At 40.0% G+C, this 72,089-nt stretch overlaps 2 protein-coding genes across 4 annotated transcripts; one reads left to right on the top strand and one right to left on the bottom strand.

The window, feature by feature from the left end:
- The first annotated feature begins 49,540 nt into the window (after positions 1-49,540).
- Positions 49,541-58,180, top strand: LOC129418993 (uncharacterized). 3 transcript variants are annotated; one of them, XM_055173969.2, is made up of 15 exons: positions 49,541-49,828; positions 50,443-50,765; positions 51,140-51,350; positions 51,557-51,632; positions 51,727-51,986; positions 52,370-52,447; positions 52,825-52,898; positions 53,175-53,344; positions 53,451-53,648; positions 53,848-53,934; positions 54,275-54,528; positions 54,605-54,742; positions 55,576-55,716; positions 55,818-55,929; positions 57,619-58,180. In XM_055173969.2, exons 1-15 carry the CDS (start codon positions 49,805-49,807, stop codon positions 57,834-57,836), a joined length of 2,364 nt encoding a protein of 787 aa, XP_055029944.2. In that variant the 5' UTR covers positions 49,541-49,804; the 3' UTR covers positions 57,837-58,180. The 3 variants fall into 3 exon arrangements, with proteins under 3 accessions (XP_055029944.2, XP_073709377.1, XP_073709376.1); XM_073853276.1 differs by having other exon boundaries at positions 49,541-50,765; positions 55,848-55,929; XM_073853275.1 differs by having other exon boundaries at positions 49,541-50,765.
- On the bottom strand, positions 57,993-61,534 carry LOC129419586 (uncharacterized). Its single transcript, XM_055174747.2, has 7 exons — positions 61,407-61,534; positions 60,066-60,733; positions 59,940-59,985; positions 59,663-59,754; positions 59,166-59,276; positions 58,526-58,793; positions 57,993-58,451 (listed from the first exon to the last, which is right to left on the bottom strand). The coding sequence occupies exons 1-7, from the start codon at positions 61,521-61,523 to the stop codon at positions 58,236-58,238; spliced, it is 1,518 nt and encodes a 505-aa protein (XP_055030722.2). The 5' UTR covers positions 61,524-61,534; the 3' UTR covers positions 57,993-58,235.
- Between the last annotated feature and the right edge of the window lie 10,555 nt (positions 61,535-72,089).

Raw genomic sequence — 72,089 nt, 5'->3', positions numbered from 1 at the left:
GGCTGGAGGCCCCACTGTCGTCGTTAATGCAGGTTCAGTGGCAAACGGGTCTGTATGGCATACTATTCACAAGACACACGAAAGCGCCAAAATCGCAACCCGACCATACGTGCCAACCCATTTGACTAAGGCCGGGAGCCCCACTGTCGTTGTTAATGCAGGTTCAGTGGCAAATGGGTCTGTATGGCATCCAATTCACAAGACACACGAAAGTTCCAAAATCGCAATCCGACCATACGTTAAGATAAGGTTTTTATTTATTTATTTGGTTGGTCTGTGTTATGACCGCGAGTGCTTTGTTCCGTACAAATAACTATTTCGAGTTAAGTACTTTACTAGACAAATTATGCGAATGCTTTGTTGAAGAGAAAAGTTTTAAGTCTAGATTTAAAATGATCGACTGTGTCTGATTCTCGGACATCGGTTGGTAAATCATTCCAGAGCTTAGGGGCTAAGTAGGAAAAGGATCTTCCACTTTTAGACACTTTTGATAGTCTAGGGATAATCAAGAGACCAGAATTTTGCGACCGTAGTGTGTGTGATGGATTGTATTCTGATAGTAATTCTCTAAGATATAAGGGTGCTAGGCCATTTAAAGCTTTCTAGGTGATTAGTGATATTTTAAATTGTATGCGATATTTAACTGGTATCCAGTGTAAAGTTGCCAGAATTGGGCTTATGTGGTTGTACTTTTTAGATCGAGTAAGTACCCTTGCAGAAGCGTTTTGAACCAGCTGAAGGTTGTTTACTTGATTTGCATGGCATCCCCCGAGTAGCGAGTTACAATAGTCTATTCTATAGGTCATAAAAGCATGGATAAGCTTCTCTGCATCAGATGTAGACAGTATATGGCGTATTTTCAAGATATTTCTAAGATGGAAGAATGCTGTGCGGCAGACGTTGGCGATATGACTATGGAAGGATAAATTGCTGTCGAACATCACACCTAAGTTCCTAACCGTGGAAGATGGCACCACAGTGCAGCCATCTATGTGCAACTTGTAATCTGACATATTATGTTTGTAGCGATTCGGTTCAATAATAAGTATCTCTGTCTTATTGGAGTTGAGCTTAAGAAAGTTATGTGCCATCCAGTCACTAACATCGCAAAGGCAGTCTGTTAGCTTAGAAGACATGTGTGTTTCGCTGGGATGTGAGGAGATGTAAAGCTGGGTATCATCCACATAGCAGTGAAAACTTATGTTATGTTTCCTGATAATGTCTCCTAGGGGTAACATGTATAACGAGAACAGGATAGGACCTAAAACCGATCCCTGCGGTACACCGTATTTAACCAGGGAGTGATATGACTCTTCCTCGTTTACATAAACAAAGTGATAGCGATTGGTTAGATACGACCTAAACCAGGCTAGCGCCTGACCACTGATACCAACATAGTTTTCTAGTCTATTGAGTAAGATTGTATGATCTATTGTGCTGCACTAAGGTCTAATAATATAAGAATTGAGATTTCCCCACGATCGGATGTTAATAGGAGGTAATTTGTAACTCTAAGCAACGCTGTCTCTGTGCTATGGTGGGGCCTGAATCCTGATTGGAACTTTTCATATGTACTATTATTTGTCAAGAATGTGCGTAATTGGCTTGCCACTACCTTTTCTAATATTTTCGAATCACAAAAAAGATTTGCTGTACAAACACAAATAGGCACATACAACCTCTCAAATCTGTCATTGCACTTTCAAATCTTAGCTTTTTGACTTTTGCTACACTTTTTGCGATATACCTGTTTCAAAACCAACGTGTTCACTTGTAAACTCAGATGTGAGAGAGAGACAGGGGTTCGATGACGTCACTCAGCAGAAGAGTGGCTGGTAAAATCACAATAAAAGGAATTAACAAATCAATGAACCGATATTAAAATAAGATTAAATATAAAGAGAAGACCTCCTTTATTAATACATTTTGCTTTACTAATATATTACTGTATATCTGAACACTGTAAAGGGTTGCCATGTATTGTATAGGTAGAAATACCCTTACAAAAATAATGGTTTTACTACAGTTAAAACCGTTGTTTTAACTTGCGTCTCTCTTGAAGAGAGAGACGCAAGAGAGTGGCAACACTGCTATCGGAGCTCCGTCGAGTTCATCATCTAAATCCTATTTTCCTACTATCTTGTTCCTATCTATATAATATAACTTACTAGTTTATCTTAGTGTGGCAAGTGACGTTCTACAGTTAACAATGCAAGTTCACCTACTTGCAGGGGAATTTGACTACGCCACCTGGGAACTACCCAGGAACAAAAATGACCACTAGGTCACACAGGTTCACTTCTCATAATTAAAGGCAGAGTATCAAAACATACAAAATTTATTAATCAATAATAAAAAAATAGAACAGTTAATTTTTCTTTAAAAGGAGTATGTTACACCTCCCAATCACTTCAATGTCGAGACAAGACAGATGGCATCACTTAAGATCTCAAAAATGTTCTTACTGCAAATTGTGCAGTAAGTGGCAGCTGGATAAAGAATTAACCAAAACAAATACAACATACAGGGCTGAGGTTACCCACAGGAGTGATCACCGGCGCACGTTGTCAAAGAGCACACTTCACATACACACCACACCGTGAACTTAGATTACATACACTCCAAAAAGGTGTAACACAGCAAACGTCGGGATAGTACAACCACCACCACCAGATCCTTCACCCGTGGGGACCTCAGCTCCTGAAAGAAAATTAAACACAAAATAAATATCAAAAATAATATTGCTCAGACAGACACAAAATAAATCACAAAAGTCACAACACACTCCATTACACAAATATTTAAACAAGAACAAAATAAAGAAATACAATTTAAACTAACTAATAACGAATACAAAAAAATCCACATACAATTATTCAGACAAAAGAAAAGAAAACAAAAGTTAGGCAGCAGCAGTATAGCTACAATTGAGACCGACAAACACAGACGCTCAGCTCGAGTATGCTACGCGATTCTCCGCTCAGCAGGACGTTTCTATATAACTGAACACTTCACAGAAACCAGACAGCAGCAACAGTTCCCAGCGTAATACTGTGCAATTTAGCAAAATTTATGCAGCACACAGCGGCGGTACAAAATGAAACTAAGGCTGAAATGCATAATCAGCCAAAGTGAAAGGGAGAATCCTACAAAATATAAACAAACACAGCCTGTATCATTGCAGATCCCAGATTACAATTAAAATTCCCTACTAATACCCTTACATCAACTTACCACAAGCGGATAGATAGAAAGTTTTAGATAGGCTTCAGTATCGAGCCACAACGAGGATGCACAGCATTCAGATCACCCACGGTTACGCTGGAATACAGGGACTACACATTACCAAAAACCCACCCTTTAATCATCCAGCCCTTTTAAATAAGCCTGACATTGTGATACCGAAAACAGCGCTCACTTACCGGAAAGGGCAGTCAACAGCTCCTCGCTAAAGCAACCATGAAACTACACCAATAAGAGGAAGAACAGGAGGGCTAGATTGTAGCAACACAAAACAACTGCACGGATGGAAAGCCAAGCTGCAATATAGCATGCAAATCATTATTGTTGTATGTACAGTGAAGGATTAGCAGCATGCTACATAACAACAACACATACCGTAAGCCACCATCAACACAGCGAAAAGGGGAGGGTCCGGACATGACGCATACCAAGCTAAAGCCAACCAGCTCTAATATAGCCAAGACTCCCTGCTGATTGGTCATCACGGGTGTCACTCACCACCACTTACCTCATTCATACTGTTACAATCCACCCCCAGCTTCTGCATCGTCGCCCCGACGATGAGTTACACAAAAACCTGCCCTTAACCCTTCAATCCCATGGGCGAAACAGAGCAACAACTGCATTACTCACGATACTAGACACAGTGCCTTCCCCCACTGACCGTGGGAGGTGGTGTACATTAGAGTGCTGCCCGGCAGTATGCCTTCCAGTCCTCCTCACCCCACTTTCCCCTGCTACCACAGAACTTAAAGGAGGATCCCCAGAACTTAACAGGGGATTCAGTACTGGCTGCATGGTTACCCCTGTCCCAGAAATTCCTTCTACTTCCGGAGCTACACCAGACCCTTGAGGGGCAGGCGGGACCGTGCCCTGCAGTGCAGGCTGGACCATACCCTGAGGTGCTGAGCCACTAGTACCCAGAGCAGTTTCAGACACCAAAACGAATAAATCACCCTCATCCAAGTCGTCCTCCCGTAGCCGCACAGGTTCCACTAATGGCACATCCTGCAGGACAGGAAAATGACTCCTACCAATCTGTGGCTTTAATAAAGATCGGTGCACATGCTTCAATTTATCTAAATCTGTAGTAGGGGCAATGGTGTACACCACACCTCCCTCAGTGGGTGCCTTGATGACCTGATGCAACACAGAGCTCCACTGGTTATGGATTTTGTTTCGACCTCTCACGCTGTAATCGCGGAGATATACCAACTGACCCTCCTTCAGTACGGATTCTCGTACCTGTAGATCATGGCGTGCTTTTCGGCGATTAATGTTGTGGTTTTCCTTTTCCTCAAATGAAACAATCTTCAGTCTTAGGTTCTGATTTCAAGAGATAGACTTTTATTTTCCGGACAAAATAAAAGCAGAGGCCGCCCGGTGAATCCTCCCAAAACCAGTCTGCCGGCCTGGGAGGAATCTCCAAATCAGTCTGACCCTCCAAGCCAGGGCCTGGCAAAATATACAGGTCCTGGTTCCCTCCCCTCATGGCCAAAACAACACAGGATTTGTAATCCAAAGAATCACATGACCTTCCTCAGACCTTCCCATGACCTATTTGCCCTTTGGCTGAAAACCCTTTGTGCCTGTCCAGATGGCTCTTTAAACTACCATGAAACCTGATTACACACAGCTGTTCTTAAATCCACACAGAGATGGCTTTTAAACTTCTAACACACAAGGCACCACACAGATGGCTTTTAAACTCCTGACTCACATACAGCATAACACATGACATAATGCATAACTTCATGGAAAACAAATTGCATGTGATTATAATGGTGTGATTATAATGGTAAACTCATATTCATGTAGTTCCCTTTCAGTCGGTCACTACGACGTCACGTCGTGACTGACGAATTGGGAGCTCGCTTAGAGAGACCAATCTGCTTCGAATACTGCTAAAACGCCAATGAACTTGGCATTGAGATATTTGCATAATGCTGGCGCCGCCCCGCCAGGTGCGTATATAAGGCGCACGTGCAAATAGGGAAATCAGCTTTTTATCGCTTCGAAAGCCGGCAGTATCTGCTACTGAGAAGCTACTTAACTCTGTCGGGATCGATTGCGGAAGTTGGTTGGACTGGCAGTACCACAGCGGACGCTTCGCAGTATTCCACAGGCTCTGCATCTTTTTTGTTTTGAGTTTAGTGTGTGCGTTGCCTTTCCCTGTGCGCATCATCAACTGAGCATCTGAGTGAATTTCCCTAAAAGAGTGATACGAGAGAGCTTTGTGCCTTGTTAAAGGCAGCCACTCTCTCGTATATCCGGAGATTAGCGTCCTTTTCAGGATGGCTTTTCGTCCGTGCGATCTTGGATGCGGGAAGTATATGGGTCCGAAGGACGGTCACGAGCGTTGTCTCTCGTGCTTGGGCATCGAGCACGCTGAGGCAGCGTTCGCTGGGGGTAAGTGTTCTCACTGCGAGAACATGTCCCTTGTGGATTTGCGGAGACGGTTGTCTTTCCTCCGGGAAAAACGCAACCCACGTCCGACGAGCTCTGATCGCCGCCACGGTGCGGCTGTGAAGCTCTCGAAGGATGATCTCCGCATCACTGTGCTGAACCGGGCGGGGGATTCGTCCTCCGCCTCTCAGCCTCCTCATCCACAGCCGGTTGATGCGCCGATGGAAACTTCAGAGTCGTGTTCTACGATGTCTGTTGGATCTGTCGTGCCTCCCTCCGGGTCCACGGAGACCGCAGCATCCGAGGGTGGGCCCTCTACCTCTGAGGATCTGGATGTCCTCCCCCCTTCCGGACGGGTCGTAACGCCGGATTTCGATCCAGAGATGGTGGCCGTGCTCTCTCGAGCGGCGGAGACCGTCGGGTTGGAGTGGGTTCACCCCCCACAGCCCGAACCGTCCCGCCTGGATGATTGGTTCTTTGGAGCTGCCCGGGTTTCACAACCCTACCGCCGGTACCTTTCTTCCCCGAGGTGCACGAGGAGCTGACCAGGACCTGGAGGTCGCCGTATTCTACCCGTTTACGGCCGTTTCAGCCCTCCCCCCTCACCTCCCTCACCGATGGAGCCGCTAAGGGTTATACGGGCATCCCCCCCGTGGAGCGTGCGGTTGTGATGTCCGGCCACCGCTTCCACTTGGAAGGATCGTCCAACCCTCCCCTCCCGTGCTTGCAGACAGTCTTCCGGTTTAACGGGGGCTGCCTATCATGCATGTGGAGAGGCGGCTTCAGCCCTGCACGCTATGGCGTTGCTGCAGGTCCACCAGGCCAAGGCTTTGAGAGATCTGCACGAGGGAGGACACGACTCGCCTGTGCTTTCGGAGCTCCGGGCCGCTACGGATCTGGCCCTCCGTGCTACGAAGGTCACGGCACAGGCGATTGGTCGTGCGATGTCCACGATGGTGGTCCAGGAACGCCATCTGTGGCTCTGTCTGGCCGACATGTCGGATGCTGAAAAGAACAAGTTCTTGGATGCGCCCGTATCCCAGGCAGGCCTGTTCGGCGAGTCGGTGGAGTCGCTTGCCCAGCAGTTCTCCCCCGCCCAGAAGCAGACGGAAGCGATCGCTCAGATCAGGCCCCGGCGCAAGCGACCTGCATCTCGCCCCCCAGCGCCGGCGGCCCCGTCTGCTCCTCGCCGAGGGCGCCCTCCGGCGGCTGCCTCCGCCCCCCCCGCTAGAACGTCTTCTAGACCACGGAGAGGGAACAGCCGTCGGCAGCCCGCCCCGCCCGCACCACCCGCTTCCCGTGGCAAACGGAAATCGAAGCGGCCCTGAGACGGGCGACCTGGAGTTGGATGGGATCACTCTATGGGAGACGGTGATGGCACCGCTCCTTCCACCGGTAGAGGGCCGGGTTGGAAAATCTTTTGTTTCGTTTTGTTTCTGTTCCGCCGGCTTCTCAGCCGGCACCCACAAAACCACAAAAAGAGTGCATTCCTATTCCTTCTCCAGGTCTCCAGAGGATTGAGAGAGATGTGAGCGGGCAGTCAGATGCTCTTCCTCCCTCTCCTCTGTCGCCAGTGGGTGTTCTGAGGAGTTCGAGCTCTCCCCTTCGGAGACCGGACCACCAGCAACCCCTTCGGAGTCTGCGTCCTCAGCTGAGGAGACCGGACGACCGTTTCCCTCAGCGGGCTCAGGTCAGTGTCACACACACACATACTGTAGATGCTTATGCTGTCACGGCAGACGCACCGGCAGTCCCGCCTGTCCCGCCTCGCTGCCCCGCCGCGGGTACACCGGTAGTGCCGTTAATTCCTCTCGTACGGTCCCTGGGGGCTTGGCTTCAGCTTCCCAGTCCGTCTCGTTGGGTTTTACGCACGATCCGCCTCGGTTACGAAATTCAATTCGATCGGCACACTCCCAAATTTGCAGGCATACGTTTCACCACGGTGAAAGCGTCCGTTGCACATGTACTGCGTGCAGAGGTCGAAGTCCTGCTGGCGAAGGACGCGATCGAGCCGATCCCTCTTACCGAGATGAGATCGGGTTTTTACAGCCCGTATTTCATAGTACCCAAGAAAGGCGGCGGGTTACGACCGATTTTGGATTTGCGTGTCCTGAACAAATCTCTTCAGAAGAGGTCTTTCAGGATGATTACACCGAAACAAATTTTCAGTGCAATACGCCCCCAAGATTGGTTTGCAGCGATAGACCTGAAAGACGCGTACTTTCATGTGTCCATTCTCCCTCGTCTCCGACCGTTTCTCCGGTTTGCGTTCGAGGGGCGGGCATACCAATACAAAGTACTACCGTTCGGGCTGTCTCTCTCTCCCCGTGTGTTCACGAAAGTAGTAGAGGCGGCGTTAAAGCCCCTCAGAGAGAGCGGTGTTCGCATTCTGGCTTACCTCGACGATTGGCTTATAATAGCGCATTCTCGGCGGACGCTGTGCGAACACAGAGATCTAACACTTCAACATCTCGCCCGTTTGGGTCTTCGGGTCAACTGGGAAAAGAGCAAACTCTGCCCTACGCAGAGGATCTCTTTTCTCGGTATGGAACTGGACTCGATCGATTTATCGGCGCGTTTAACAGAAGAGCGCGTCCAATCAATTCTGACTTGCCTCGGTTCATTCCGAGGGAAGAATGCGGTCCCTCTGAAACAATTTCAGAGACTCCTGGGGCGTATGGCAGCAGCAGCGGCCGTGACACCGCTCGGGCTGCTCCATATGAGACCGCTTCAGCGTTGGCTTCACGATCGAGTCCCGAGGAGAGCGTGGCGCGCTGGCATCCATCGTGTAACCATTACACCTGCGTGTCGCCTAACATTCCCCCCGTGGTCAGACCCCGCGTTTCTCAGGGCCGGCGTGTCCATGAGACAGGTCTCCCGGCATGCTGTTGTCCACACAGATGCCTCCGACACGGGCTGGGGAGCCACGTACGACGAGCTCACGGCTTCGGGGGTGTGGACAGCACCCCAGTTGCATTGGCATATCAATTGCCGCGAGTTATGGGCAGTATATCTGGGACTCGTACGCTTCGCTCAGGAGCTGCGAGGGAAGGATGTACTAGTACGCTCAGACAACACTGCGACCGTAGCGTATATCAACCGTCAAGGCGGTTTGCGCTCTCGTCACCTGTCGCATCTCGCTCGTCATCTCCTCCTTTGGAGTCAGAAGCATCTGAGGTCCCTTCGTGCCATTTACATACCGGGCTCGCTCAATACAGCGGCAGACGCGCTTTCCCGAGCAGCGCGCCCCGGCGAATGGCGACTCCACCCCCAGACGGTCCAGCTGATTTGGAGGAAATTCGGTCGAGCGCAGATAGACCTATTTGCGTCACCGGACAATACCCATTGTCGCCTGTTTTATTCACCAACCGAGGGCAGCCTCGGTGTGGATGCGTTGGCACACAGCTGGCCGCGGGGCATGCGCAAATATGCGTTCCCCCCAGTGAGTTTAATAGCACAGATACTGTGCAAAGTCAGGCAGGACGAGGAGAGCCTTTTAATGATCGCCCCATATTGGACGACCAGGAATTGGTTTCCGGAATTAATGCTCCTCGCGACAGCCCCTCCCTGGCGGATTCCCCTGAGGAAGGACCTTCTTTCTCAAGGAGGGGGCACATTATGGCACCCGCGCCCCGACCTGTGGAATCTCCACGTTTGGTCGTTGAGCGCGCGCAAGGTTTAAGTGATTTGCCCCAGGCGGTATCTAACACTATTGACGCGGCACGAGCTCCGTCTACGAGACGGGCTTACGCGTTAAAATGGAACCTTTTCGTCACCTGGTGCTCTTCGCAACGCAAGGACCCCAGAGAATGCCCTATTAACATTGTGCTTTTATATCTTCAACATAGATTAGATGGTAGGCTGTCACCGTCCACTATTAAAGTTGATATCGCCGCTATATCTGCGCATCACTCACTTATTAACGGCAGATCAGTGGGCCAGCATGATTTGGTTATTAGATTCCTGAGAGGCGCTCGCAGGCTAAACCCCTCGCGCCCTCCTTCTATTCCTCCCTGGGACCTGTCCATGGTGCTGAAAGCGCTACAGAGTCCTCCGTTCGAGCCTTTGCAGTCTGCGAGTCTGAAGCTTCTATCCATGAAGGCTCTGACCCTACTAGCATTGGCCTCGGTGAAGAGAATAGGGGATTTACATGCATTCTCTGTTGACGATTCGTGCCTTCAGTTTGGTCCTTCTGTCTCGAGCGTGACCTTGAGACCCAGACCAGGCTACGTGCCCAAAGTTCCCACTACTCCCTTTAGAGATCAAGTGGTGAGCTTGCAAGCATTGCCTTTGGAGCAGGCAAACCCAACCGAGGCTTTGTTGTGCCCCGTACGCGCACTGCGATTCTACGTGGCCCGCACGCAAAGCTTCAGGACCTCAGACCAGCTCTTTGTTTGTTATGGTGGCCAGCAGAAAGGGAAAGCTGTCACTAAGCAGAGGATGTCTCATTGGATAGTTGATACTATCGCCCTAGCTTACAATTTGCAGGGCATTCCTTGCCCCTTTAATTTGAGAGCGCACTCCACTCGGAGTGTTGCCTCATCTTGGGCATTAGCTCGTGGTTCCTCGCTAACAGACATCTGTAGAGCTGCTGGTTGGGCGACACCTAATACGTTCATTAGATTCTACAATGTTCGTATCGAGCCTGTATCCTCTCGTGTTCTGTCCTCACCAGGGAGGACACGGAGAGCAGACTCGCAAGTCGGCTTGCAGCCTCCGACTGAGGCTCCAAATTGAGTTTCAGTATGGAAGGCTAACAGAGCAAAAATGCGTAATGGTTTGATTTGCTCTCTCCACTGCCTTGACAGCCTTTGTTGCGGAGCATTGGCTGTCAGCCTTTCACTAGTTGTATTCTTACGAACCTACGTGTTTGGCCAGGGCCCCACATTGTGTCCCAACGGGTTCCTTTGTGAGTATTATTCCGTGGGGTTAATCCTACCAGCCCACGTTTCCCTTAGCAGAGCACTGCTTTGCTTACACAGCCACGGCTGTCATTTTTACCTCAACTACGGTTGACTTTCGCCCACCATTAGCCCTTAACGGGGCGGTGGCTTCCGCAGCGTCCCTATACCGCTCAGATAGGGCGCTTCCCAGTCGCTGGCACTACTGTGGGGTTAAAGGAACATCTAGTGCCCGGCCTTCTGCCTTAAACCTAATTCTCCTATCCTTAAGTGGAACCGGAGGGCTTTATGCAGACACTGGAAGTGGTCAGCCCCTAGTGGCGTTTTAGTAGGGTTTCCCAATTCGTCGGTCACGACGTGACGTCGTAGTGACCGACTGAAAGGGAACGTCTCGGTTACGGATGTAACCCTCGTTCCCTGAAGGAGGGAACGGAGACGTCACGTCCCGTCGCCACAGGTGCTGCCACCTGCTGTTTAGGCCGGTCACCTTCCGGCTTTCTCAGCGAACAGAAGCTGATTTCCCTATTTGCACGTGCGCCTTATATACGCACCTGGCGGGGCGGCGCCAGCATTATGCAAATATCTCAATGCCAAGTTCATTGGCGTTTTAGTAGTATTCGAAGCAGATTGGTCTCTCTAAGCGAGCTCCCAATTCGTCGGTCACGACGTGACGTCTCCGTTCCCTCCTTCAGGGAACGAGGGTTACATCCGTAACCGAGACGATTTGGATTAAAATAAACTTCTTCATAATCCCCGCTCTGAGGCTTAATTTAGCCTCACTTTTCCTGTTTATTTTAATCCGTAGTGCAGTCTCATAATTCAGCCCTCAATTATTACTATCTTGTGGCTAAAGAAAGCCACTATACCTTACCAATTACTAAATTATGCCACTGCACTTTGAACCATGGACAATAAGACAAACATCTTTCCATTCTCATTTTGACTTGAATGTAAAAGTAAAAGAACTTAAGTCCTAAACAGTTTGTGCGCAGTTGGTTCTGCGCTTACAGTTATCGTTTTAGCTATGTAGAGTATATGCTAAAACATCGTAAATGTAAAGTCAACGTTAATGAATCCAAGTAAAAAATAATAAAAACAAAAGTAAAGTATGCATAATAAACACAAAAGAAATGTTAAAGATTCAAGATTCAAATTCAAAACGAGTAAATATAACTAATTGATACTAAATTGAAGCATAAAAACTCAAAAATTAAGTATAATAAACAAGTATAACTGTAAGTAAATTCAAATAAACAAAGTAAAGAGCAATAACCAATAATAAAACTAGGTAAAGATGGCATCAAAAACACAAATAAATGTAGATTAACTCAAATAACATAATAAAATGTGAACCACTAATATACTAAGTAAAGATTGCAACACAAATTAAAGTAAAATACTCCAAATAAAACAATTAAATGTAAATAACCAATAATAAACTAATTAAAGATTGCATAGTACACGCATAAATGTAATTAATTCAAATAAAACTAGTAAATGGAAATAACCAATAATACAACTAAGTAAAGCATGCATAATAATTCTTGATAACAATTTAAATGAATTTTTCCCATCCTCATCAGAGGTGCTTGAATTCTCGTTTACTATTTGTAAATTCATTACTGTCTTGTAACGTAAGTCCTGATAACATTCTTGTTTATTTCAAGTAAATTTTTCCATCATCCTGATATTTTAACTTCCATTTGGTTCTCTAACCAGACACCTACGCCTCATTTACCCACTAACCTCTAATTAAAATTGATTCAGTATATGTTATCATGTATTTCTGTTGGCTGCATCTAGTTGTTATCCTAAGATAAATTAATGCCTTATTTGTAAACATAATAATCTACTTTTTGATTGTAGTACTGTACATAATTTATTTATTCTGTATTCTTATTCTGACAAAACTTTATTAAATTCCTTATTTAGCTTAATCCCATGCCTTAATCTAATTTGGTACCCATTTGGTTGATCAACAGAATCTACATATAATTTATGATTAATTGTTTTGTTCATCCTTTTATAAGGATTCTAAATTCCTTTCTTTTGTAGTGATTTCCTGTCTCCATCATATTTAGGTACCTTAACGAGGTAAAACATTTTCTTTTTCTACAAATCCAAAATAATTCTCCAATCAATATTATTTGATCTTCAAATATCTTTAATGTATATGTTTCTCTGATTTGATTATATTATTCTTCTAATAGCATTTCTTTTCTCACTTTTACACCTTAAGTTATACTTTTTGATGTCTTCACAATAGATCTAGAGGTTTTTTAGTTGATTCGTTCAAAATTCCTGTTATAAAGCATTTCCTATTTAATTTTCTTAAGTCTATAATTCCATAAGGCTTATATTTTCTTGAATGTAATCTTACTGTACCATTCAGAATTTTTTACTGTACCATTCTGAAATATCTGTCCTTCCTTTTTTATTTTTAATGTTTTGTTATTTACTACCATTGACACAAATTTCCAAATTGTGGCCTACAAGATGTATTTTTAAACTCAGAATTTCCCAAAAGACCTAAATATTATCCAGATAAGTTGACCTTAACTTTTCCTCTTATTCATAAGAATTCTTGTTGAATTATCACCTTTATCATATTTATGTGGACTTGAAATTGTTATTGCATTATTGAAATCTGGTTTAGTTTAAATCATAAAAAGCAACTTTGTGAGCATATTTCCTTAACTTTAAATATTCCCCATTTGTATCATTGTTATCTTTGGGATGTTTCCCATAAAATGTCCACCTTATGTTCTCTGTTCAATGTCTCTATGTTTTCAGTCTTTCTTTCAGAGTCTGTTTCTTTGAAATTATTGCAGATCTTTCACTGGGCCTCGTTTAAGGCAAAAGTCCATCGCCAGGAAGTTTAATTGACTGTAGCAATGCAAATCTTTTGTAGTAATCGGCTTCGTTTGTAGCAATGCAAATCTTCTGTAGTAATCAGTTTCGTTCTTTAATTGACTGTAGCAATGCAAATCTTCTGTAGTAATCGGCTTCGTTCTTTAATTGACTTTAGCAATGCAAATCTTCTGTAGTAATCAATTTCGTGTTTTTTTTTTCAATTCAATTTCTTTTGACAATTTCTCTTTTTCACTTTTTCCTCTCGGTGCTCAAAACTTTGCTCTCCATCCGTCGGTATACTTGAATTGCTTTAACTTTGATTTGGTTTTGATGTTTCTTCTTTCATATCATTGGCATTCTTTCTCCTTCTCTCCTTCCTACGAGCTCTGCTACATTGGCTGCTCCTCCCACTTGGACATTTCTGGGGCTGGTCTTATCCTGTCTCCCCCAGTTAGGCCCCCTGTGGCCGTGTTTGGCCTCTTCCGACCTCTCGAACCTCAGATAAGCTAGATCATCTCGCACTCATCAAGTCATGTTGTCTCATCTCCTCCTTAACTCCTTTCAGTTTTTTCTGTACACAAATAACTCAATACATAGACAATTAGTTTGTTCATATAACACTTAATTCCAGATGTTTTTACAATACGCATAGGTCTATCGGCGAATATTTCATGCAGTGTTAAAGGTGTACGGTTGTTAGTTTACATGCTCATTAATAGAAGAAGAAGAAGAAGTTTTATTTATATAGCGCCTTTCCATGGCTCAAGGCCGCTTCACATAATATAATACAGTACATTAACACCTCCACCAATACAATACAACACATAAGACCATAACACAATACAAGTACATTAAATCAGATTCAACAACATTATCCATAATAACTACTGAAAAGATACGTTTTAAGTTGGGCCTTAAAGGTAGACAAGGTTGTTATTGTACGAATTGAAAGGGGTAGGGAATTCCATAGTTTGGGTGCATTAACACTAAAGGACCTACCACCTACAGTGGTCAGACGAAACCGGGGAATGGACAAAAGACCAAGCTCAGATGATCTGAGGGGCCGGGCAGGAGAATAGGGGCAAAGAAGGTCAGACAGGTATGGAGGTGCAAGACCATGTAATGCCTTAAATGTGAGAAGCAATATCTTAAAGTGAATGCGTGACGCCACAGGTAGCCAGTGAAGATCATGCAGTAGTGGTGTAATGTGAGCAAAACGCCTGGTGGAGGTGAGAACTCTTGCTGCAGAGTTTTGAACATACTGTAACCTTGCTATGAGTTTTTTAGGCAGACCAAGAAACAGTGCATTGCAATAGTCCAGACGTGATGTGATCAATGCATGGGTTAAAATTTCAGCGTCACCTAAAGTGAGAGAAGGTCGAAGACGGGCAATGTTGCGGAGATGAAAAAATGAGTTTTTAACAACAGAAGAAATATGAGTGGCAAAAGATAAAGTGGAGTCAAATAAGACACCAAGATTACGGATGGTTGAAGAAGGCTTAACATGAACCCCATCAATTTCAATGGACAGGTCCATTCTTTTGACCGAGGTAGTTGTGCCAATCACCAATATTTCAGTTTTGTTGTTATTGATTTGAGAAAATTCAAGGACATCCAGTGCTTCATGTCCCTGATACGTGCTGTGAGTGAGTCAGGCAGGGATAGCCTATCAGAGCTGGTGGTAAGATAGATTTGGATGTCATCAGCATAGCAATGAAACTGGAGTCCATGCATGCGTATGATGTCACCAAGTGGAGAGATATAAATGATAAACAAAAGTGGACCTAAAACTGATCCTTGAGGAACACCCTGTGAGACTGGAGCAATGGCAGATTTATGCCCTTGTATAGTGATATAGTATTTTCTGTCGCTGATATAGGAAATGAGCCAGGAAAGAGCTGAACCAGTGATACCGATATTAGAAAGGCGGGTGATAAGTATTTCATGACAGACCGTATCAAAAGCAGAGCTTAGATCGAGAAGAATAAGAATATTTACTAACCCTGAATCCATGGACCTAAGAATATAATTAGTCACACGAAGAAGGGCTGTTTCTGTGCTATGTGAAGTGCGAAAACCTGACTGAAAAGGTTCAAAAAGGCCATTTTCGCTTAAATAAGATCTTAACTGTGAAGCCACAACTTTTTCCAGAATTTTGCTTAGGAAGGGTAAATTTGAGATTGGCCTGTAGTTGTTCATGTTTAGATGGTCGAGGCCTGGTTTTTTGAGAATCGGGGTCACTGCAGCCATTTTTAATTCTGCTGGAACGATGGCCGATATTAAACTACAGTTTATTATATGTGTTATAAAAGGTTCAACCTCAGGAACACACAGCAAAACAGTGGGTATTGGGTCTAGCTGGCAGGATGTAGAATTAGACTTCACAATTAGATCACTTATGGCAGCAGAAGTGGTCAGAGTAAAAGCAGTGAGAGAGTTTGTAGAGGGAACTGCGTCAATCGACATCAAGCGTGCATTTGAGTCAGTTGTATAAGAGGTGTCTTTAGAAATAGAGTCAGTGATTGACTTCACCTTGTCTGAAAAGAAATGAGAAAAATTATTCACAATCGTCTCAGAGCCAGAAATAACATGTTGTGGAAAGTTAGTGAGCCTATTGACCATAGCAAACAGAGATTTGGGTCTGCACATAGAATTTTTGATAATGGAAGAGAAGTATGAGGATCTTGCAGCATACTTAAGCAAATGTTCTTTCAGAGCCAATGAGTGCACAATGAGTCCAGTTTTCCTGTACAGTCTTTCCAAACGACGTCCCATAGCTTTCATTGCTCGAAGTTCCGGGGTGAACCAGGGTGAAACATGTGTAGATGGAACCAGTCTGGTTTTAACTGGAGCATGTTTGTCAAATATTTGGGAAATTGAATTATTATAAATACTGCAAATTTCTGATGGACAGTTGGATAAAAAACAGTCTGACAAAGTAGACGACCTTATTGAATCAGAAATAACAGATGGAACCATCTGGATTTTACGATAAGTGAGCATTTTTTTCATAGGCAATGTGGTTGTAGGAAAAGTAAAACTGAAATTTAGAAGTTTGTGGTCCGAAAATGCAAAATCAGTACCACTAACAAGAATATTACTTAAGCCAGATGTACTTCTGTGGCTATTTAATACAAGGTAAAACATAAGTTCTGTTATGATAAGTATTTTCACACCTTTTGTTAAGTATGGCTTTGATGATTATTCCTTTTCTATACCTTTTTATCTACCATCCTTTGTGATTATAGATGATAGTCAAATTTTTCTTCTCTCTTACCCGTCACATCAGTTTTTCCCTTTTTATCTCAACTCAAAATCTTTATTCTTCTCATGAATCAAATAATTCATTTTCATTCCACTTATTCGCCCCATGTACATCTATGATAATAATATTTATGACTGAGATTTCTCACTTCTTATACAATCTAAAAAGATCTCCTGACACTCTGAGGCCCTTTTTAGCTTCCCCATCTGTTTGCCCATGCTGGCAAAATCAACTGTTCTCCTGTGTCCCTATAACTCAATAACAACCAATCATTTTATCAACTTTTTAGCATTAATCAACCAAATTAACTTTCCACATGTTGGAATAGTAGTTCATCCATTCTAAACCTGTATAATATTTTCCCTTATAATTAAATACGTAAATGCAAGTATCTACTTCTTATGCAAATCATAATTCACAGTAAAAATGTTTATCAAATGGAGAAACACTTGTAAGCAAAGTATGTAATTTTTTGGATCATCAATCTTTTCTTGTCATTAATTGCTCTTAAATCGTGACTAGATACAATTTAGATTTATTTCCTTAAATCGTATGTTTGTTACAATAATTAGTTATTTCTTTTTTCTATTCTCACAGCTTTTTCTTGTTTACCTATTATTGTATTTTATGGTGTTTTTTCCAATTTATTTCTTTTATCTATTTTATTTTCCTTTCTGCCATAGCTGTTCGATGCCATTTATATTTGCTTTTTAGCTTAGTACCATCATTGGAGTTCTAACTTCCTCTGTAGAATACCAAATTCAAAAAACCCCAATTTTCATTATGCATGTCTTCCTGTCAGATTAATAGGAGTCTGATTTGATTTCAGAAAAGGTAGTCACACCTATCAGCATAAGTTCTTGATCAGCCTTTAAATTTCTCTAGCTGATTTTCACCTAAAGATTGTATGTGTCCCTATAGTTATAAAGTCCTAGCCAAACATTGAACGGCTGTTTACTCTTTCCCCTCTTTCACTCAAAGGCTCGTATGAAAATGAAAAAGTATAGTCCAGTTTTTCTCTTGTCTCCAAGAACAATATTGTCTTTGTGGGTCTCTTTCTAGACTCCACTCAGTCTTTTCGGTGTTTCTCTTTGTAATGAACAAATGCGCAGTGCCCCTTCACTGCTTGAGATTAGTTATAGTCCCATTCATGTAGGATGTGCCCACGGCTTAGTTTATGAATTCTCCTATCTTTGCAACTCCAACACTTTGATGTCACACAGTTTTTGCCATTGTCTTTTCATCGCCAGCTTTTATTCACTTTCTTGAATGTCAAAGGATGAGAGCTTTCAGCTTTTCAATGTTTAACTTAACCCATTGCAAAATATTGCCGTTTAATTTAAAATAAAATTTATTTTGTGACCACCTTCAATCATCAGATGAAGACTCCTCTTCATTTTGTAATAATTTATCTTTGTATAATTTATCTGTGTCATTCACCTTTTAATAATTTTCCTGTCCTTTTTATTTTCCTCTTTATTTCCACCTTTAATAACTTAGTCTCTTTTTTTTCTAATTTGTTGTTTTTCTTTCAAAGCTTCACTTCTGTCTTCTTGCTAGATTTGGCTTAATCCCACAATTCCCTCGAGCTATGGGAGTTGTGGTTGGGCCGCCCGTTGTCGGTCTGTCTCTCTCTCTCTCTCTCTTTCTCCCTTTGAGCATTTCTTTGTCTGTTAATTGTCTCCTCTTATCTTTCATTAGTTTATATTTTTATTTAGTTGTATCTCTCCTCAAACAATGCCACATCAAATGTTTCCTCATTTGAACTCGAATTATTTCATTTTCTAATTCTCCACACAACAGTTGTTTTAATCCTTATTTTTCCATTAATGTGACTGCCATAATCTTTTCTTTGCAATATACACACCTTATATTTTATAATTATTTCTCATTTAACCACTTCACAAACTTATTGTTTTTATTTGTCCAATTTATATATTCTCCAAATAGTTACTTAGATTTCCAATCTGTCTTTAAAATAAAATTTCCTTTATAATATTTTGTAATGTTTTGTCAAATAGAATCAAATACCATCACCAACATCTGTCCTTTTTTAGACAAGCAATCTTTTCCTATTGAGCACAATATTTTATTTTAATCAATCATTTAAATGAATTATTTAATTTCCAGAAGTAGCTGTATACTTCACTGTAATAACTAATATTTTTGGCTACAATACCTCAGAACCACAATGTCTTCAAATCTAATCTTTAATACCCAGCATTTATAACTGTCACTTATCCATATTCTTACTCATATTCACATACTTTCAAACTTTATCTCCTTTTTTATAGTTTTAAACAATCTTCACTCCCGTAACACAACACCTCTCTGTGCTCTCTACAGAGCAACAGAAGAAAGACACACCCACTGCTCACTCAGCCCCCACTCTTTCCATCTCATACATTCACACACAGACTCTATATATTACAGACACATTGCATGCTCACACAAATAGAATAAAACAAATCTATCTAGACAACCTGGCCAAGTTCATCTTTCCACTACACTTCAGTCGACATGGAAAAGATTCATTTACACAATTTACCAATCCGACATGACAAATAAAACAAAAACAATATCTCTCATCAGTAGGGTGACCAGATGAGATTGGCTGAAATTCGGGATGGTGGGCAGACGTAACGGGGGGGGGGGGGGTTCATCCAATAATAGTTTTATTTATTAATTTTATTTAATAATAAAAGACAATGAATTTCAAACTGAATCAATCATATTAATATAAGTACATGAATAAATTGATATAATACGTATAGTATTTTATACTTTATACAATAATAGTTCATACAATAATAGTTTTCTTTATTTTACTTAATAATAAAAATAAGGAATTTCAAACTGAAGTTACTGAACTAATCATATTTTTATTAATATAAGTACATATGCGTATAAATTTATATAATATGTAAAGAAGTATTTTTTAACAAAGTGCTTTGCGTGCCCTCGACCAATCTGACTCCTTCACGCAACTGACTGTCACTGCCTGCACTTTCAACTGTCCTCGCGGCTGCTGCAACTTTCGCTCTCTTAGTCAACTCTATAAAACAAAAAGGTCCTATTATCTTTGTGCATATATATGAATTAGATAAATTAATAGAAACAATACAACGTCAGCATATTTCGCGGAGGTTTTAACTGCTGCCAGCACAATGAGAGCCTACAGTATAAAAACAAGATGCTGCAGCCAATGAGCAGCCGGCGGCGGCTGGCTGCAACCAATGAGCAGCTGGCAGCGGCTGGCTGCAGCCAATGAGCAGCCGGCTGGGGCTGGCTGCAGGATGACTTAACCTCCTCGCGCAGGTTTTATCAGACAACAACTACTCACGATTTTGCTTTATTATAATTTTAGGGGAAATTAAAGAGGGCGTCGGGATTAAGATTTTGCTTCAGTATGATTTTCGGGACAATTAGAGCAGGATTCGGGATTCGGGACACTAGCTTAGATTTCGGGACTGTCCCGAATTTTTCGGGACGTCTGGTCACCCTACTCATCAGCCCGGGCCTTCCAAAACAACAAGACAAATAACACATAGACCGTACCTGACCTGCAGGACTTAATAACTCTTCTCTCCGAACCCCAACGTGTCTGCCCCGACACGGTAACACTCAGGTTCGCGAAACTTCTTAGGCATTTTCTCAACTTAACATTAACTCTTTATCCAAGCCACTCAACGACAAAAATAAAACTCATTCACACCATAAACCATCATCTGTCCTAGCACAAATTCCTTTTGAAAATGAAACCCTTTATTCTTATCATTTAATCTAGTAATCTTTAATTTGCCTTTTTATTCTTAAATTTGGAAGAGCATTTGATATTTGACCCCCACGAGCCATCTCAGGTGAACAATACAATCTTTTAACAAGCAAAACTGCTTATCTCTGTAGGTGGCCACCTGATTGCATTGTCCATTGAGAAAGCCAGCTGTGGCCTCAGGTTCTGTGCTCCTTTTGATGTCCCATCTGGTGTCAATTGTTTTTACCAAACCTTAAATTTCAAATGTATGTTTGATAACCTATAAACCAAATTGTTAACCCAACCATTTTTCAGTAATAACCAATTAGCATTTATTTATTTATTTTTTAGGGCTCATTCTTCCACACTCTAACACAGTAATCTTTCAGCCTACACTCACAGGATACACTTGCACCCAAAGGCGTAGGTTTGATTCTGGCATTGGTGGGGACATAAATAAAATGGTCGCATTGCAAAAACTGTTTATCACCGTTTACTTGAAATAAACAACAGACAACTCAGTAACATCTGACTTGCCACCCCCGGTGCCATCCCAAATTTAATGTACTATAATAAACAATTCGTTATGTCCTAGAGCCTAATAAACAGTAACTGTTAAAGTCTTTGTCAAAAAAAAGAAAATCACAACATATATGAATTCATATTTACTGTATAACAATGAAGAATATGCAATTAATATTTAATTCTTAATTTAATTTTGCCAAAAAAATCCCAGTGTTGAAGTTGGTATGTATATCATGCTGTTTCCTGAACAACGTTTATTAACGTTACTGTAGTTCACATTAAATCTTCTTTTCATTAACAGACAGTTAATCAGTGTGAAAAAAATAGTTTTAAGTTTAAATGTAACCTTACATTATGTCTACATCTGTGCAAGTAATGACCACAGTGCAGTAATGTAAAGTATTCAGCAATCATGACATGAATTCATGTTTTTACCATGTTGAGGTTATTTTCTTTCATGGATTAAGGACCCCCTAAATAACCTTGCCACCCCATTAATATAAGGTTGACAAAAGTTTGCAACTCCTCAGGTTAACATGGGATTGTCGTGTATTGGTGAAAACACTGTCCTTGTGCATGAAACACTTACAGTGGGTATAATAATACTTTCTTCCTCACTTAGCTGTAGCCCGAATAATCACGCGCGTCTTGTTGAGTGAACTTTGGCGCGTTGTACAAAGTGAAACCATCCTATCACACGTAGCGAGTAAAGGCATAAAGTGATGTGAGTTAGAGCGGCGGGACTCAAGAAATGCTAATCCAATCATATTAGCAATGCGAGTTAGAGAGGCGGGACTAAAGAAATGCAAAGCCAATCATATTAGCGATGTGAGTTACGGAGGCGGGCATTGCAGAGAACGAAAGCTGTTAACCGTTTGTGTACCACATAGAGCGTCATTTTTACAGAACGGGATTCCGAAAGATTTCTAATCTCATTTAAATGATTCCTGAAAAAATATAATAAGTAAAAAATAGAAAACACAAGAATAATACGGACATCAGTGGTTATATATAAATACAGATTAATTGTTTGGTCAAAATTATTGCTAGGGACAATTCAGTCTTTCCTGAATATTGCTGGGGACATGTCCCTAGCGTCCCACCCAAAATCTACGCCCATGCTCGCACCCCCCTTAACAGCCCGCAGAGACTGCCTCAGGGAAACTCTCTCCCTGCTTTACCAGATGCACGTTCACATTTTTCTCACTAACACACATTCTGCAGCTGCATACATACACACTCAAACACAAATTATTAAATAATTTACACAATCGTCATTGCACTTCCCTGACGTGACGACTTTTGCGTGTCCTTTTTTACATTAACCAATTAAAACAATCATTACTGCACTTTCACCGACATAATGATTTAAACTTTTAACTTCAAATTCAACCAAATTAAACCTCTACGTTATACACTTCCTCGACAAACGTAGCATATGCAACCTTGCATACAAACTCTTACGCGTTCTCTTAACTTACAATCTGTTTCAATTCACCATGATCATCAAAGCCAAAGTAACTTAATACAGATTCATGCATGCATGCCTTAATTAGATTGTACCCTTGAAATCAAAACCCAGTTCACCTATATGGTTCTTAAATTTAGAAGAGCTTAATTTTCTCACCACCTGGAGCAAATTCTGGCAAACAACACAATTAATAAGCAAAAAAGTGCTTACCTTGTATATGGCCATACATTGTTTGTGTTGCTCGTCAGATTCGCCCAGGTGGTGTGACTGTCCAGCTCTTTTGTTTTTTGTTGTGGTTTTCCTTTTCCTCAAATGAAACAATCTTCAGTCTTAGGTTTTGATTTCAAGAGATAGACTTTTATTTTCCGGACAAAATAAAAGCAGAGGCCGCCCGGTGAATCCTCCCAAAACCAGTCTGCTGGCCTGGGAGGAATCTCCAAATCAGTCTGACCCTCCAAGCCAGGGCCTGGCAAAATATACAGGTCCTGGTTCCCTCCCCTCATGGCCAAAACAACACAGGATTTGTAATCCAAAGAATCACATTATTAAGACATTCCTCAGACCTTCCCATGACCTATTTGCCCTTTGGCTGAAAACCCTTTGTGCCTGTCCAGATGGCTCTTTAAACTACCATGAAACCTGATTACACACAGCTGTTCTTAAATCCACACAGAGATGGCTTTTAAACTTCTAACACATAAGGCACCACACAGATGGCTTTTAAACTCCTGACTCACATACAGCCTAACACATGACATAATGCATAACTTCATGGAAAACAAATGGCATGTGATTATAATGGTGTGATTATAATGGTAAACTCATATTCATGTAGATTTGGATTATAATAAACTTCTTCATTGGCCGCAACCCCCAACCGCTCACGAGCACCCTCAAAAGCCACCTGCAACCGATCCTGGTGCTCCAGAACCCACCGATGGACACTACCAGCCACCGGTTCCTCAACCCTACCAAGCTGGAAGTCAACCGGAAGTCTAGGCTCCTGCCCGAACATCAAGTAGTAAGGGCATTCTCCTGTGGTTTGGTGAGGGGTAGTATTATACGCAAACAAAACCTGAGGGAGACAAGATGGCCAATCCCTTTTTTCGTCACTGGTAAAGTGTGCAACAAATCATGCAACGTCCTATTAAAACGTTCACACTGGCCGTTACCAGCCGGGTGGTATGGTGTAGTACGCGATTTTTCCACTCCGTATAAACCACAAAGCTGCTTAATGAGAGCTGACTCGAAGTTACGGCCCTGGTCTGAATGGATGCGACTCGGCACGCCTAACCTGCAAAACCATTCATTTACCAAAACCTGCGCCATTGTCTCCGCTCGTTGGTCCCTAGTGGGTACAGCCAAGGTATATTTAGTAAAAATGTCGGTCATGACCAACACATTCACCAGACCTGAGCTCGAGGGCTCTAACACTGTAAACTCCAATGCTAGGATCTCATTTGGCCGTGCGGCCGACAGATGCCCCATGAAGGCAGCGGGGGCATGCTTGACCCCTTTGGCACACTGGCACCGCTCGCACTCCTGACACCACTGAGCAATATCCACAGACATCCCGGGCCAGTAGCACCGCTGCCACACTAGCTGCGTGGTGCGCTCCACCCCCTGGTGCCCATGCAGCTGGTGCAGCTGTGTCAACACCTCAGGCTTCATGGCCGCCGGTAATAGCACCTGCAGGACCTCTTCCCCACCATCCGGGCGATACACCCGACGATAAAGCACCCCTTCAATCTCCACCAGGCGGCTCCACTGCCGCAACAAGATCATCGTAGCCCTAGTCAGTTTCTTACGTTCTTCAGAACTAGGTGGCAATTTACGCCTCCAGAACACCAGAATCTCTCCGATAACCAAATCAGCCTGCTGCTTAATGGACATATCACTAGTGGAATTACCGGGAAATTATACAATTTGATTTTTTTTAATTTTTTTTTTATTTTTATTTTTTTTTTATTTAAAGAGAATAACAACAACATTAGTACACCCATCCACCCCAATCCTCCCTCATACATTCAAAACAATCACTACACATCATCCACACATTCATGGTATTATAACAACAAAAAAACAACAAAAAACAAAACAAAAAAAAACTCATAAAGAAACATAAATCAAATAAAATTAATAATATTAAATACCTACATACACCTCCATAAATATACATGTTTATATATTAACATGTACATACCCATGTACATGCATACACATACATACACAGATATACACACGTACAAATATCCACAATACTAATCAAAAACCAGTAAACAAAAAAGCAATACAATTTAAAAAAAAACATTTAACCAAACACAGGACACTTCTTTAGGGAAACACGCCTACTATTTATATTACTAATTCTGGTAAGCAGACATTCCATTTCTTATCATGCTCAGTTATTCTATCATTATTTGTCGCTATAAGCGTCTCTAACATATATTGATAATAAACTCTATTCTTAAAGTGTTTTATACATAAATTTGATATAGTTTTTGCTTTAAAAATAAAAATTTTCCCCATCAAAATAATCATATTCAAAAAAAGTATGTTTTTACCCTCAAAGACACATAACAAAATATTCTGAGGTGAAATTCGCAAAACAACATCCATAGACCCTAACCATAATTGTATACTGGCCCAGAACTTAGGGGCTTTTTACACCTGGTCACTTCATGCGCCCTCTCCGATCGGATAGCTATCTGATCGTAAAAAGACCAGGTGTAAATGCCCTCTGAAACGTTTTCGAGACGGATTTAAATCCGATCGCTCAAACCACTTCAGGAGGTGGTCTGGGACGCATTTCAGACGAAATTAGAGAAGTGTAAATGCATCTGGTTGATGAAACCACATACGTCAGCGCTTTACTCCTCCCAAACGTAAGGACGTCACTCGCAAGTAAGCTGGAAGAGCGCTTTATTGCCTTATGGGGTGATGACAGCGGGTAAAAAAGCTTCATAGAAGTCTAATGACAAACTCAAATGATATTAAACAAAGAAATAAACGTTAAGAGAGAGTTTTGTTAATGCTTTTCCCGTCATGGACCTGTACATGAAATCACCGCGCTGTCACTCTACTGCTGCGCTGTACTGCGTGCTTCAGCTCATGCCGAGCAAGGAGACGCGCGTCCCCTGCCCAACATACAGTACAACATACAGTAAGTGCCGCCTATTTTTGCATAAACGTCATCTTAAGTTTTTTTTAAGGCGGAGTAATAAATAGTGTATTTGCATTATGGGAGGAGGTAAAAGATCGGATTCATATCCGTTTTGCCAAGATGCATTTATGTGGCCAAATGTAAATGGAACAGTTTTAACAAATCAGATAGCTATCCGATCAGAGAAAACACATGAAGTGACCAGGTGTAAAAAGGCCCTTAGCCACATATGGGCAAAAGTAAAACAAATGCATCAGGTCCTCCTCTTCCTCCCCACAGAACCTACAACAGGGATCCGTTTATATCTGCCATTTAAACAGAGATTTTTTTGTTGCAATAATTTTGTAAAAGATTTTAAGTTGAAATACTCTGGAATATGAGTCAATTGTAGTTTTATAAATATTCCTAAAATAATCCTTCCACAAAACTAGATCATTAAATTCATCTTCCCAAAACTGGCAGGTTCTGTATGGGAAAAGTGCAGTACCCGTGACATTTAAATTCCAAGTATATATTATTTTATTTATCTTTGCACCAGACAACCATTTAAGGCATCTTATTGGTGGATGACAAACCATTAATTTATTCATTCTATCATTTTGAAGTTTTATTTTCCAACTTTTAGGAATTGCCGAAATCAATTGATTAAATTGTACCTGCTTGAGAGAAATGCAAAAAATTTTTTTCAAACTTTCATAAGAAATAAAATCTCCAGATGAATCTAATAGATCATTTACAAAGATTAATCCATTTTTAACACATTTATCCCACAACAATGGCATATCTCCAACCACAATATTTGAGTTCATCCATAGCAACTGTGTCCGAATATCTTGAATTGTATCTGGAGGATGGTACTGGAAATTCAACCAGGCTTTCAATGCATCCTTAAAGAATGGTGATAATTCTTTTAAACTATTTTGAAATAGTTTGTCAATGTGTATTGTTTTTAATTGATAAAAAGGGAATATATTATTTGAGAAGAAGGCAAAGGCTGAATATAATCTCTGGGTCGTAATCCATTGTTTGTTATGATACATTTTAATAATCCAGGAGGCTTTCAAGGAACAGTCCATCATTTGAAGATTTTTTAAATTTAGTCCACCATTATCATAAGAATTATATAAATACTGCCTTTTAATTTTGTCTGGTTTATTGTTCCATATAAATTTGAAAATTTTTTGTTCAAACTGTTTGAAAAACTTTGTACTAGGTGAGGGAAGAAGCATTAATAAATGGGCAAATTGTGGAATTACTAATGTATTAATCAAAGTTACTTTTCCTTGAATGGTCAGAAAGTTCCCCCTCCAAGGTTGTAAGATTCTATCTGCCTTTTCCATCCTTCTCTCATAATTGTATTTAACAATTTCTTGAAAATTCTCAGGGAAATAAATCCCTAATATATTTACCTCCCCATTAATCCATTTAACAGGAATTGAACTGTTTAAAATAAAGTTTGTATCTTTTAATGTTCCAATTCTCAAAATATTACATTTTTCAAAATTAGGTTTCAATCCGGATATCTTAGAAAAATTATTTAATTCGCCTATTAATCCTTCCAGAGTGGATTGTGTTGGTTTTATGAAAAAAGTTGCATCATCAGCATACATTGTCATCTTAATCTCTTGGCCATTTGGAAATAGACCTGGTATATCTGGATTGTTTCTAATTTTAATAGCCAGAATTTCAATACATAAGATAAAAAGATAAGGTGACAAAGGACAACCTTGACGAACTCCTTGTGTTAATAAAAAAGTGTCTGAAATATAACCGTTATTGATCACTCGACTAACAGGTTGCTTATAAAGAGTTTCAAACCACTGTATTAAATCTTTCCCAAAATTAAAAAAAATCAGACACTGTTTTATAAACTTCCATTTAACCTTATCAAACGCCTTTTCAAAATCGGCAATGAACAATAATCCTGGCTCCTGATAATTCTGATAGAAATGTATAGTGTCCAGTATTTGTCTCAAATTGTCTCCAATAAATCTTCCCTTAATAAAACCCGTTTGATTGTTGTTTATAATACCTCCAATTATATTCTTTATTCTTAAAGCAATACATTTAGCTAAAATACGGGTATCACAACAGAGCAGAGTCAATGGACGCCAATTTTTTAACCATTTAGGATCTTTATATTTCCCATCAGAATTTTGTTTTAAGAGTATTGATATAACTCCCTCTCTTTGTGAATTAGATAAGATTCCTTGTTGAAATGAAAAATTAAAAGATTCCAATAAAGGTTTTTTAATTTCTGTAAAGAAAATCTTATACATCTCGATGGGAATTCCATCGATACCGGGAGATTTACCAGATGAAAATGAGGTAATTGCTTCCAATAACTCCTGCTCTGTTATTTCACCCTCACAGCTTAATTGCTGCGAAGTAGAAAGCACAGAGACATTTTCCAATGGGAAATATTGCTCATTCACACCATTTAGGTGCTCCAATATTGCATCGTTAGAATATAAAGTTTTAAAGTATTTAAGTTCTTCCTGTAAAATTTCCTGTGGATTTGTCACTAAAACATCACTTCTATATAAACTCGTGATATTCTTTTTAACAGAATTTCTTTGATTTAACCGTAAAAAGTGTGCTGTACACTTCTCACCCTTCTCCATCCAAGCAGCATGTGACCTAACCATAATTCCATTTACCCGTTCATGATACAGACTCTCCAATTTATCTTGTTTTCTTTTAATTAATATTTCTATCTCAGTGGCATAACATTTGTCTAATAGTTGTTGTAGCTCATTTATTTGATGAATAAGTTCTTGTTCCTGTTTTATTTTATTATTTTTTTTAATTGATCCCATCATAATCGCATGTCCTCTAAAGGAACATTTAAAGGCTTCCCAAACATTATGTGGACTAGAAGAGTTTTCATTATTTTCAAAAAATTCTTTAATAAATCTCCTGGTGCTATCAACAAATGAATCATCATTTAAAAGCGATACATTGAATTTCCAGTAACCCGGTCCTCTGGAACATTGCGGATTGTCAATCAACAATGTTACAAGACTATGATCAGATCTCAAATTGTCACCAATACAACAATTTAATACTCTAGGAACCAAAGAAAAAGAAATAAGAAAATAATCAATTCTACTGGCCTGTCTTCCTCTGCGCCATGTATACCTCTTTATATCTTTATTTAACATGCGCCAGATATCAACCAAATCTAATGATGCAGCCATTTCTTGAATTTCCCTAAGTGCATGGGGATGATTATTAAATTTATGTAGACCAGTACGATCCTTATTTATATCTAAGACTGTATTAAAATCCCCAGTTAGTATAATCTGATTACATTGTAGTGAGTTTAGATATGTATTAATTTTACCAAAAAACACTGGATTATCCTCATTAGGAGCGTAAATATTAACTAAAATAATATGCAAATTATCCATCATTATATCTATTGCAATCCATCTACCCTCTTTATCTTTAGATACAGAGTGCAGTGTATACAATTTGATTTACCTGAGTCACCAATCCCTCTTGGCCAGCTTGAAGCAAGGCAGCTGGAACAGCAGCACCCAGGTACCAATCCTGAATTTCTGCTACCCCAGGGGGGTTTTGACGGGACAGAGCGTCAGCATTGCGATTGCTCTTACCTGACCTATATTTCAGCTCGAAGTCAAAAGCAGCCAACTGGGCAGCCCAACGTTGTTCCATGGCACCCAACTTGGCTGAGGTCAGGTAGCTAAGGGGGTTATTGTCAGTGTAGACTATACACTTCTGTCCTAATAGATATTCGCGGAATTTCTCTGTCATGGCCCACTTGAGCGCAAGAAATTCCAGTTTCATAGAACTGTAATTAGAAGTATTGCGCTCAGTGGGCCTCAAACCTCGACTACCATAAGCGATGGGACGCACCTTACCTTGTTGTTCTTGTGAAAGAACTGCCCCCAAACCTCCATGGCTGGCATCTACCTCCAAAATAAAAGGGAGTGTAAAGTCAGCATAGGCAAGTACAGGGGCTGTTGTCAGTCTACACTTTAACTCCTCAAAGCTACTCTGGCACTCAGTAGACCACGCCTCCGCGAACTCCTGACACTCACGCTTTGCCCGCTTTGGAGTTGCCAGCTCAGCCACCAATCTGTGGAGGGGGGCGGCCAACTTCGCAAACCCCTCCACAAATCGGCGGTAATAGCTAGCAAACCCCAAAAATGACTGCAACCCTGACATACTAGTCTCAAAAAACTGCTAGAAACTGCCTCAATCTTACCTGGGTCTGTGGAGACCCCTTCTGACGAAATCACATGACATGACACTTCCCTGCACAACCGATGTAAAACTACCTCCATTCGAGCTAAATGTTGGTCAACTGAGGAGGAAAACACAACAATATCATCAAGGTACAAAAGGAGGGACTGGCACTGTTGGTCCCCAAACAACCGTTCCATCAATCTCTGAAAGGTGCTGGGGGCGTTGCACAGCCAGAATGGCATCCGATTCCATTCAAAAAGCCCGAACGGAGTGCAGAAAGCTGTCTTTGGGCGGTCTACCTCACTTATCGGGACCTGATTGTACCCGCTGGCAAGGTCCATGGTGGAGAACCAACAGGCCCCTGCCAGCGAGTCCAACGTCTCCTCAATACGGGGCAGGGGGAAAGCATCCTTCCGTGTCTTTGAATTTAAATGACGGTAGTCCACGCACATGCGTAGACTACCGTCCTTTTTCTTAACCAAAACGATAGGTGAAGCGTAAGGACTACAGCTTTCTCGAATTATGCGAGCTTCCAACAACTGGTTAATGTGTGCCTTCACTACCTCGTACTCAGAGGGGGGAATACGCCTGTATCGCTGCCGCACAGGGACCTCATCAAACAAAGGGATCTCGTGTGAAATAAGATTGGTACATCCTAAATCCCCATCATGCAAGGAAAACACAGACGAGTACTTATGCAATAGGGTCCTTACCTTGGATTGCTCCTCCACTGACAGCACAGATAAATCGATTTCACTAATCTGCTCCTGCACCGAAGGGGACGCCTCCACTAATTGAGAACTCACCCTAGCCGAAACCTCCTGAACCTCAGTGACCCCTGGGGGTAAACTAACCACGTAAACGTGATTAATAGTGCCTATAACTGTACTAGCATACATCATTACATCCATTGTGCCTACATTGACCACAGGCACATAGGCTGTACCCCGGTCCACTTGTACCAAAGCAGGAGATGCCAACAAACCGGCTGGAAGACCAGTATCTGGTGGCTCAAAAAGTACCGTACCGCTTGAGTATTGCGCAGAGCATGTTACGGCAACCAATTTCATGGTGCCCCCTGGGATGCGACACGTCCGATGTTCCCGCACCTTAACTCGACCCCCCTGATTTGGACTTGATTGAATTTCAACGTGATGGCAATACTGTAGTGCCTGAAAAACCGAATTTGGGGCCTGTGACACACCGGGTAAATCAAAAAGACTTGGGCCATGCTGGCCAAAGAGCTCCCGGTAGCAGCAGCTCAGGACATTCATTCCAAGAACCCCAGGAACCCGAGCACACAAACTACCTGGAGGATCTTTGACAACCAGCACTCCACAACCCAAAATTACCCGCCCACAAAGCTGTACGTCAAGTTCCAAATAACCAATGTAAGGAATTGAAAGACCGTTGGCGGCCCGAAGCTGTAACCAATGGCACGACCTAAGTTGTTCTTGACCCCTCGACCCAAAATTTGTCACGAAACAACTCTCCGTAATGGTGGACACCATAGAGCCAGTGTCCACCAGGCAAGGTACACTCACCCCACCCATACACACGTCGAGTTGCGGACACTTTGACATGAGACGAGACATAAAATCTAAATTACCAAAAACACCCGAGCCTGTCCTTTCCCCGACCAAGCTGTGGCTCCGCAGCTCAGCGGGAACTAGTTTTCCGGCGGTTGCCTGGACTGTGACTGCCCACCCCTAGTTGATGCTGTATCTACACGCGAGGCGGGAAAATGGGAAGGCCTCCGTTCCCGATCGCAATCTCTGGCAAAATGACCAGGCTGCTGGCACCTTCTACAAATAATCTGACTCAGCCTAGATGCTTGCGACCGTACAGGGGGATTTTGAATCTGAGCCACACTTTGAGTTAATTGATTTAATTGTTGCTACTGCTTTTTCAGCATTTCACGCAATTCACTCAATTCAGAAGTCGACGAGATATTACTATGGGTATGCTGATGTCCCTGTACCCCATACTGAATGCCCCATTTGGACGGATATGTTTTAAAGACTCTGAAATAGGACTGTACGTAGAGACCAGCGGTAAGCTCTGTTGGACCACATCCTTCTGTTTAGGCTGTAATAAATCTGTTCTTTGTATCTGTCTTACTCTACTAAGATGTTGTTGTAGTATAGGATTCTTATACCCCCTATCTTTAAAGCCGTCCCACAAGTTTTTTGCGTGTGTTTCAAACGTATCTTGTGAAGCGCAAATACGTTTAACACGTGTGAACTGACTATAAGGTAAAATTTGTTTTAAAGCAGGCGAATGATAACTGCTATAATGTAAGAAGGTATTCCTATCAGTCTCTTTCTTGTACAATTCAGTGTCTAAAACATTACCCAATTTTTTCACCAACACATCCAGAAAAGCAATTTTCTCATTGTCATATTCAAGAGTGAATTTTATAGACCTCATTTTCGTGTTCATATGTTCATGGAACTCTAGCAAAAGATCAACACTGCCGCTCCAAATAAAAAACAAATCATCTATGTATCTCCAATAGTATTTTATAAACTTGAAATATGGATTATTATTGAAAACAAAATCCAACTCAAATTTCCCCATAAACAAATTTGCGTAATTTGGGGCCATAGGGGAACCCATTGCTGATCCTCTTAGCTGGAGATAATATTCATTCTGAAACTTAAAGTAATTTTTGGACAAGACCTCCTTAGTTAAACATAACAGAAAGTCTGTGCTAGGAACTTGTGTATGTCTTTGCAATAAATAATATCTCAAAGCCTCAATCCCATCTTCATGAGGTATGCTTGGGTATAAACTGGACACATCCATAGTACACAACACATCATCTTGATCCACCTGACAAACACTCAATTTATTCATAAAAAACCATGGTGTCTCTTAGGTATGAGGCAGGCTTGTGCACAATTCAGAATTGAATTGAGAATGACTCCTGAATTCCAATTCAATTCTTGATTTTGAATTGAATTTGAATTGATGTCAAAAACAGGATCTAGAATTAAAAATCGAATTTGAATTAAAGGAAGCAGAACTGCAATTCAATAGAAATTCCAAGAAATTAATATACATATTATACAGTAAGTGAAGTGTTAAAAATGAAGCTTTACAGTATATGTCAGATATGATAGCATTACATATTCTATAAATTATATTAGTTTGAACAACTGTACAGATTACATTAACAGGAAATGTTCCCCCCCAGCAATTAATGTTAAAAACTCTAGTCACATAACAAATAATTAAGTTAGATTTTTTCGTAATTTAAATTTTTTGGAACATGATGGAACATGACTTCATTTCCCAGAATGCTTTACTTTAACCAAGAATTTAAAATGGTTGCCAAACAATTTTCCAAAGTAACTTTCCTAACACTGAATGTATGTGAGATTCTTTCTGTTGTGTGACTGTGGAATTTCTTTGAATTGCCATGAATTTAATTCCACTTCCTGTCATTCCAATTCCAATTCAAATTCAACTTCCTTTAGGGCGGAGTCAATTCAATTCAAATTCCAATTCATGAATTGAATGCAGGTCAATTCTGAAATTCTGATATGTGCACAAGCCTGGTATGAGGGTAGTGAATAAACTAAGTCTTTAATATGCGAGTCCACAAATTGGGAAATGGGTTCTGTCAATGACCCATTTCCAGACACAATAGGTCGGCCCGGAGGATGCATCAAGTTCTTGTGGATTTTAGGAAGTGTATATATGACCGGCCGCCTGGGATTAGCAGGAGTCATATATTTACATTCATCATCACTTATTTGCCCCTCTCGACAAGCTGTCTTTAAGACCAGTTTTAATTCGTCACTAAATTTCAACGTAGGGTCCGACCTGAGACATTTGTAAACATCGGCATCACTTAACTGTCTTTGAATCTCTGCAACATATGCAGTTTTATCTTGTACAACTACTGCACCTCCTTTATCTGCATTACGAATGACAAGATTATCATTATTCATTAACTCTGTCAATGCTTTCTTTTCAGACTCTAAGAGATTGGGATATATCGTATTCACCTCACTCTGTGCACACAGAAAAAGCTAGCATTTTCCGATCTAATGGCGGATTCATCTGATATATGCTTTTCTGACCTGTCCTCGCCTGAGCGGGAAGCTGTGGAGGAGTTGATCGGTTTGAGCAGATCCAACGCGAGCTACCGCGCCCACCTCACCCTGTCTCCGGACGTCCACACGCGACCCAGGCGTGCAGCAATCAAGCACTCCACGCGATGCAGCTTCACGGACCATGAACGAGTGAACGGAGACGCCATTGCTCAACATGAAAGCGATTGGGAAGCGGAAGCTGTGTTGAGCCGCTGCCCGAGTTTCGCAGATTCAGCATGCCCAACATCACCTTGGACCCAGATGTTCGCAGGCGACTGAGGCGTGTCACAACCGAACACCCCACGCGATGCAGCTCCGCGGAGCGCGCTCGGGTAAACGAAGACGCCATCGCCCAGCATGAAAGCGGTAAGACTCCGCTTGTTATTGTAACATGTACTACTTGCCACATGTATAGTTTAGCTTCTGTTGTTAGCATAGAGGGGTTTACATGCACTAAGTGTATTGAAGTATTAAGATTAACTGAGAAGGTTGCTGAACTAGAATCGCGCATCCGAACGCTAGTTGAGGATAGCAAAACCGCTAATGTTACTGTTGTAAATACTGTAACGAGCGAAAAGACTAATGGCTCGGTTCCGACATCAGATGCTAATGTAAACACTACAAATACTGTATCGAGCGCGCATAGTGTTTATCAAAATACACATGGCTCGGTTTCGACATCAGAGTCAAATCAGCGGTCTAACTGGGTGACTGTCAGGTGGCATAGTCATATACGGGGTCCATCTAAGACCCATAACGTTACAGTAATTTCTAACAGATTCGATCCCCTAAGGAGTACATCAGCTGAAACACCTGTCAAAAGTGCCCTGGTCATTGGAGATTCTATACTCAGGAACACTAACATTGAGGCACCAAACACCCTAGTCGACTGTATACCGGGAGCCAGAACGTCTGACATTAGATCCAAACTTAAAGTGCTGGCTAATGCTAAGTGGAAGTTTTCTAAGATTGTTATTCACGCCGGCACAAATGACACCAGACTCCGACAGTCGGAAATCACCAAAGATACTATTAAGGAGATGTGTGAAATTGCAAAAACAATGTCAGACAATGTAATATGCTCTGGTCCCCTCCCCGCCAACCGGGGAGATGAAACACATAGTAGATTAGTGTCTCTCAATGGCTGGATGTCAAAGTGGTGCCCTCAGCATAATGTAGAGTTTATAGACAATTGGAAGCATTTCTGGGGGAGACCATTCCTCCTAACCCGAGATGGCCTTCATCCGACATCAGAAGGAAGTGCTATACTTACCAAAAATCTGATTAATAGTCTTAATTCTGATATAGTCTGACTATCCAGGGCCCAGGTCAGAAAAAAGACGGATCAGCTTAACCGTCCGTCTGTCAGCTGGCATGATATGTCAAGATCACATATATCCCAGCACTTCGAGTCGATCTTACCAGAAACTCAACACATTTCAACTGTATCTGTTCCCCGAACAAGCAAATACAGAGCACCGCTTGCCACATCACGTACAAATTTGATTAACATAAAATTAGAAAACAATACATTACCAGATGAACCTCAAATGTTAAAATTCGGCCTTCTGAACATTAGATCGCTTACCAATAAAGAACCTATTGTTAATGAAATAATTAATGACCAAAACTTAGATGCACTCTGTTTAACAGAAACCTGGCTTAAAGCAGATGACTACATTAGTTTAAACGAATCCACCCCACAAGACTATTACTATAAACACGAACCTCGATTAAAGGGGAGAGGGGGCGGTGTAGCTACAATATACAACAACATTTTTAAAGTTAACCAAAAATCTGAACTAAAATTTAATTCATTTGAACTAATGTTATTAAATATGGAAATAACTGATCGTAACAACAAACAGCTTTCTTTTGTCTTAGCTACAATCTATAGACCTCCGGGCCACCATGCAGATTTCCTTAAAGAAATAGCAAATTTCCTGTCTGAGCTTGTAGTCACTGTAGATAAAGCTCTTATCGTTGGTGATTTTAATATTCATGTGGATAACTCACAAGATGCATTAGGACGTGTGTTTATGGATGTTCTAAATTCTCTCGGTATTAAACAAAACGTGTCAGGGCCCACGCATACTCGTAAGCACACATTAGACTTAATTCTGTCACTCAGACTCAATATTAATGACATCGAAATATCACCTCAGAGTGATGCAGTTTCTGACCATTACCTTGTGTCATACACTGTACTTCTAGATAGGATCACTCAATCCACAACATGCTACCGACTAGCCAGAACAATAATTTCCACCACTAAAGATAGCTTTATTAGCACTATTCCAGACCTGTCCCAAATGAAACATGTAGCAGATAACTGTGACGATCTAGATACTGTAATAGAAAACCTGAACAATGTCTGTTCTAACACATTGGATGCCGTTGCTCCCATTCGAAAAAAGAAAATCAAAGAAAAACCGCCAGCTCCATGGTATGACCATCACACCGCTGCTCTTAAAAAGGCAGCTAGAAAAATGGAAAGAAATTATAGAAGCACAAAGTTAGAGGTATGGCGTGCAGCATAGAAAGATAGTGTTAAACACTACAGACAGGCTATAAAAATGGCCAGATCAACCTATCTCAGTACGCTTATTAAAGAAAATTATAACAACCCTCGTTTCCTCTTTAGCACAGTCGCAAAACTGACAAGAAACAAAGAACAAACAGAAACCAATAAACTTCAACACAATAGTAACGATTTCATGAACTTCTTTTCTAACAAAATTACGGCTATTAGGGAAAACATCGTAACTACCCAAGCAGCCATCACTCTACCCATTAGTTCACAAAACACTAGATTACCATATGAACATCTTGATTCATTTAAACCTACTACAATAGATGAGCTCTCTAAACTAGTCACATCATCCAAATCATCGTCCTGTATATTAGACCCCGTTCCCACAAAACTACTTAAAGAGGTATTCCCTGTAGTGTCAACCCCGGTACTACAAATCTTTAACTCATCGCTAGAAATAGGATACGTTCCAACAGCTTTCAAGCTAGCAGTTATTAAACCGCTGATTAAAAAACCACAGCTTGATCAAGGAGAGCTTAATAACTTTAGACCAATCTCAAATCTCCCTTTTCTTTCGAAAATATTAGAAAAGGTAGTGGCAAGCCAGTTACGCACATTCTTGACAAATAATAGTACGTATGAAAAGTTCCAATCAGGATTCAGGCCCCACCATAGCACAGAGACAGCGCTGCTTAGAGTTACAAATGACCTCCTGTTAACATCCGATCGTGGTGAAATCTCAATCCTTATACTACTAGACCTTAGCGCAGCCTTTGACACAATAGATCACACAATCTTACTCAATAGACTAGAAAACTATGTTGGTATCAGTGGTCAGGCGTTAGCCTGGTTTAGGTCGTATTTAACCAGCTGCTATCACTTTGTTTATGTAAATGAGGAAAAGTCATGTCACTCTCTAGTTAAATATGGCGTACCGCATGTATCAGTTTTAGGTCCTATCCTGTTCTCGTTATATATGTTACCTCTAGGAGACAGTATCAGGAAACATAACATAAGTTTTCACTGTTATGCGGATGATACCCAGCTTTACATCTCCTCACATCCCAGCGAAACCCACACGTTTTCTAAGCTAACAGACTGCATAAGCGATGTTAGTGACTGGATGGCACATAACTTTCTTAAGCTCAACTCCAATAAGACAGAGATGCTTATTATTGAACCGAATCGCTACAAACATAATATGTCAGATTACAAGTTGCACATAGATGGCTGCACTGTGGTGCCATCTTCCTCGGTTAGGAACTTAGGTGTGATGTTCGAAAGCAACTTATCCTTCGATAGTCATATCGGCAACGTCTGCCGCACAGCATTCTTCCATCTTAGAAATATCTCAAAAATTCGCTACATGCTGTCTACATCTGACGCAGAGAAGCTTATCCATGCTTTTATGACCTCTAGAATAGACTATTGTAACTCGCTACTTGGGGGATGCCATGCAAATCAGGTAAACAAGCTGCAGCTAGTTCAAAACGCTTCTGCAAGACTGCTTACTCGATCTAAGAAGTATGACCACATAAGTCCAATTCTGGCATCTTTACACTGGCTACCAGTTAATTATCGCATACAATTTAAAATATCACTTATCACCTACAAAGCCTTAAATGGCCTAGCACCCCCATATCTTAGAGAATTACAATCAGAATACAATCCATCACGTGCACTGCGTTCGCAAAATTCTGGTCTCTTAGTTATCCCTAAAATATCAAAAGTGTCTAAAGGTGGAAGATCCTTTTCCTACTTAGCCCCTAAGCTCTGGAATGATTTGCCAACCGTTGTCCGAGAATCAGACACAATAGATACCTTTAAATCTAGACTTAAAACTTTTCTCTTTAACAAGGCATTCACATAATTGTTTTATTAATGGTACTCATCTCACAATAGATAGCTTGAACAACCTAATAAATAAATAAACTAAATCCTCATTTTCGTCAACACTCCAAAGCATGGTAAATGCTATTAATATTCTTAAGAAAAATGTTTAATCTCTCCTTACTCGGTTACATATGTGCAGCAAACCATGAGCCGGGCGTAAACTTTCTAAAACAAATGTCATGTATAAAATAGAAAAGGCTACATACAAGGAAAAGAAACGCTACTCTGTGCACATACAAACCACAATGCAAGGCCAAAACTTCAAAACTACACCAATAAAACCCCGAATCGGGCCATTAATTGCCAAGCGCAGAGGAGTGATTGAAAGTTATGTATGGCATTATGTTATCACTTGCTCGGCCCTTCTCCTGAGGTTTCTGAGTCGAGTAGGGGAGTACTGTGAAGCCCAGACAGGCATCAGGGAGATGGCTGGCGCAGTCACGTCCCCGTCTCCCCTTTACTCCCTTGCTCGTCCGGAATTCAATAAAGCACGATGGGTATAGATTTGTGGTGTTATGCCCACTACTTGGGGGCGGGACTTCAGTCCTTAAAAGGGTATCACTGCACCCATTTCCAAAACATTTGCCGTCCCGTGCATTTTTCTCGTTCTCCCTAAACCAAACTGTGCAGAGTCTTTCACTAGGATGACGTTGTATCTTCAATACGTATATGTACGTGTGTGTGTATGTATGTATGTGTATATGTATGTGTGTATGTATATGTATATATATATATATATATATATATATATGTGGATATATATGGATATATATGGATATATGTTTGTGTATATGTACATGTGTATACATATGAATGGCCCCTACGCTAATTGGGTTGTCTTTTTCTTTCTTTATGTCTCGTCCTTCTCTCCGAGGACAATGAGACAAACAGACCCAGTTCCGGTAAATGTGAAAGTCGGCACACCTCTGACCCACCGGCAGACCTTCAACGTGATGCCCAGCTGATGCATGACCAACGACCACCGGCAGAACCCGCTTAACCTCCGCCTAATCTCCTTAATCGTTTCAATGTATATATAAATATATCTCCCAAGGGTTTTTCCCTCCTATGACTTTTTTACTTCCCCGGCTGAGCCTGGGGTTTTTTTCTCCTAGGGGGTTTTTCAACCCGGGGAGGCAGCCTTCTTGGGCTTAACTTAGCACCCTCTTCTTTACGTTACATTAGCAATACGCACGCTTATAATGTTGATTCATAGTCGCATCAAATTTAGCTGCTTGTGCTATCGTGTATTATGTTGTGCTATCTGTCGTTTTTCTGTGCTTTCCACTGCTTCTATTAATGTAAAGCTGCTTTGAAACAATCACCAATTGTGAAAAGCGCTATATAAATAAAATTGAATTGAATTGAATTGAATGAAGATGGGATTGAGGTAGAGGTCTACACGGGTCCAAAAATTCCTACCCGAACCCGATCAGACCCGTAAATGTGCTACACTGAACCGACCCGGACCCGTCTGTTGTTTTGAAAGCTGGACCCGGAACCGACCCGGACCCGTCTATTATTTAAAAGCTGGACCCGGATCCGACGCGGACCCGTCTATTATTTAAAAGCTGGACCTGAACCCGTCGGGGAAGACACAGACCCGACCGGCAAATATTCTTTAGCTAAATGTTATTAATAAGTCAATAAACAAGTAGCGAAAATTAAACTTTTTGTCTTACCCATAACGTTAGAAGTTAGTTTTCTCCCTCCTTGTACCTGACTGCGTGTGATGCACAATCCTTATTTCCAAGAAAGTTCCATCCATGTTATTCCTCTCTTGACGATTGAAATGTTTAATGCTTATTCCAGCTTTAAAAGTCCACTTTGTTGTGTATCGGGTCAACTTGCTTAATAACGTTCAGTGTCATAGCTGCTTTCGTTAGCTTTACTTTGCTATCATCTCTTTGCTCTTTGAGCAGAGTCGCGAAAACTTTAGATATAACAGCAAGACGGTCCATTTATAATATTGTTATAAAAATTATAGAAGTCACGTCAGTGCCAAATGCGCGGTACGGCAGAATAGGTCCCGCCTTCTAAATCAAAGAGCCAATTGTCAAAGGTAAAGTCATTGCGTCTCACTGCAGAAGCTCCTGACTGGCAGCCAGAGAAACATTACAAGAGCGCATACGCGTTAGCTGCCTGGTTGGAGCAACCAAATATAAACTTTTTAACGCAACTTTAGCGTCATAGAAAAAATGTATACGACAGTTCATCTAAGTTTTTGTTGCTGGAGAAATATTTTATTTAAATGTGAGTGTGTGTTCTCCGAGTCCGATCGACCTCGGGTATTACCCACAATGTTAAACAGACCCGGACCCGAAGTAATAGATTGAGACCCGACCCGGACCCGGCTGATCATTTAAAATATAGACCCGAACCCGTACGGGTCCCGGGTCGGGTCCCGGGTCTTCGGGTCTCGGGTCTTCCGTGTAGACCTCTAGATTGAGGCTTTGAGATATTATTTATTGCAAAGACATACACAAGTTCCTAGCACAGACTTTCTGTTATGTTTAACTAAGGAGGTCTTGTCCAAAAATTACTTTAAGTTTCAGAATGAATATTATCTCCAGCTTAGAGGATCAGCAATGGGTTCCCCCTATGGCCCCAAATTACGCAAATTTGTTTATGGGGAAATTTGAGTTGGATTTTGTTTTCAATAATAATCCATATTTCAAGTTTATAAAATACTATTGGAGATACATAGATGATTTGTTTTTTATTTGGAGCGGCAGTGTTGATCTTTTGCTAGAGTTCCATGAACATATGAACACGAAAATGAGGTCTATAAAATTCACTCTTGAATATGACAATGAGAAAATTGCTTTTCTGGATGTGTTGGTGAAAAAATTGGGTAATGTTTTAGACACTGAATTGTACAAGAAAGAGACTGATAGGAATACCTTCTTACATTATAGCAGTTATCATTCGCCTGCTTTAAAACAAAGTTTACCTTATAGTCAGTTCACACGTGTTAAACGTATTTGCGCTTCATATTCGTAAATATGATGAGAAATCACCTGTAGCGAGACATTTCAACAGTTTAAAACATGACGTCAGAGAGTTAACATTTATGGGTATTGAGGTCATGCATATGCCACGTAGGGGAGGCGATCGCGACAAGTTGTTACTACAGAGAGAAGCGTATTGGATTCATTATTTGGGTACAATAATTCCCTCTGGGATGAATGAAGAATTGGTCCTTAGCTGTTTTCTGTAACTTTGTTAATTTGATACAACTCTAAGAAGGTGTTTCTCTCTTCCTGTCTTTTCCAACTTTGTTAATATGATACAACTTTAAGAATATGTTTCTCTCTTCCTCTCTTTTTTGTTTTTTTTTGTAAATATATTTATATATTATTTTTTTCATTTTTTCATTTGTGTATTGCATATCAGGGTATTTGTACAATTTGTACATTTTGAGAAATGTATTTTGATGAATTTCGATGGTTGCTTGTATCTTGAGCTCCCTCTTTTGGAGAGAAAGTGTATACAGGTCAGAGGTGAACACCCTATTTAAGGGAACACCTGTGATTAATTTGTGAAATCGCCAGTTCGCTGAAGAAGGGCGTTCAGCCCGAAACGTTCGTTGTGAGCGATTAAACGCATTTTGAAGCTTGAACTGTGAGTGCTGTCCCTTTCTCACATTATATGACATTATTCACATTGAGGGATTTAGCACCCAGTTTGATTTACCCCATTATTAGTAAGTGTGAGCGTGTTGTTGTATAGAACCTTAATAAAAACACCAATTAATTATACCACTAATAGACCCTTTGCAAACACGTGACCTAGATCACGTGACGACGCCATGCTGGACGGCAAAATCACTGACGCACTAGGTTGATTAGTAATAGACGAGCGTGATTTTTGATTAGTTTTAAACAGTTTAAATATATATTACACTTAAATACATTGCTTCTTATATTAAGGAAGTTGTTGTGCCGTTATCGGTCGAGGTAGGGCATTTGGTAGGTCCTCACAAAAAGCGCTATTTAGAGAAGTTAGAGATAACGGGACTGGATACCGACCCTTACCTTCTTCCTCCTTCAATTTTCACGGACCTCATTAAACGCCGAGTCTGTCCGACTTCAGCCCGCATGATTTGTACCACTATGTGGTAAACAGGATATCCCCATACACTGGTGCTGATCTTAAGGCTTTTAAAAGTCTGCAGAGCTGCCAACTTCTTTTTTTGGGGGGTGGGGGTTTGTGGTAATAATTTTTTATATAAGTCCTTACCATTTGGCAATTGATAATAGTGTGGATTTTAGCTATTTCTGTGTTAAATAGTTGGGAAAGACTGCGTTAAAATGGTTCACAATACAAATCGAATCATATTTTAGAAATTAAATTGAAATAAAAGCTTTTACTGAGTTTAAATGCCTGAGATTAGAGTCTTTACTATTATTTTATACACTTCTATTATGCTTTCCTTCTGATAAAAGTGCCAAAAAAGTTCAGTTAAAATCTAATGAATAGGCTACTGGTCTCTGCAAAATGTATAACTGATAACAGCAGCTTTGATTCAGTTTATCCACTGAGAAAGTGAAGCGTAAAGTGATGATTTGTGATTGGTGATAGAGGGACTGTCACAATCAAATAAACCAAATGAGTAATAATAATATTAAACTGGGGTTTCCGGCAAGATGGCGGAGTGAATAGTCACAACGTCACGAGCTCTCGGCATCAAACTGATTTTAAAGCACTTATAGGCCGCCAACCTCTGCAAATGCAGCTGAAATAAATTTATAAGGAAAGATTAACACAAACTCTCAACGAAAGACTAAACGAACACTACTATAATGCCTAGAAAGTCCGGACAGAAGCGCCATAACGATTCCATATCCAACGAGGAGGGGGCTAGCTGCTTAGCTAGCGACCACGAATATACCAACGACGGAATGGATTTCAACCAGCAAACAAGCCTCGAAGAAGAATTCCCGCCCTTGCCCATAACGCCAAGTAAGCCTCCGCTCCATAAGAAACCAACTTTTACTAGAGAAGCCGGGCTCGGCTCAGACGATGCAGTGCGCTCCTTGGCTGATCTTATTAACAACAGGAGTGACACCCTCGAAAAAATGGTGGAATCTGTACGTGGCGAAATTAAAGTCTTGAATGCAAAGGTGGTATACATTGAGAAGAGGGTGCAAAGGAACGAGGATTCTGCTTTGAAAACCATGAACCGGGTTAGTGAGCTGGAACGATACAGCCGCCGATGGAACCTGCGGCTCCAAGGGCTGTCAGAGGACAAGGAGGAGGATGTGCGAGCTCGAGTAACCAGTGTTTGTCAGGCGATTTTACCGGAGGAAAAGGAGAGGCTCCCTGCTGTTATAGACGTCGCGCACCGGACGGGGAAACCCCGACAAGATCAGACGAAACCTCGAGGCGTTATCATGAGATTTATTTCTCGAAGATACAGGGATGCTGTTTGGAAAGCAGCTAAAAACAACTCGTATCTCCATAACCACGGTCTTCGCTTCTCAGAGGACTTAACTCAAGAGGACAGAGAGAACAGACAAAAATTGTGGCCGCACATAAAGAAAGCTCGGGATGAAGGAAAAACGGCCTATTTCGTGGGAGGAAAAGGTTTTGTGAACGGTTCGGAAATTCATCTGTGATCTATCAAGCTTAGATCAGAAGGTTTGCATACGAAGTGCCTTGTGTTCATGTCATTTTAGGATAATTACTCTGAATTGCATTATCTCAGGGTAAAATATCTGTGTTACTTAAATAGCAGGTGAAGTTCCTGCTGTTTTATATATAGAAAGAAGGGTATAATGTTTATACGTTTTTTTTTTTACTTCTACGGTTATATGATATACGTTACTCTTTTTTACGTGAGTGATATCAAGGTTATATTATGGTGCTGAGTTATAATGCTAAATATGGTGTCGATCTCGACAGCCCACTGTTACTTAGTTAAAGACTACTAGTATTGATAAGACTTCCTAAGGTTTAGTTCTTTATCTTTATAGTTCTTATTTTTTTGTTTTTATTAATGTTGTCATTTGTCTCACTAAATGCCAGGGGTCTTCGTAATAGTGTTAAGAGAAAAGCTTTATTTTTGTTCGCAAAACAATTCAAATCAGACTTTGTCTATTTTCAAGAATCTCACTCTAAGGAGGACAATTCTAACTTCTGGAGGTCTCAATGGGGAAATACTATATGGTTCTCCCACGGAACAGAGCGTTCAGCCGGGGTAGCCTCTTTAAATAACAGGTTTAATGGAAATGTCTTAACCACACAATGTGACCCAGACGGACATTTTATCTGCCAAGTTATTGAATACAATGACTCAACCTACTTAGTTTCTAACATTTATGGGTACAATACTAAGAAAGAAAATGTGAACCTTTTGTTGTCAATTGAAAACATTTTTACAGGTTGGTTGGTTAAATTCCCCTATGCATTTATATTGTTAGGAGGTGATTTTAACATTATTTTAGACGGTTCTATTGATAAAAGTCCACCTTCTCAGCATAACAGTTCAGACTCCTACTTAAATGACTTCATAAGAAGATTTAAATTGACAGATATTTGGAGAGAAAAGAATCCTAATAGCAGATTGTATACATGGAGCAATAAATCAGGCTCTAGGCAATCAAGACTGGACTTTTGGCTTATATCTGACAGTTTAAACAAGGATTATGTTGATGTTAGCATCTGCCCAACTCCCTTAACTGATCATAAAGCCATTTACATATCTCTTAATATCGCAGCGGGTTCTACACTTGCCACACACTCAAGTTATTGGAAGCTCAACTGTTCTGCACTGCAAAATGGGGTAGTACAAATTAAGATTAAGGATATGATTTCACTTTATTGGTATAAAGCAAACAAAGAAAATTGTTTTGGGCTCAACTGGGACCTGCTGAAATATGAGATAGGAAAATATTTAAGAAAGTTTGGTGCTGAAACAGTCAAAGCCAGGAAAGCGGAGGAGTTAAAGATTGTCTCTAATATAACAAACTTATCCTGCAGAGAATCTGACTCCCTAACGAACGAGGAAAAAGAAGAGTTATCTTACTCACAAATAAAACTTGATGAAATGTATCAGCAAAAAGCAAAGGGTGCCTTTATCAGATCTCGCTCTAAATGGTTAGAAGAAGGTGAACAAAACTCTCGTTATTTCTTTAATCTAGAGAAACATCGTTCCTCCAACAACAGTATCAGAAAGTTGAATATTAATGGAGCTATCACTGAAGATCACCGTAAAATATCAGAGTTTTGTTCAAACTTTTATAAAAACTTGTATAGCTCTCAATTTAGCCCAACTGCGTCTGATAATTTCTTAAACTCCCTTTCAGTGAAGATGATAAGCGATCTAGATAGAGAGCACTGTGATATGCCTATAGCACTTGAAGAAGTACAGCAAGCTATAAACCAACTAAAAAATAACAAATCACCTGGGTGTGATGGGCTATCCTCAGAATTTTATAAATTTTTTATCGCTGATCTTTCCCCTTTTTTACTGAAAGTCTTCATAGAATCCATTAAAAATGAATGCCTCCCCACCTCTCTGACCCAAGGAATAACAGTCCTAATTCCTAAACCAAACAAGGACAAACTATTTTTAGACAATTGGCGCCCAATCTGTTTACTTAACAACGACTATAAAATATTAGCTCTTTTATTGGCGAGAAGATTACGGTCTGTTTTGAACTCCATCATAGACGAAACACAATCTGGCTTTATGAACAAAAGACACATAGGAAATAACATTAGGCTTATATTAGATATTCTAGATTACCCAGAAATGGTAGAGGAGGGTGGGCTCATGCTATTTGTAGATTTCTACAAAGCATTTGACACCGTTGAACACCCATTCATTTTACAGTCCCTTAAAAAATTTGGTTTTGGTGAGTTTTTTTCCTCTGCTATTAAAAGTCTATATAACAATAGTAATAGCTCAATTAGACTAACAGGTGGTATGTCTCCCAGGTTCAATGTCTCTAGAGGCATCCGACAAGGGTGCCCGGCTTCGCCTTATCTCTTCCTATTGGTAGCCCAGCTTTTGTCCGATCATATCAAATCAAGTGAGATAAATGGCATCAATATATTAGGCAGAGAGCTTATTATTTCTCAACTGGCGGACGATACCACTCTTTTTCTTAGAGATGAAAATCAAGTCTCTGTTGCAATAAATACCATAGAAAAATTTTCCATGGCCTCTGGCTTAAGGCTGAATATCAATAAGTGTGAAATCATGGCTATTAAGGACTGCAGGAATTCTTCTATTTGTACCATCCCAGTTAAAAGTGAACTTGTTCACAATTACTAAGGACCAACAAAAAAGATCTTTATTGAACTTCAACCCTATTATTCAAAAAACCAGACAAAAGCTGAACCACTGGCTGTTACGGGATCTCTCTCTAGGTTTATCACGGTTAACATATCAAGCTCTGTCTCTGTATGTGGACAAAAAACATATTACTGAGATTGACAAGCTACTTTTTAACTTCTTGTGGAAAAATAGAACTCATCATGTGAAGAAGTCTGTTCTAACAAATGACTATGAAAAGGGGGGATTAAACTTTATCGATTTCTGTACTCTAAATAACACTTTTAAGGTAAATTGGTTGAAAAACTTCTTTAAAAACCCTAATTCCATTTGGAATGTCATACCATGTCATATTCTGTCCAAACTGGGTGGGTTGAGTTACTTCTTAACTTGTAATTATAATATTGATAAAGTCCCGGTAAAAATGTCATCCTTTCACCGACAGGCCTTCCTTTCATGGTCTCTTATTTTCAAACACAACTTTTCACCCGGCAAATATTACATATGGAACAACAAAGACATTCTGTTTAAACATAAGTCTTTATTTATTGATTACTGGTTTAATAATAACATTATTTTTGTTGACCAATTATTTAACAGGGATGGTTGTCTGTACTCTTATAATGAGTTTCTAGAAAAATACAAAATTCCTGTGTCTCCTAGAGATTATGCCAATGTTTTTGGAGCAATTTCCTCTGGTGTCTGCATGTTATATAGAGCTCAACCAAGACTGGATGTGCAACAACTAACTTTGTTATCGCTGACTGACACTTCAGTCGGTAGGATTTGTTTTTCCTGTAACAATAGTAAGAACAATAAATTAATTAGATCCCTGTTCAAAGCAGATATTACCACAGTCCCATATGTTGTTCCATACTGGAATAAATTTGTGCATAACATTGACTGGAAGAAGGTCTGGCTTTTACCCAATAGATATTTGTTGACCAACAAAATTAAAGAAATATCTTTTAAAATAATTCACAAGTTTTATCCATCTAATGATCATATTGTTAGAAAATTTAAAAAAGACATTGATGTAATGTGCACTTTCTGTTCTAAGAATATTGAAACAGTTACCCATTTGTTTTGGCACTGCCCTTTTGTTCAAAATTTCTGGTCTGATGTTTGTAATTTTATTGCAAGAAAAATTGAGAAAGATTTCAAGTTGTTTTGGAAGGATGTTATTTTTGGCCTTTATGACTTTAACAGAACTAAAACTAGGCCTAATGAAACCTTCATCATCAATCTTATTATTCTCTTGGCAAAATTTTACATTCATAAATGTAAGTTTGCGCATTCCAAAACATCTTTTATTGCTTTTAACATTGAGGTCAAGCAATATGTTAATACGATTAAATATTCTCTTAATCAAAAGGCAATAAAAACGGTGAATGTGTGTAAACATTTTGATATCTTTTTATAGATCTGTATTTCCCTTGGCAAAATGTGATGATGTTAGTATTTGTTTATGTTCTGTTTTGTTTTGTTTATGTTAAAGCACCTGCACCTGCAATATTGTAAAATGCACAATGTTATCTTTATAATGAAGATTTAAGTTTCTGTAAACTGTGCAATTCTTTAATAAAAAAAATAAAATAAAATAAAAAAAAATAATAATAATAATAATAATAATAATATTAAACTAAAGCAACAGATAATGTGTATGTCAAGACCATATAATTATATTTCGTATATATTATTGTTTATAGATGTCAAATATCAATTGACTTTTTTCTCTTTTATTAAAACCTGTCACCGCAAACATCACGCAGGCTTGTACTGCTTGCAAACATGCACACGCGAGTGATGGTTGATTAAACTGTCAGTTTTCTGAGGGTATCTGCGTGCGTGGAATCCGGGCAGGTCTCTGCTTTTCATCCAGACCTTGACGCTTTGTGTGTTCGACTGGTGCGGAGCTGACTGATCTGTGTATGACATCAGAGTAACGCGAGAGCAAAGGTAAAGGCGGACCCTTTTGTAACATTTCGACTTGCTCTCGCGGTACTCTGATGTCCTCGCTGCCGAACTTCCTGCGCAGCGCCACATAAAGTGAAATGCTCTTTGCAGCAAAGTACCAGCAACATGAGAAGGTGGCACGCAAAAGACAGTGAAGGTACGCTAAAATATAAACGTCTCAGTACTGCGAGCACTGGTTTAGCTACTTACATCGTGAAAATGGATGTGTGGCGTGAGAATGGGGTCAATTGCGTGGGTCTCACGGTGAATGCGTAAGAGTTGGCAGCTATAAAATTTATGGTGTCACTGCAGCATTGAACAATAACATTCATGTAAAAATAATTTATTTATGCCACTTTTCTGTAATGGTAGGTGCATCATAGCAACACGAAATAACCATTTAATGACCCTAACGAACACAAACACGTACTTGTTCGGCTTGCCGTCCGTCTACAACATAGCACTTCCGCCGTCCATCATGGCGTCCCTAATTCGCGCGAGTAGAGCGTGACGTCACGTGCATATGAGGGTAATTCAGTTGCAAAACTCGAGAGGTTGCCGATTTGAATGTGAGAACTTGTCATATTAATTTTCGTATTTGTAAATTGAAATTTACACTCACAGCTCTGATGTGAAAAGCTGAATGTTTCAATTTGCACACACAGACAACAACCCAAACACCCGTGTTACGAAGCTGAAGTTGCAGATTAATAGTTGCAAATGTGTAAAATGGCATTCACATAAACACAATGTCAGACACAAATGTGACAGACTTATTCATTTACGCACTTTACTTCAGTTTCGCTGTACAACTTCAAGTCGGCGCTTACAACCTCTCAGATCTGGCAGTACAAGTTCAATTCCTGGCGCTTTAACTTTTGCTACTTTTTCTGCGATATTCCTGTTGCAAAATTGACTTGTGCAGAGTGCAGACGCGAGAGAGCAGAACGGGATGGGTGTGTGTGTGGGGGGGTGTAAAGCCGTTTCATTGGTCGATACCGGACCAATAAACAACGCCATATAGTTCGACTTGCCATACGGAAATAATTATTTTTATGTATGAGACAGTATTTTCATTAAAATATCTTTAGTTTTAACAAGTTTTATATTACAGTAAAATATTTATTGGTTGGAGTCAGTCAGCCAATGAAATTGGACGTTTTTGTACGCGATGACGTCACTACACAGAGTAAAACTATCCCGCCGTTTTCGTGGTCCATGTACTAGCCTGTCGTCGCGATGGAGGCATCAAACAATTCCAGGGTAAGTACATCATCAATATTGATGAAAAAAAAAACATACTCAAAGACAAGATATTCCATGAACCATGTAAACTCTTTTTTTAAGATAATAATAACCTTGTACCATGTAGAGCTGCACGATTGATCGAAAATAATAATAATCACGATCTCGAGCCATGTCGTTACCAGAGTTATAAAGTATTGAAAAACGGTATTCATTCCTGACGATGCAACAATATTGGTTCTGAAAAAAGTAAGGAAATAAGGTCTGACCGTTTCTCAATCCGAAGGCTGCAGCCTCCGGAGGTCGCATATGCAGGCTGCATACGCCATCAAGCTTGATTTAAGTTAACTGAGCATTCGCAAATCATACACATACTACAACAATTACGATTAACCAAGTATAATAGTCAACTTTATAACGTTAATTGTTAATATTCTTTAATAAGTCAGAGAATATGTGAGAGAATCGTGACCTCAATTCCCATGGAAAAAAAAATCGTGATTCACATTTTAGCACGAATCGTGCAGCCCTACATGTGGGGTGGGTTACTATCTGATAATAATTAAATTATTATTGTTGTTGTTGTTATTGCATTTTACATGAATGTAACTTATATTGTTTTCTTTCTACAGGAGCAGAATTCAGATATAGAGAGTGCTGTAAGGAATCTGCTTAGTTGCATCCGAAGGCATAGCAACCCTCAAGCACATGGAAGTTCCAACATTTCTCCCACTGTGGCACCTCAGCCTGGTACCAGTGCTTCCTTTAGTGTTGGCCAGGCGGCACCTCAGCCTGGTACCAGTGCTTCCTTTAGTGTTGGCCAGGCGGCACCTCAGCCTGGTACCAGTGCTTCCTTTAGTGTTGGCCAGGCGGCACCTCAGCCTGGTACCAGTGCTTCCTTTGGTGTTGGCCAGGCTGTTAGTAGGCCAAGCACAGTTCAGCAAGAAATGCAAAGGTAAGGAATCATGTACGCAGAGACAGGTTTCAATATTTATATTGTAAGAAATTTAATTATAGGAAGGAAAAATTACATTTACATTGCAGTCTGTTGTGTGATGTGGTAAAGATGTGTGGTAGTAATCAGAACCCCACAAAGACCCCTCCATGGTCTGTCATCAATATAGCCCTGACCAAAGGCTTGTAATCCAGGTTGTTAAAGAGTAATTTTACCACTAATTAGTATATTGCAAGTTGTTAAAGTTAAAGGTGTCATCAATGAAAACCATATTTGTATTTTAGCCTACACTGCAAGTGTTCTCTTCCTGCAATAGGTAATTTTATAGCAATAACTTTGTTCATTTGCACAAATATTTTGTTGTTTTATTAAAGAGCTTTTCCAGCACTTTACCATGGAAACCGCAAAAGAATGAAAAAAATGGCCCCTGTACCTGCAAAAGTTACATCTGTAAAGTTCTTAGAATTCCAGTTCTGTTTGCTGTCAAACAATTCCCAAAAAACTCCCAAAGATGAAACGGTTCCCTTACAAGCAGGACTAGGGAGAAGAACTGTAAATATTCCGGACAATGCTGATCATACTGAGGTGAGCCATGGTGTAAAACTTGATGTTTAAATATGTTTTGGACAAAATATATTACAATTTTTTGTTCCTGTTTTTTACATTATGTGTTATTATTTAAATGTTTATTATTGACTTTAGTATTCGTCATTTTTTAAAAGGAGGAACGATTTTACCCATTTATGTTGTCATAAAGTATTTTACTTGCATCTATGCCTTCTAATACCCAGATAACCAAAGTACTTCTTCAGGAGTACCCAAAGTTGCAAAACATAAAGGGTGGTTGGCTACTCCAAAAAGCCTCAGGTAAGTTTATGGTAAGTTTATAATACCAAATGCATTTTCATATTTTATCCTTCTAACAACATTGTTATTGTTTTTCCACATGTCTATTTAAAAGGGGGAAGTGGACAAAGGAAAACAACATCTCTGGCCCAGGATTCCCAGGGCTACACAACAAAAATATTGAAGACATCCTCTAACAATGGGAAGAATGTCATCTACATCGTCCCTCTCCAAGAAGAAATCGATATAGTCCCATTGCCATATGATGCACCTGAATTTCATAACATGCCCAAAAACATCTGCATGACCTGTGGTACATCAGTCCCATTACAGTTGCTGCCATGTCACCTTGAGGATTGTCAAAGTAATAATGCTGTAAGTGATATTTCAGTGTCATTCACAAAAAAATGAAATGTATATAATTTAAAATAGATCTAAAAGTATGTTTACGGTCTACTATAATTGGTTAGTTATCAATTGTATGTCCCAGGTCAGGTGTATTGTTACACTGTAAAAGAAAAAAAGACTGAGAAAACTAAAACTTTAAGGGAACCAGCTTCAGCAGATTTGTGACTTTCCTCAACTTGTTCTATTCAGTTTATACAACAAAAAGTTAAGAAAACTCAATCTCCTACAAAAATAAGTTGAGCAAATGAAGTATACCTGTTATGCTCTGTTACAATAAAAAAAATTTTTTGGCATAGTTATGATGCTCTTTTTCAGATGGAATAAAAAATAATCTGATTTTTTTTAAACAGATAGAATCTGAATTTGACAAGGATAAAGAAAATGAAGACGTCCAAGGAGTGAGCCATGAGTCAGATTTAATTTGTCTGGTAAGAAATTCTTGGTTAATGGTCTTGGTTAAAAAGTGATGCAAAAAATGTATAAATTGAGAATGTATCCTGATAATATATTTAACACTGGTTATAAATATATCAAATTAATTTTCTGAAATATTAAGTGTTTGACCTCCAGTCTTTTTCGTTCTTATGTTTTACATAAAAAAACCTGACTTTAACTGTTGCATCTAGTCTGTGTTTGTTTCTGATTCTCTTGTAAAGTCAGCATATAACGGTATAAGACAATAAAACCGATTGTGCCCATTCATAAGATCATAAGCAATGTGCATGTGCTGCTTTGCTTGTAGACCGGTTTGATGTAATATTGAGCTCACTCAAATATGGTCTGATTCTTCTCTCATGCTCTCCAGGATGCCTGTCCGATATGTGGAGAAGAATTTTCTGCCGAGGTGATGCCTTACCATGCCAGTACATGTGGAGAAAGGTACTGTAGAAATGTTAGAGGTGTGAACTGTAGGGAAAGTAGGATTTTTATGTTCCCAACAATAACAGTCACTATTATATCTAATAATAATAAAAAAAGATGTTTTATTGCATTTCTGGTTCAAATGAGTTAAAACAAATTATCAATTGAGAATCTCAAATTTGGGATATCATACTGTGAACAATTCATGTTAGGCTTATGTTTTATCTTTACAAATATATTCAAATGTTCCTTAAAGCCTAGATGGGCAATGGATGTGTATGTGTTTAACTGTAGTTTCCCTGAGATTTTCCCCTCAATTATGGATGGAAATTTGTTTGATGAAAGTGCCTCATCACCATCCCAAACCAGTACCAGACTACAAAGCACTACTTTCCAACTTGATCCTGATCATTTGACTCCTGGGCCATCAGTTTCAGCTGAAAGTGCACCTTCAATGTGTGATGGTACTAATTTTGTGTTTTATTCTCTCCAAATGAAAACGTTGATGTAAAAGTTTCTTCCACGATGCCATATCATAAAATGTCCTTTTTTTCTGCTTTTTTGCCACAGATTGGAAGAGGATCGAGCTTCCAGAAAGGGCAGCAGTATTGTATAGGCGGTATACACTTCGACAAAAAGAAGACGAGCTCCCACTGAAAGTAAGAATTGATATTCGAGAAGACATGGAGGACCAGGAGGGCAGAATAATAAATTTTTACAAGGTCCCCAAAATTGATTGGACTAGACCTCTTCAATGCAGATTGGAAGGTACTATTACATTATTAAACTTAATAATGTAACTAATACATTAGTTAAAACCTTGTAATTACCAGAAACCAAACATCCTGTCCCATTGGAGTTTATGTCATACACCATAGTCCTAGGATTATTTATACTTTATATTACACCTTGTTTAGGTTATATGTTCTAATTTTAAAGCAGTTTACAATTTTTAAATATTTTGTAGGGGATGTTGCCATTGGGGATGGTGTTCAGCGCCATTTTTTCAGCATGGTGATGCACAAGCTGCAGAATGGATTCCTCTTTAATGTTGGTTAGTTCTTTTAAGGAATATTATCAAGGAGGCTATTTTAACAAGAACCTTAAAGAGAAAGTTACCATATTTTGGTCTTTCTTCTTGTTTATAGGATAATTTTGACAAAAATCTGTTATTTTAAAGCCACAAAATCTTTCTGGAGCCATTGTATGGAAAACAGTCCATACGATTTTGGCAAATAGATTTTTTTGTAGCAGAAACACAGCCATACATATTTAGAACAAAATAACGGTCTAAAAATGTCAATTACCATTTTGTAAGCATTGTGTGGTCAGTTTATTCACAGACATTGTCAACTTTTCTCAAAAATGCTTTGGGTTTTCTGCTTTACAAACAGGAAATGGAAATGGAACTGCATTATTTGAAGGGCAAGCAGACCACCTTATTCCATCTACTTCCCAAGTCCTTTTGCAGAGTGACTTGTTTGTGATGGCAGGCCGGATTATCGGTCATTCTTTCCTCCATGGTGGGCCTTCATTAGCAGGAGTGAGCCCAGCCATTGTACATGTGTTATTGGGTGGCTCCCCACAGACAGCAACCATCACACTTGAAGATGTGGCTGACATCGACATTAGAGAGACAATACAGATGGTAGGTTGGTAGGTGCCATCTTGATAAGGTAAATATGTTTGTATTAATTAATTGTATTTTTTCACTATTCATAAAGCTTGCTGTAGGTGATTTAAAGAATGATTTCACTGAGGATCAAAAGGCAGCCATTAACCAACTGGCAATGTCTTGGGACCTTCCAGTGTTGACCACAACCAATCGCACTTGGCTGTTACACAATCTTCTTCAGCATGCAGTAAGTGTTTTAATCAGTTTAAGTTTATGCAAAAGTTCATCAGTAGACTATTAAATTTGACTTTATGTTTATGTGAAAATCAGTAAAATCTGAAAAACTGTAAAAACTCTAAGCAAAACAAACAAACCATAATAATGTTAAAGGAATAGCCTACTCATTTTCAATATTAAAATATGTTATTACCTTAACTAAGAAGAGTTGATACATCCCTCTATCATCTTAGTGCGTGCACGTAAGTGCTGGAGCGCGCTGCTACACTTCGATAGCATTTAGCTTAGCCCCATTCATTCAATGGTACCACTCAGAGATAAAGTAAGAAGTGACCAAACACATCAACGTTTTTCCTATTTAAGACGAGTAATTATACGAAAAAGTTTTGTGGTACAAAATAAAACGTAGCACTTTTCTAAGTGGATTTAAAAGAGGAACTATATTTTATGGTGGAACAGCACTTTTGGGAGTACTTCGACTCGGCGCAGTAACACTCTCCCTCTCCCATTATGAGAGGCAGAAGGGGAGCGGATTTTTCAGGCGAGTTGAAGTACTCCCAAAAGTGCTATTACGCCATACAATATAGTTCCTCTTTTAAATCCGCTTAGAAAAGTGCTACGTTTTATTTTGTACCACCAAACTTGCTCGTATAATTACTCGTCTTAAATAGCAGCGCTTACGTGCACGCACACAGATGATAGAGGGATGTATCAACTCTTCTTAGTTAAGGTAATAACATATTTTAATATTGAAAATGAGTAGACTATTCCTTTAACGCAACCCCTATTTCCTAATTACATTAATGATCAGTCAAATAGATTTCACCAAATTATTGTTTCCAGGTGCTGACAAGAACTTGGCGACAGGTAAAACAGCTCCGACAAGGACTGAAGGAGTCAATGGTATGGCAGTTGCTGGAGGCTCGCCCTGATGTGGCATCTGTGGTTTTTCCAAGCCAGTCAATGGCTGACTGCAGTACACAGGTGATTTATTCTGTACCGACTTAAATAATCATAACATTAATTTCTGCTTAGTTTTTTTACATGTAAAATATGCCCTTTTAAATACCAAAAATTAAAATTAGGTTCTCTTAAACAACATCATCTGGCCAAAGGAAGAAGAAGAGGGGGATAATGAACCCCTATTTACCACCCAGTCCAGAATTTCAGGGTACCTTAGACAGTTTGTGGAGACTGGTATGTTGTTTTTGTACTTTCCTAATAGCAAAACTAGCCATCAAGCTGCCTGGTGCTGATACAATCCATATACAGACAAATCTTTTGTTTGCATTATTGATGAATATTTAACAGATCTTTAAAGGTGGGGTGCACAATGTTTGAGAATCGCTTTGGAAAAGGGAGTCGGGCCGACTACCAAAACACACTTGTAGCCAATCAGCAGTAAGGGGTGTGTCTACTAACCAACATAGAGACAGAGCGTAGCGTGTCATAACCTGAGGACCACGCTCACCGGGGGTAAAGCAATCCAACCGTCCCCATTGACTTTGTGTTGCGAGGGGCCGCCTCCTTGTCATTTCTGACTTATAACAAAAAACAGAATAATGCCTAAAAGCTGCTGTGTGACAATATGTACAGCTAACAAGCCAAAGAACCCAGAAATAAGTTTTTATAAGCTGTCGAGCCGTAAAACCCAGTCTTTAAGGAGAATAAAGTGGATCGCTGACTACGTTTCCCCTTAGTGGACGCAGTTTTACTAATAGGAGTACTATGAAAAGTTGCCTGTTTCCATTTTTGTGTCTTTAAACGCTTGTTTTTTGAAGTCGACAGCTTATAAAAACGTATTTTTTATTTTTTTTTGGCTTGTTAGATGTACACCTTGTCACACAGCAGCTTTTAGGTATTATTCTGTTTTTAAGTTTAATCTGTAAATAAGTTTTTTTATAAAACGGTTAGTTCCAATCCTTGATTCTGATTGGTCAATAGGTGTGCTTTATTCACGATAAAACACTGCTATGACCGCTTCACCCAACGGTTCTATTTAATATCACTGCGCCCTTAGCAACACCCTTAGCAACACATAAACATATAATGAGACTTCCATGTTGTTGTTTGCATTCAGGGACTATTTTTTCTAGCGGAAGGAATGCTTTTATTGATTTAACTTCATGAAAGTTGCACTAATATTTTTTTTACTTAAATATTGTGTGGTAACCGTTTTATAAAAGCAATAAGGTACTCGAGGCAAGTGCTGTATCGTGAATAAGTAACGGCTGAAGGGGTTGCAGGCACTCCGCTTCGCGTCGTGCCTAACAACGCCCTTCAGCCGTTACTTATTCACGATACAGCACAGCCTCTCGTACCTTATTGCTTAAATAAGCTGTCGACCCCAAAAAACGAGCGTTTAAAGACACAAAAGTGGGAACAGGCAACTTTTCATAGTACTTCTATTAGTAGAACTGCGTCCACTGGAGGGAGGCGTGGTCGGCGATCCACTTTGTTCTCCTTGGGGACTGGGTTTTGCGGCTCGACAGCTTGTGAAGGCTTGTTTCTGGGTTCTTTGGCTTGTTGGCTGTGCATGTTGTCACACAGCAGCTTTTGGGCATTGTTCGGTTTTTTGTTATAAGCCAGAAATGACAAGGAGGCGGCTTCTCGCAATACAAAGTCAATGGAGACGGTTGGATTGCGTTCCGCCCCGGTGGGCGTGGTTTTCAGGTTTGCATAACTGCGCTCTGTCTCTATTGTTGCCTGGGTTGTGTATGTGTGGGGCGGGTCTATCAAAAGAAGGTCCTGATTCTATTGGGGTAGGGGCGTGTTTGTTTAGGTGATTTCAAATATCAAAATTGGCTTTCAGAGATCATGCACCCCACCTTTAACTTGAATATGTATTGTAAAATTTGTGTTTTGACAATGTCTGTTCCATTTCAGCTGATCAATGTAAATTGAAACAGCTGGTTAAATTCTGGGTGGGCTGGGAGCTGCCAATGAAGGACATGGAGGTGAAGGTGGTGCAGGCAGAACACCCTACATCCTCCACCTGTTTTTGCATTCTTCGTCTACCAGCTCATTACACAACCTATGACCAATTCAAAAAACACCTAGAAAGCTGTATTGCCACTAGTAATGTTTGTTTTGGCCTTGTATAAAATTACATGACCTCTTTTAAATTGAGATATTACAGTGAAACAATAATTTCTGGCATTTTCATGTTTCTGTTTTACTGTAAATGTCAAAATTGGCATAAGGAACTGTTTGAGAATGTTTAGATGTTGCAGTGTTTTACATATTATGATGCTTTTGGGTAATATTAAATGACCCAAACTGTTTATATTAATGTGTTAATTCTGTTAATTGTTATTTTTTTCATTTACTAGTTCAACATTTAAGCTTCTTTCAGACAGCTACAGTTGTAGTAAAACAAAAGACTGCTTAAAGTGAATACATTTATTTTGTCTGCTACAGTTAAAAAAAATAAAATAGCTAGACAGAACTTCTTGTTTGTGATTTTTTGGGGGGAGGTTCATCTCAATTACAGATATTCTCCCTTACATATAGCCAATACTGTTCATGTACTGCAGTGCAGCAATGTAAACATCTGCCCCAAAATTTTCTGATGGCTGCATTGGATCCACAGCAGCCTTAAGGTCATTAAGTTCCTCAGTGCTCAGTGGAGATTCAATCTCAGGAACCTGGATTCCAGAATTTGTGTGATTGGAGATAAGACCGCTGCTTTCCCAATCAATTTCTGGAATCTGTAGATTCTGTAAGAACAGATACATTAGTAAAAAGAATACGAATAGATAAAAAAGGGTGGAAAACTACACCACATGCCTACCTCATCACACTCTTCTGAATGGTACTGCTTCCCCAATTGCCACAGCTGATTTGGAGAGAGGTTGCCCTCTGAGGAAAGAGGATGGTTGTCCCATCCATCTCTAAATATATTGAGATGGGTTTGGAGCCGTGGGATGAAGGCATAGTGACAGCAGAAAATGTGAAGATTGCTGGACAGATCAAGATGCCCATCCTCTTCCAGCTGGTGCAGAACATGGTAGAAGTGGGAGGTAACGGCAGTGAACACATCCCGCCACAATCGCTCGATTCTGTTTTAAGCAAAGGTGTTGAAAATATTTCAACATGGTCAGCACTTTAAAAGATGCCTAAGTAATTTATATCATAGTATTTATGAGGAAGGCTGGTTTAATGAATACTTTTTTTTCAATAGTAATTTGATAAAACTTAACCTTTGTGCACCCACAATAATACATCATAATTGCACAAAAACAATTCATTTTTAAAAGTGTTTCTATTGGTATAATGCAGATTTTACAATGTCAAAAAAATCTCTTCCACAACTGTACATTTAAAACAAAAGTGAGTGATATTTCATGTTTAAAAACACTTTACAGCCTCAGTACACTTCCTGAACAATCAGCCCACAAGGGTTAAATATTTTATCTAATATTAAAATTTACCTCTGATTGTGAACACTTTTACCAGCAATGAAGCTACTTCTCCCTGTTCCCCGGACAGAGAACATAAGGCAGGCCACATCTACATTCTCTCCTCCATGATCACCCCGAAGCCTGGCAAAAATATGTTTGTTATAAACAATGTGACGCATACAATTTACAAATCTTCCAGATTTATATTAAAAAATTTTACATCACAACAATTGTAGCCTCTATTCTGCTTATTTCATGCAAAAATGTAATTTTAAAAAGCAACAATAGGCTTTATGCCCAGCTGCACTACTTTCTGAACTTCAGCCAGCTCCTTGTTTCCTGTCTGCCATTATTGGACAAACTGATTAATCCAGGTGTGCCTGACCTCAGTAGTCACAACAACAATAATCAGACACACCTGGATTACTCAGTTTGTCCAATAATGGCAGACAGGAAACAAGGAGCTGGCTGAAGTTCAGGAAGTAGTGCAGGTGGGAATAAAGCCTATTGCAATTGTCCAATTTTACCTCAGTGGAAATCCAAACTTCTGAACTGCCTCACGGAAGAAAGATAGTGTTGTTGAAGCCAGGTTGTTATTTGACACACCAAGGTACATTATCTACATAAATAAACAACAGAACAGCACAATTCTTAACAAGTATTCTACATATTAACATGTTAATATAGTCTTTAAAATAGTATACCTCTTTAGTGGCATGTTTTAACAAGTTTATAAATCAAAATAACTATCATTCACTAATACATCGCTCTTCTTGTTTAATTAAGCAGTGGCTTTATCTTTACCTTCCTGGAGAAGCCATCGATGCCTCCAAATATCACAATGTTGTACCTTGAAAAAGTAAATTTCTGTCACATGCTGAACTGAGTATACAGTATATACTTAACAAATACAATGTTTACTTAACTTACCGTATCAGCTTGTGGTTTGTGTCAATGTGCATCAGGGACTTTGGGCTAGGAACAGAGTATGTCCTCCTAACCACACATCCTAATTGTGACATCCTGGAAACAATGCTTGCTGTGTCAACTCGATGCATTGAAGAACGAACTCTCTCCCATTGTACTCGATGACCTTGTGCTCTCAGCAGACCCATCATCATTCTATAACCAGCATTTGGATTGCTTCTGTGGATTGTTGCCACAAGTGCGTCTAGCTCTGCATCTGCCATGCTGCTGTAGGTTGCCTTCACAGACAATCCCCATTCCACCATGCGTCTATGAATTGTGAACCTTGTTACCCCTAGCAACCTTGAAATACACGTCACAGGCAATCCTAATGTAAGCATCTGGGATACAGAATCCTCAGAAATCTGAATCCGTGGACGGCCAGTTTTTCCTCTGTCTTGGGAAACCACGATGTATGGATCTGTGTTAGTATTTCTAACGGCCATCTGATGTACTTGATAAAGTGCATCATACAGTTCATTCGGAATGGGTATCTGATTTAAGATGGCACTAAAAATGACCAGCTCCTGAGAACATGTAAATTCTAAGAAGTCAATGTCAAGAGGAATACGTTCCAGCCAAAGTGACAGACGTGTGTAAAGCCGTTGTAATAAATGGTTCAACAACAATTCCTGAAAGATAATATTAATGTATTAATAAAAAACATTAATGTTATTAAAATGTATATTATTTGTAAATCCTACAAAACAAACAACAGTGCCTTTTTATGTGGGGAGTCGTAACCTAGTAAAAAGATCACATCGCGGCACCCTGGAATACTTTATTATGATGTGTAATAAACAGGATGTCAATTGGCCAATATAAACCCCATTAAGTGGCATAATACGGTGCAAGTGCAGCACTTCATGTTGGCGTTCTAATCACCTTGTCAGCATTTCAGAAAATGCTTGAATAATGAATTATGTTGAGCATTACAACTAATAAACAACTGTCTATGGCAATACGTTTTTGTGCGGCCTTCGTCAGTAATACATTATGGGGCGGTTTCCCGGACCAGGATTAGCTTAGTCCAGGACTAGGCCTTAGTTTAATTAGGAAATATAACTCGTTTTATGCCTTACTAAAAACATTACCTGTGTGCATTTTGAGGTAAAACAAAGGGAACTGATGTATTTTAAGATATGTAAGTGCAAGTTGTTTTCAGTTTGGAGAGCTCTTAAATGTGTTTAAGTCTAGGACTAGTCTAATCCCTGTCCGGGAAACCTCCCCTTAATCAGTCAAGGAAAACGTAATAATTATTTTATTTTGAAACTGTCTTAATAACTATTACTAAGAAAAACTTACCCTGGAATTGTTTGATGCCTCCATCGCGACGACAGGCCAGCACATGGACCACGAAAACGGCGGGACAGTCCCACTCCGTGCAGTGACGTCATCGCGCACAAAAACGTCCAATTTCATTGGCTGACTGACTCCAAACAATAAATATTTTACTGTAATATAAAACTTGTTAAAACCAAAGATACCTCAATGAAAATACTGTCTCATACATAAAAACAACCATTTCCGCATGGCAAGTCGAACTATATGGCGTTGTTTATTGGTCCGGTATCGACCAATGAAACGGCTTTACACCCCCCCCACCCACACACCCATCCCGTTCTGCTCTCTCGCGTCTGCACTCTGCACAAGTGCACAAGTCAATTTTGCAACAGGAATATCGCAGAAAAAGTAGCAAAAGTTAAAGCGCCAGGAATTGAACTTGTACTGCCAGATCTGAGAGGTTGTAAGCGCCGACTTGAAGTTGTACAGCGAAACTGAAGTAAAGTGCGTAAATGAATAAGTCTGTCACATTTGTGTCTGACATTGTGTTTATGTGAATGCCATTTTACACATTTGCAACTATTAATCTGCAACTTCAGCTTCGTAACACGGGTGTTTGGGTTGTTGTCTGTGTGTGCAAATTGAAACATTCAGCTTTTCACATCAGAGCTGTGAGTGTAAATTTCAATTTACAAATACGAAAATTAATATGACAAGTTCTCACATTCAAATCGGCAACCTCTCGAGTTTTGCAACTGAATTACCCTCATATGTGCAAGGGGTCTATAGATGTTATGTGCAATAAAGACTATTACTCAGTGTGAAATAATTTTCATTTGAATAAACTTATCTCCTATTTTAGTTTTGTCTTTAGATTGTCAAGTAGCTCACAATGTCATGCATGAAAGGGTTTTCGTTTAGTAATTAGTATCTGATCTATCTTTAAAACGTTGTCTACAAATATGTTACCCTGTCCCTTTCCTGTGACAAAAATGACCAAAATAACCAAATAAGTTTTTTTATTTTCACATATCTTTATCTTCTTTACTACACTTTTCTGTGCAGACTCAGCAGATGCAGGACTTTCAGTTAACGTGGAATACTGCTAATATTGCTAATATAGTCAGAAATCAGTTAAGAATAATGTAATTGAAAAAACTTATTTAACCACTTGCATATAGGCTTTATATATAGATTTCTTTACTGTCGTGTGCATTGCTCAGAAACAGTTGCACTTTATAATCTTTTGATGTAGAATAACATTTACATTCCCTTACTGCACATCATACTTCATTTAACACATTCTTGAGAACTGCTGAAAGTGTTTGTGTATTATCTACAACTGCACAAAAGAGAGGAAAACACAATCTTATAATAAACTACAATTCAAATTTTATTTATCAGAAATTAAATTGTTGCATTGGCTGTAGGTTTAAGAGAGCAGCTGCCTCCAGCAGTGGCGGTTCTACACGGAGGCCAAGGGTGGCCCGTGCCTCTGTAGACATGTCCCTGGCCACCCCTGTGGCCACCCCGAGCTGACCAAATAAAAAAGTATAAATTTATTTAGATTTTACACGCGAGCGCCAAAAGCGGAACTAATGCGACGCAGCGTCTACACGGTTAAATTATGGCGCTTTTCCATTGCATAGTACCCCACGGTTTAGTTTAGTTTGGGTCGGGTCAGCTCACCTCACTTTGGCGTAGTTAGCTTTTCCATCGAGTTTAGTATCACTTCGCAGTGGGAGGGATTTTAGGCGTGTCGTTATATTTGCGCTGCCCACAGCTGTGACATCATACAAGTGAGAGGAGATCGTTGTTGTACATTCCCATACACTTATTTATTTCTCAGTCAACACAAAATTAACATTGGCCACCACAAATAGATGTTTGCACATCGCGTTTATCACTACCTCTGTATCACATGACAGTTTCAAACACCCGCGGCTTCAGTCGACGGCGCTCCGCTGAGCCTCACTGAAGTTGCATTTAAGCATATAATGCTGACGTGCTCGTCGCGAATGTTCCGCCACAAACTGCAAGCCTGGAAAAACTGTAATGGTGTTCCTGATTCTCAACATGTGGATGTTTTTTGTCGCTTAAAGGGTGTTTGGGAACTTATAGCAGAGCACAGATGACAACATGTTTGCTCGAGACAGCGCAAGCTAGCCTAGCACAGGTAAAGCTAGCGATGACGCTGTTAGTGACGTTTCTTTCAGACCAATCAGTGATCTACAGTGTTTTCGCGTCACGTTTGGTATCAGCTCGGGTCGGTTGGAACCCCAACCGAGGTGGTACAAAAAAAAGTATCGGGTACCACGTACTGCACCTAATGGAAAAGCTCCCAAAAGTAAGCTGACCCGACCCAAACTAAACCAAACCGTGGGGTACTATGCAATGGAAAAGCGCCATTAGAGCGGCGCTCCCAATCACTGTAGCCGGCTGCGGGTAATGCTCGGCGAATTTGTCCCCAATCTCCCGATGTTGTGAATGTGTATGCAGGTTTGGGCTCTGGTAAGGACTCTAGCTGACTTGACATTGGGACACTGTTCATTTTTCTCCTGTGACGTGCCTAAGCGCAGTGATCATTCACAGCTGTTACTCATCAACAACCGGTAAAACCAACATCTCGCTAACTTTTTAAAGTTTACAGATTGTAAAAAGCGCTGTAATTATGCTCTTACATATACGTGCATACAATTGGAGGAATTTAATTAAATGTTACATATAAAAATGTTTACAATTTAAAATAAATATTATTTTAAATACTGATTAGATTGTGGTCCCTAACTGTCTAGCAATGTGTGTTTATATGTAAACTAAAACAAACGTTTGTCTTTATAAAAGTTTGCATTTCATAAAGTTTATTGAGTAGGCTCGCATGATTATCAGTTGGGGGGCTTTAGAAAAGAGCCAAGCTCCCCCTTTGCACCTGCACTCACTCTTGTATTAAATAAATATTTATATGATTGTAAAGTAAAATAAAGTTTACGGGGCAGTTTCCCGGAAAGTGATTAGACTAGTCCTAGACTAAAATAAATGTAAGAGCTGTCCAAACTGAAAACAACTTGCAATGCCATATCTTAAAATACACCAGTGCCTTTTGTTTTGCTTCAAAATGCACACAAGTAATGTATTTAGTAAGGCATGTTTGTTAAAACTAGTTATATTTCCTAATTAAACTATAAGGCCTATTCCTGTCTTAAACTAATTCCTGTAACCAACCCTATTATCTTTAAATATAATTTCTTGCCATTTTTTGTGTGCCCCTCTGGTAAAACACTGGCCCCTCCTTGGCCCCCCTAGTGAAATTTGTCTAGAACCGCCACTGGCCTCCAGAGATGATCTGTACAATCAGCCAGTTTAGAGACATCACTCCTGCCAACACATCACATGAAGATACAGGACTACCACCTGTGTTTTTTATTCTGCTTTTTAAGTTGCTGTTATAAACAGACAAAATAGCATTTAACTGTTTTTAAAAGAGACTTAAAGTACTTTAGGAGCATCAAAATTTAATTACAATCATTAATTTCAATTTTTGACAAGCATAGTAAAGATATCACGATTATATTTTTACAGAAAATTTTACATTATTTTTGGTGATTTATGTACAAGAGTAGCTTTAACTGGGTTTTTAAATTCAGTGTCATAAAAAGTTCACAACCTTTCATCAATAGCTCTCAGACTGCAGGGGTTAAAAATGGGCATGTTCTTGGCCATTGTAACAACTGGCCAATCACAGTGTTGCTGATCAGTGTTTCTACTATCGATATGTATTGCCTTTTCTTGCAGTGCACGAACACGCAGTGATCTCAGATAATTCAATCCTGCCAGTTAGCACAGCTCTGATACCCAGCTCTGATACCCAGGATTAAAATTATTCCGAATCAGGTAGCCCGTTGTGTATATAAACCACAAACACAGATAAGCTACGCAAACAAACGAGAAAACACTGGCGCCGCCATCTTGGATTTTTGTCCTAAAAGACCATACTCAATAGAAGGGGTTTCTGGAGATGAGAATATAGCAGAGCAATGGAGACAACATTATTCTACCATATTCAATTGTGTAAAGAGTGAGCCATTTAAAATGGATGCAATCTTGGGGCTAGATATAGGGAGAGTTACTACGAATGAAGTTTGTCATGCAATAATGCAGCTTAAAGATAGAAAAAAGGGGGTGCAGATCAAATTACATCTGAACAGTTAAAAAAAATGTGAGCCCTAGGCTTGCTATTCTTCTTGCACTTTGCTTTACTGGTTTTATATCACATGAGCTGGGTAGTTTGCATAATTATAGACCAATTGCTTTAGCTAGCATTATATCTAAAGTTTTGGAGAAAATTATTTTAGATCAAATATCAACTTATCTTGGGAGTACAGATAATCAATTTGGTTTTAAGCCACAGCATACCCAGCAGGCATATGACCGACCTTCAACGTTGAAATTTGGTTGAAATAAGGTCAGTTGTTTGTTCAACGATGAAACAACGGTGAATGGTAAACGGTTGCAAAAGGTTAATAAAATGCTTTAAAAAAAACAACGTTGAAATTTGACTGAAATAATGTCAGTTGTTGTTCAACATTGAAATAAATTGCAAAATCAAAAGGTTGAAATGCCTGCTGGGTAGTTGTAGTGTATTGCATACACTCATGTTGCTAGTACATGTTAATGCCACTAAGGGGGAGTCTAAGACTGTGTATGTGCAATGTTGTTGTGACTTCCTCGTGCATCCGGTCTCTTGGGGCTGCGTGCAGTTCAGTATTAAAATGCAAGCTAAAAGACATCACTCTGTGTCTGCAGTTTATTGAAAGTGCTCCGTGCATATATAGAAACACTACATGGTGTCAGAAAAGAGTCTTTAAACGAACTCAAGCCTGCATTTAAAAAGCATTAAGACAGCAAAGAGTTTGGATAACGTGACTGAAGCTAACGTTAGCTCGCCGAGTGTGTAAATGCAGACACATGGATTAGTTCAGGCTACCATCTCCGTTAGTCCTGTCGGGAAATACAGGCGAAAATTGGAGAAGATGGATTCAGAGATTTCACATCTACAGTTGAAAGAAAAAAATATGTGAACCCTTTGGGCTTACCTGGATTTCTTCATAAATTGGTAATAAAATGTGTTCTGATCTTCATCTAAGTCACAACAATAGAGAAACACAGTCTGCTTAAACTAATACCGCACAAACATTACACGTTTTCATGCCTTTATTGAACACAACATGCAAACATTCATAGTGCAGGGTGGAAAAAGTATGTGAACCTTTGGGTTTAATAACTGGTTGACCCTCCTTTGTCAGCAATAACCTCAACCAAAGGTTTCCTATAGTTGCAGATCAGACCTGCACAACGGTCAGGAGAAAATTTGGACCATTCCTCTTTACAAAAGTGTTTCAGTTCAGCAATATTCTTGGGTTGTCTGGTGTGAATCGCTCTCTTGAGGTCATGCCACAGCATCTCAATCGGGTTGAGGTCAGGACTCTGACTGGGCCACTCCAGAAGGCGTATTTTCTTCTGTTGAAGCCATTCTGTTGTTGATTTACTTCTATGCGTTGGGTCGTTGTTCTGTTGCATCGTCCATCCTCTGTTAAGCTTCAGTTGGCGGACAGATGGTCTTAAGCTTTCATGCAAAATGTCTTGATAAACTTTGGAATTCATTTTTCCATTGATGACAGTATATATATATATATATATGTATATTAATTTCTCCCAAGGGTTTTTGTCCTTCTAGGAGTTTTTCCCACTGGGTTTTCTCCTAGGGGGTTTTTTCGTCCCAGGGAGAGTTAACTTAGCACTTCACTGTATACGTGACATTATTAATACGCTTGCTTGTATGGTTTAACCTTAGCCGCTATATTCTACTTCTTATATTATCTATTGATTTTCTGTGTTCTCCTCTACATCTATTCATGTAAAGCTGCTTTGAAACAATTAACAGTTGTGAAAAGTGCTATATAAATAAATTTGAATTGAATTGAATTCTTTCCAAATAACTCAATTTTGGTTTCATCTGTCCACAGAATGTTTTGCCAGTAGTGCTGTGGAACATCCAGGTGCTCTTTTGCAAACTTCAAACATCCTGCAATGTTTTTTTTTTTTGGACAGCAGTGGCTTCCTCCGTGGTGTCCTCCCATGAAGTCCATTCTTGTTTAATGTTTTCCTTATTGTAGATTTGTCAACAAAAATGTTAGCATGTGCCAGAGATTTATGCAAGTCTTTAGCTGACACTCTAGGATTCTTCTTCACCTCATTGAGCATTCTGCGCTGTGCTCTTGCAGTCATCTTTACAGGATGACCACGCCTAGGGAGTGTGGCAACTGTGCTGAACTTTCTCCATTTGTAGACAATCTGTCTTACCGTGGACACATGGACATTAAAGCTTTTTGATATACTTTTGTAGCCCTTTCCAGCTTTATGTAAGTCAACAATTCTTGATCGTAGGTCTTCTGAGAGCTCTTTTGTGCGAGGCATGGTTCACATCAGACAATGCTTCTTCAGAACAGCAAACTCAAAACTGGTGTGTGTTTTTTATTGGACAGGGCAGCTTTAATCAACACATCCAATCTCATCACATTGATTGGACTCCAGGTTGGCTGACTCCTAGCTCCAATTAGCTCTTGGAGAAGTCATTAGACTAGGGTTTCAAATACTTTTTCCACCCCGCACCACGAATGTTCACATGCTGTGCTCAACAAAAACATGAAAACGTACAATGCTTGTGCGGTAATAGTTTAAGCAGACTGTGTTTCTCTGTTGTTGTGACTTAGATGAAGATCAGATAACATTTTATGACCAATTTATGAAGAAATCCAAGTAAGCCCAAAGGGTTCACATACTTTTTATTTCAACTGTATATGACTGCAACTGGATCTGATTCGAAAGATGAAAAGGTAAAAATAGCCATTCTACTTCATGAATTAGGAGAGGAGGCCATAGAGGTGTATAACTCGCTGACTATTGAAACAGCAGGGGAGAATGCAACAATGCAAGAGATAATAACAGCACTAGAAAAGTACTGCTTGCCGAAAAAGAATGTTGTTTTCGAAAGACACCAGTTTTGGGCCTACCCCATGCCGGATTCAATCACGACAGATAAGTACCTCACTGACCTTAAGCAAAAGAGTAAAGACTGTGAGTTTGGCGAAATGGAATCTGATATGATAAGATAGTGTTCAGCACTACTGATCATTGTCTGAAAGAGAGACTCCTCAGAGAAGTCAAATTGACCCTTGAAAAAACTGTGGATATCTGTAGAGCAGCGGAGGCAAGCAAAGACACAGATTCAAGCTATGGCTGAACAGACCAAAACTATTCATGTTATCAAAAAGAGGACAAAAGATTCAAAACAGATTCAGAGACATGAAAAAATACCAACTCAACGGCAAAAAGCAAATGGTAAACGATTCAGCTGCAAAAAATTTGGAAAATCACATCTTCCATGACAGTGTCCTGCCTTTGGTGCCATATTTCATGCTTGTGGAAATAAGAATCACTTAGCCTCAGTGTGCAGATCTGAAAAAAAAGACACACAGGTAAAACAGAAAAGATCTGTGATTGACAGCTGAAGAACAAAACACTTGCATAATGAGCTGCATAATGAGCCTTTAGGCAGTAAGACGACGCCTTGTTGCGTGTTGGAGAGACGCAAGAGAGAGACGCAAGAGAGAGTGGCAACACTGTTATCGGAGCTCCGTCGAGTTCATCATCCAAATCCTATTTTCTTACTATCTTGTTACTATCTATATAATATAACTTACTAGTTCATCTTAGGAATACTTTAGCGTGACGATTATTCAACAGTATTTATAACTAAATCGATTTATCACTGGTAAACACTTAGTGTTAGCATATAGCCCGCTAGCATTAACAAACGTGCCGGCTGAAGTTTGTTTACCGTTTCCTCACTGTTTGTTTACTGTAAATCTGCCTTCCTTTTCGGTGTAATGGCGGACTCATCCGATGTATGCTTTTCAGACCTTTCCTCACCAGAGCGGGAAGCTGTGGAGGAGTTGTGGCCCGGCATTCGCAACAGACGGTACAGCGTGCCTCACATCACCCTGGCTCCAGACACCCGGAGACGACCGAGGCAGCCAGCGAGCGAGCACCGGTCTCGATGCAGCTTCACGGACCGCGTTCAGGCGAACAGAGACGCCATCGCCCAAAATGAAAACGGTAAGACTCCGCTTGTCATTGTAACCTGCACTGCTTGCCACATGTACAGTTTAGCTTTTTCCGTCAGCACAGAGGGCTTTACATGTGTTAAGTGTATTGAAGTAGTAAGGCTGACGGAGAAGGTTGCAGAACTAGAAGCGCACATCCGAACGCTCGTTTAGGACAGTAAGACCGCTAATGCTAATGTTAATGTTTCAAACACTGTTTCGGGTGCGCCTACGGTAACGCGTAGTACACATAGCTCGGTTCCGGCAACTGAGTTAACACGGCCGACTAACTGGGTGACTGTCAGGCGGCGTAGTCATATTCGATGCCCATCGAAGTCCCCCCTAGTAATTTCTAACAGATTCGACATTCTAAACAATACACCGGCTGAGACATCTGCTAAAGGTGCCCTTGTTATTGGAGACTCGATACTTAAGAATGTGAACATTGAGGCACCAGCCACCATAGTTGACTGTATACCGGGAGCCAGATCGTCAGACATTAGATCCAAACTTAAAGTACTGGCTAATGCTAAGCGTAAGTTTTCTAAAATTGTTATTCATGCCGGCGCAAATGACACCAGACTCCGCCAGTCAGAGATCACCAAAGATACTATTAAAGAGGTGTGTGAAATTGCAAAAACAATGTCAGATAATGTAATTTGCTCTGGTCCCCTCCCCGCCTACCGGGGTGATGAAACTTATAGCAGATTAGTGTCTCTTCACCACTGGATGTCAAAATGGTGCCCTCAGCATAACGTAGGGTTTATAGATAATTGGAAACACTTCAGGGGGAGACCTGACCTGCTAAAGAGAGATGGCCTTCATCCGTCATCGGAAGGAAATGCTATACTCTCTAGAAATCTGACCAATACTCTAAATTCTAATACAGTCTGACTAAGTAAAGAAGAAAAGTCCGCACACAGAAATCCTACTAATGTGAAACATTTATTCAATGCCGAAAAAATCCAATGGCCAAAGATGCTAAGATACAAACGTTTCGGGCTTAGCCCATCATCAATGTAATTAGTTCACCTGACTCTGTGACGTCACTTATATATCTACGTATCCGCTACTCAGACAATACATACCCAATTTTGCTTCTTTAGAGTGTCTCTAATGGTAGATCACAGAACTTACATTTGAAACTTTTGAATGCCAATACACTTCTTCAATTTCCCTTCAAAAGCAACCTGATTAATCGTGAAAATCATGTATGGACATACAAATATGAAGATACACTAAATATATAAAGTCATATATTACCCCGAATTATCAGACAGCAAATTATATAAAAAAACAAGAAATATATATATAAAAATAAATAAATAAATAAATAAATAAATAAATATATAAATATATATATATATATATATATATATATATATATATATATATATATATATATATATATATATATATATATATATCCATATAACCATATATTCAGCAGTGTTATATAATATAACCATATATTTTATGCATGACCTAGAGAATAATATCAAAGGACCTACATCAAGACTCTATGTACACCCATTATAGTCTATGCTGTGAACGAAGAAATTCTCAAAAACACCAGATACACCTCTGTTTCCCAAAATATCCTCACAAAACCAGAATGGTTCACAAGAAACAAGATAAATTTAATTCTTCATTATATATATATTTTGTTTTTATATAATTTGTTGTCTGATAATTCGGGGTAATATATGACTTTATATATTTAGTGTATCTTCATATTTGTATGTCCATATTTGTTGCTTTTGAATGGAAATTGAAGAAGTGTATTGGCATTCAAAAGTTTCAAATGTAAGTTCTGTGATCTACCATTAGAGACACTCTAAAGAAGCAAAATTGGGTATGTATTGTCTGAGTAGCGGATACGTAGATATATAAGTGACGTCACAGAGTCAGGTGAACTAATTACATTGATGATGGGTTAAGCCCGAAACGTTTGTATCTTAGCATCTTTGGCCATTGGATTTTTTCGGCATTGAATAAATGTTTCACATTAGTAGGATTTCTGTGTGCGGACTTTTCTTCTTTACTTTGATCTATATTTTGGAGTTACGCACCGGCGTTACCATTGTATTAGACTAGAGGCGCGGACGCCATCCCTTCACACGTGTTATTTCCATTTGGCTTTGTCCTGCTTGCCGCCACTTCACATTGAGAGTGGATCATGTCCTCTTTTGCTGAAATCAGAGGCCTGACAGATGCACATGCCCGCACTTTAACTTACACTGAAGCGGACATTGATAACATTTTATTTCCCGACACTGGATTTTTAAGTGAGAGGAATCCGTCTACAGAGGATTTTACACGGAAGATTAAGCACTTGGAACTCAAAGAGGTGAGATTGCATCTTCACGGCATTACATTAAGCGAATATGTTCGATCCAAAAGAATACCGAGAGGTCTACGTATACAAAAGGCACCTACATTGGGCCGGACGGATGACGAGTTCTGCACGAAATGGTGCGAAATTATGAATAAAGCCTCTCTTGATCTGATGGTGCTTATCATTGAATATACACAGAAGGAA

This window comes from Misgurnus anguillicaudatus, chromosome 15 (genome assembly GCF_027580225.2).
Source record: "Misgurnus anguillicaudatus chromosome 15, ASM2758022v2, whole genome shotgun sequence".
Classification (NCBI taxonomy): Eukaryota; Metazoa; Chordata; class Actinopteri; order Cypriniformes; family Cobitidae; genus Misgurnus; species Misgurnus anguillicaudatus.
This window is presented reverse-complemented; position numbering and strand designations above follow the sequence as displayed.

What these genes read in the sequence shown, in the direction of transcription:
- LOC129418993 (XM_073853275.1), top strand. Translation starts at nt 50,410, where the DNA reads ATGAATGTAACTTATATTGTTTTCTTTCTACAGGAGCAGAATTCAGAT. An exon ending in ACAATGCTGATCATACTGAG is followed by an intron (nt 51,351 to 51,556) that starts GTGAGCCATGGT and finishes TCTAATACCCAG; the next exon opens with ATAACCAAAGTACTTCTTCA. An exon ending in ATTGTCAAAGTAATAATGCT is followed by an intron (nt 51,987 to 52,369) that starts GTAAGTGATATT and finishes TTTTTTAAACAG; the next exon opens with ATAGAATCTGAATTTGACAA.
- LOC129419586 (XM_055174747.2), bottom strand. Translation starts at nt 61,523, where the DNA reads ATGAAATTGGACGTTTTTGTGCGCGATGACGTCACTGCACGGAGTGGG. An exon ending in ACAAACCACAAGCTGATACG is followed by an intron (nt 59,986 to 60,065) that starts GTAAGTTAAGTA and finishes TACTTTTTCAAG; the next exon opens with GTACAACATTGTGATATTTG. An exon ending in AAGTTTGGATTTCCACTGAG is followed by an intron (nt 59,277 to 59,662) that starts GTAAAATTGGAC and finishes TATTTTTGCCAG; the next exon opens with GCTTCGGGGTGATCATGGAG.